The following is a 69,358-nucleotide window of genomic DNA, read 5'->3' as shown; positions in this document are numbered from 1 at the left end:
AAATTCCCAGACCACATAGAGCAGGAATCCAGAACCTCTTCCAAATGGCGGGAATCAGGCTGTGAGAGAAAATGAGATCAGGGCTTCGATATAGGAACCAGCCAAGTCATCTCCACATTCTCCCCACAAGAAACCCTTTGAGATAGAGGAAATAACAAGGTGCTGAAATAGTTGAATGAGCCTTGGTATCAGGAGGCTGAGTTCAAGCCTCTATTTTACTAGAAAACTCTAAAGTCAGAGCATTGAGCAAGATTATCCTCAAAATCCACCGATCTTTTGGGCTTTGTCCCTAGATGACATCCTGGAAATAACCTTAATTGTACATATTTAGTGCACAGTGCTTTTGATGATGCACTTTCAAGTTCATTATGTCCATTTTACAGATAAGGAAACTGAAACTCAGAGTCACTTGTCTGGGCCCTTACTCAGAAGGGCTGGATACAATCAGAGCCATGAGCCATCCTATGGAAATCCTTGCCCTGTGGCCCAGGGAATAGGGCTCTTGAAAGACAAGGGAGTCAGGCAGAGGCTCTGCTTGGGATCGGGATCAGGAGTCCCCGTGTTTATATGCCTGGAACTCCAGAGGGTTGAGACCAAGAGAGCTGGAGGGAGGGAAGTCAGCCTGCCCCAGCCCCTCCTTACCTTTCACAGGGGGAATGCAGTCTTTTCCACATGCACCCTTGCAGCACTTTAATTGACCCCTGCACTGGCTGTCTGTCTCACAGCGACTGGGGGGGTTAAGCATCTGACATTGGATGTTGACCACTGGACACTTCCCAGGCTTCTCCTTAACTGGTGAGAGTAGAGTTATGGGTTAGAAGCCTTATACCTTCCACATCACTCCCTGCTTCTGGACCCCAGCCCCTGCCCCAGCCTGATCACAGAGAATCATCACTTCCCAGCCCCAAGACCACCATGTCCTTCCTGAGGCCAGGGCACCCCCTGAAGGTAGGATCTGGCTCTCCTCTGATATCGGGCCCCCAGTCAACGCAGGTAGCTGGTTGTCCAGTGCTGCATGGCTGGGTGGCTGCCAACTGCCTGGTTATCTGAATGACCAGATGACTGTTACCTGAAAAACTGACCACCTGGCAGACTGGCTGCTTTACCAGCCAAGTGGGTATCTCCCTGACAAACTTGGCTCAACAATTCTTGGCAAGGAGGAGGCCTGGCAGGACAGGACCCTGTCCCTCTGATGCTGTACCCTTCAGCCCTCTCCTCTCCACCAACTCTCCCACCTCCTTACCTGCTTTCAAGATTTTGACAGGGTCCAGGCATTTGGCTCCACAAGTATCAAGGCAACATTTCTTCTTATCTGGACACTGCCAGTCACTCCTGCACTTGGGTTTCTCAAATCTAAGGCAGTGGGCAGGTCTTCTAGGAGGGCAGGCTCCAGGTTTCAAAGCTTTTGAAGAGAAGTTTAAGAGTTTGGGAGAAGGCTGGGTGTTTGGTAGCCATCACAGCTCCTGGACAAAGCACCGCTTTCCAGGAGTGACCCTCACCCAGGTGACTGTCCACAAAATCCAAAGGGATGTCTCTGTCTGACCTCCATGAAGAGTGACAGGCTTGAAATCATGCACATGATCAGGAGAAAGGCATAGGGCTCCCAGCCAAGGTTTCCAGTCCCAGGGAAAAGCGGGAAAAGCAAGGCTACACATAGGCAGAGAGGCAAGCTGAGCATGATGGAGAGGGAGGGAAATAAACAGAGATAAATAGAATCAACAGGCAGGTGAAGTGCTAGAGCCAGAGGCAGGAAAACAGAGATTAAGGGAAAGAAACAGCAAGAGTCAGAATGATGATTGGAGAGCCACTGGCTGGGAAATGAAGGTGGGGAGGGAATAAGAACAGAAAGGGAGTGAGACCTAGGTTGACAGATGGCTGAGTAAGAGAAGAATTTCCAGAAGCTCAGAAGCTTGCACAGAGACCTTGGAGCCCAGATGGACATAAACACACCCCCAGGGACATCTCCAGAAACGAAGCTGAGAGATTACAGTCTAGAGAATGGGACATCCCCATGCCACCAGAGGCCCCCACCTCTGACCTTGCAGCCAAGATTGTACCAGGGTGACTCCAACTCACCATTTTCAGCACCTTCCACAGCCCAAGGTGCCAGGGTTCCCAGGGCAAGAAGCACAAAGGGGAAGAGGCCACTGGACTTCATGGTGAGGGCACAGTGACTCTGGTGGTCAAACCTCCCTCTTTATACTTTCCCTAGTGGGTGTGGCATTACCAGCATTTCCTTGGCCCCTCCCAGCTTCAATAGCATAAGCAAGAAGCTCAGCCACAGATCAGGTAGCTTGATACCAGAGACAGAGTGCCACATTCCTGTCTCAGGCAAGACTGCAAGGCCAACAGAGTAACTGCCAGGGAAGAAACAGGAGAAGCTGGCCTGCAGGATGTCACCAGGCTGATAAGAAAACCATCTCAGGTGTCCATCTGAACCCTGAGCATCGTGGGGGCCCCAGGCCCCTTAGCCTTGTTAGTGGAGCTGGAGGTAAAAGGTCAACTGCAAAGATGCTATTTAGTCTTGGATTCTCAGCTGAGATGTTGGGCAATGAACCCTTAGTTCTCCCCCTGGACTCCCAGGGAATTGTGAAACTCTCTACTGATTGCTCAATGCAATTTCCTTCTCAAATTTCAGATGACATTGAGACAGACTGGAACCTGGGACCTGGGACCCAGGACCCTTTGATGCAGTGCTTGCACCTGGACAAACGTCTCCTCCTCTCCTAGAGCAACAGCATACAAAGAATCTATAAGAGACTAAAAATAACTGTGTGCATGGGCAGTTGGGGCAAATTATGCACAATAAGATACAAAAAGACCAAAAACCCAACTGCCACTTCTGAGGTGTGGGAGCAAAAACAGTGTACTGTGCATGCACCCTGCACACAGCCCCACCAAGGGGGTAGGCAGACCACCCAACCCACCCCTCCGGCCCAGCCCCCCTGGACCCACCCATACCCTCACCCCATTTAAGGGACCAGCCCACCACCTCCCCAGCAAGCGAGCAAGAGAACCTATTACTTGTTTTTGCTCCCTGGTGCTGCAGCAGTCAAGTCCCAATAAAGACTTACCTGAATTTCTTGTCTGGCCTCTTAGCAAATTTCTATGGATTAGGGACTTCCTAGGTGGCGCAGTGGCTGAGCATCTGCCTGCCAATGCAAGGGACACGGGTTCAAGCCCTGCTCCAGGATGATCCCACATGCCGCAGAGCAACTAAGCCCATGTGCCACAACTACTGAGCCTGTGCTCTAGAGCCCATGAGCCACAACTATTGAGCCTGTGTGCTGCAGCTACTGAAGCCTGTGCCCCTAGAGCCTGTGTTCCACAAGAGAAGCCACATCAATGAGGAGCCCGCTCATCACAATGAAGAGTAGCCACCGCTTGCCTCAACTAGAGAAAGCCTGTGTGCAGCAATGAAGACGCAATGCAGCAAATAAATAAATAAATTTATTTTAAAAAACTTTCTGTGGATTAAAGAGTCCAAGAACCTGGGTTGCTAATAACGTATCCCTCAACCAACAAATATTGATCTCCCCCAAGTATTTACACTGTTGTATCTCTGGTGCCTATTCCATGCCTGATACATAGAAAGTGTTCATAAACAATTGTCAAATAAAAGTACAGAAGAAAGAACTCTGCCCTCAACAGATCTCTTTGGAGCTCAGTCTTCCCAACTGTGAAATGGGTTGATCCTAAAAAATCAGCCTTCTCAGAGAGTTGCGAGGTTGTGGGTAAGACAGGACCCTGAAAAGAATAAATGTTTTCCCATACGACTAAAGAGAATTGAATCTGAGATAAAGGGGCAAAACAACTCACCAGTCACTGTAGTCAACCTTTAGTTACAGTGTGTAATTTGAAGTGTTAGAGGAACACTTCCTACCCCCAAATCCCCAGCAGATTTCACACGCTAACAAAAAATGATGCCCGCCATAGATTGCTGCCTGTATAGATTGCTTCTAACAATCAAGAGATAGTTATCTCTAGAACTTTGTCTAACCACAAAGCCCAAACTCTTGGCTCAATATCATGTAACTTCTTGATGTTTGGAAGTTCCCTATTTACCCTTCACAGTGGAGGTTTGTGGAAACTCAAATAGACACAAAAGAGTCATGCATTGTCAAGCTCCACGTGAACTAATTTGTAAAGTATCCTCCAACTAGCTGATCCCTCTATGCAGAAGTCACTCAATGATTTAAATTTTGGTGAGAAAAGAAAAAGAAGAAAATCAGCATGCACTGGATAGCTGCTATGTGTCAGGGGCCTTCACTCCTAGCTAGCGGACTCAGTAGGGCAAGTAAGAGTGAGACAGAGAGTCTGACTTCCACCAATGGGGTAATATCACTGTTGGGTCTAACAGCTTGGCTTGGGTTCAAGATTTTGGTTCTCACTTATACCACCCTGGGGACAATGTGATTCCTCTCACCCGGGAATGAGAGTGGAAGAATCGGACAGACTTCCCACTCTCTGTTTCTTCAATGTCACATTCAAGAGAGTATCTGCAGTTTTCTACATATTTGCTTCATAAGGAGTGAGAGAGAGAATGCTCCAGCTAGAATTCTCTACCTGTAATTGATTATAAAAGCCAACTCCTTTCTCATCAGAAGAGTCCTGTGATCAATTAGCAATGTCTGCCATGGACACCATAGGAGGGTAATGACATTGTATAATCATTTCTGTCCTTTATCCTTTTGGTTCTAAATCTTTACATTTGGTTCTAAATTATACACTGTTGGGACTTCCCTGGCAGTCCAGTGGTTAGGACTCGGCACTCTCACTACCGGGGCACTGGGTTCAATCCTGGTTGGGGAACTAAGAACCCACAAGCCACGTGACATGGCCAAAATAAAAAAATCATAGACTGTTAAGATTAAAAGGAATCTCAGAGGCCATCTAGACCAGGGGTCAGCAAACTACAGCCTGGTGACCAAATCCAGACAGCTCCCTATTTTTCTAAATGATGTTGTATTGGAATACAGCCACTCATTCATTTATGTTTTGTCTGAGGCAACTTTTGCACTACAGTGGGGGAGTTGCAGAGTTGTGGCAGAGACCCAAATTAAGCTTTAGATAAAGCCTAAAATATTTATTCTCTGGTCCTTCACAGAATATGTTTGCTGACTCCTGATCCAGACCCAACTTCCTGTTGGCAGCAGGAGAGTGAAGCCCTCAGAAGGAGGTACAAGCCCAAAGCTGCATAATGAGTGAATTACACAACACCAGATCAAGCTTTTCTAAAACTGGTTACTCCCATGCTGATCCCCAGAACCTGTTTGCGAATGGGAATGGGTGGACACTCCCCACTCTTAGCTGAATCTTAACCCAATATTGATTCACTGAGCCTACCTCACACAGCCTCCATCGCCTCTATAAATTCTATAGACTCATTCATTGTCAGTCCATTCACACAAAAACTATTTAATGTATTCTTGCTGCCTGCCAGATATTGTGCTAGGCCCTCAGGCTATAATCAAGAAGATGCACAGAGTCAATACCATGTGGTTGCTAAGAACCTGAACTTTACAACATTGTGAATCAACTATACTTTGGGCTTTCCTGGTAGTACAGTGGTTAAGAATCTGCCTGCCAATGCAGGGGACACGGGTTCAATCCCTGGTCCAGGAAGATCCCACATGCCACGGGGCAACTGAGTTGGTGCACCACAAATACTGAGCCTGCGTTCTAGAGCCTGTGCTCTGCAACAAAAGAAGCCACTGCAGTGAGAAGTCTGCGCACTGCAACGAAGAGTAGCCCCCACTCTCCGCAACTACAGAAAGCCAGCACACAGCAACGAAGACCCAATGTAGCCAATAAATAAAAAATTTTTAAAAAGTTTTAAAAAAATAAATCAACTGTACTTCAAAAAAAAATTTTAAAAAGCAACATTGTAAATCAACTATACTTCAATTAAAAAAAAAAGAACCTAAACTTAAGGTCAGAGATACCTGGGTTGGAAGAAAATCACTGACCTCAGAGCCTCAGTTTCCTCAGCTGCAAGATGGGAGTTTTGGTTTCTCCTATGTCACATGGTTATTGTAAAGAGTATTTGGAAAGTACTCAGCACTGTGTCCGGTCCACTCAGCATGGTGGGCGTTTTTCTTATGACAGTCGGGTACGCTGGACATTGGGCACACGGGGCTGTCAGGTCCTTGGGTCCTTGGGTTCTTGGGTTTGGACCTTTCTTGCCCAGCCCCATTAAATGCCTGACTGAGCCTTCAGGAGAGAATTGCCTTTTGGGTGTGGGGAGGCCTCTGTCTACATATACAATTTGATTTTAATGTGTTACAGAATTCACAGGCATTATGATTTATCCATGAAGATTTGAAATAACTGTAGAGAAGAGGTGCCATCATATTTACTTACCATCCAACCAGAGCATGTAGAGATTCTTAGTATCCAGGCATCGTTTCTTCCTCAATGGGTCCATAAATCAGCTCTTCATGTTTTTTTGCTTCGTTTTGTTTTTTGTTTTTTGGTCGCAGCGTACTCATGCGGGATCTTAGTTCCCTGGTCAGAGATTGAACCCTTGCCCCCTGCAGTAGAAGCATAGAGTCTTAACCACTGGACTGCCAGGGAAGTCCCTTCATGTTCTTTATTGTGACGTGTGACAAGTTTCATATCTCCCAGCCCAAGAAAAGGTGGCAGCTCTGTTACTACTCTGAGTGCCATGGCTCTATCTTGTTTGTATTAAAATAACATACACTTTTGTGATGGTTAATTTTGTGTTCAACCTGGCTAGGCTCTGGTGCTCTGTTGTTCGGCCAAACACCAGTCTAGATGTTGCTGTGAAGGTATTTTTAGATGCGATTAAACATTTAAATCAGTAGACTTTGAGTCAAGCCAATGACCCTCTGTAATGTGAGTGAGCCTCATCCAATCAGTTGAAGGCCTTAAGAGCAACGACAAAGGTTTCCTGAAGAAGAATGTTCCTTAAGCCTGAAATTTAGAAACCCTGCCTGACTTTCTAACCTGCTGTCCTTCAGAATTCAGGTGCAAGAATGCAACATTAGTCCTTACCTAAATTTCCAGGCTGCTGTACAAATTTCATACCTGCCAGGCCCCGGGATTGCATGAGTCAATATTTTCTTTTTTAAAAATATTTATTTATTTATTGGCTGCGTTGGGTCTTTGTTGCTGTGCATGGGCCTTTCTCTAGTTGTGGTGGGCAGGGGCTACTCTTCATTGCGGTGCTCGGGCTCGTTATTGTAGTGGCTTCTCTTGTTGCGGATCACAGGCTCTAGGCACGTGGACTTCAGAGGCTGTGGTTCGCAGGCTCTAGAGCTCAGGCTCACTGGTTGTGGCGCACGTGCTTAGTTGCTCCGTGGCATGTAGGATCGTCCCAGACCAAGGCTTGAACTCATGTCCTCTGCATTGGTAGATGAATTCTTAACCACTGTGCCACCCAGGAAGTCCCAATATTTTCTTTTTAAATATGTCTTTTATTCCCTCTCTCGCTCTCTTTCTCCTTCTCACTATTTATCCATCTATCTATGTATCTGTGTATCTATCATCTATCATCTACCTATTATGCATATATATCATATGCATAGGTTCTGTTTTTCTGGAGAACCCTGATCAATACAAGTTTCCACTCTCTGGCCAATTGTTTAAGGCCAGTTACATCATTGCCCCAGAGGCTGCATCGTCCATTATGCCAGCCTTCCATACTAGTTTCCAATGACTGTCTCAAAGGCCTTTTTGATCACAAATGCAGCTAGTGGGAAGGGGGGCATGGCAGGTGGTGGGTACTGTCCGTGCTGAGTAGTGGGATAGGACCCAGGGCACCCCGAGGGTCTGCATTCTCCCTGTGAGTATCCCCACACCTACAAGAAGCAACGGCAAATGACAAGTAAAAAATACCAAGGGAATTCCCTAGCAGTCCAGTGGTTAGGACTCCATGCTTTCACTGCTGGGGCCCAGGTTCAATCCCTGGATGGGGAACTAGGATCCTGCAAGCCTCACAGTGTGGCCAAAAGAACCCCCCCAAAACAAACAAGAAACCCCACCATGACAGATCACAAAAGAAAGGAAAAACTGTTCGCTTGGGGGCTTGTTAGTGCCTTTCACAGCACTTTTTTCCTGCTTCTGAATAAAGGGCCCCACATTGCCACTTTGCCCTGAGCCCCACAAATTATGTAGACAACCAGTTCTGGAATGAGCTCATGGGTGAAGTGAGAAGAGAGATTCATTCACACAAGAAACGTGTGTCTGTTCCTGATCTTGCCTGGCTCCAGACTCACCCAAGAGTAATATCTTTGGATGGGGACATGGTGTAACCAGACTTATGATCATTTTGAAATGTAGAGAAACACTGAATCACTATGTTGTGCAGCAGGAACCAACATAATATTAGAGGTCAATTATACTTCAAAGATAAACAAAAAACTCATAGAAAAAGAGATCAGATTTGTGGTTACTAGTGGTGGGGGATGAGGGAGGTGGAGCTGGACACAGGTAGTCAAAAGATACAAACTCCCAGTTATAAGATAAATAAATACTAGGGATGTAGTGTATGACACGGGGAATATAATGAACGCTGCTGTACATTATATAGGAAAGCTGTTAAGAGAGTAAATCCTAAGAGTTCTCATCACAGGGAAAAAATTTTTTTATATTTCTTTAACTTTGTAACTATAGGAGATAATAGATGTTCAGTAAACTTGTGATAATAATTGCGTGATGTATATAAGTCAAATCATTATGCTGCACACCTTTAACTAATACAGTGCTGTATGTCAATCATATCTCAATAAAACTGGAAGGAGGGAGAAAAAAGACTGACTCAGGAGAGCAATCAGAGGCAAAATAAATAAATAAATCCATTAGAAGGGCCCCTTGGTGTTGCAGAGCTACGGTCCAATAGGATGACTGCTGTGGATGCCAGAAATGAGAGGCTAAGTAGAGGGTGGGTAAGAACCCCAAAAGGGAGAAAGGAGGACCACAACCCAGGCAGGTCCTAGTCCAGGCTGGAGGTGCTCCCCACCAATGGCATGGCTGCCCCTGACTAGCCCTAGGCAGCAGAGGGAAAACAGATGATTTTGAGGAAAGGGCTCCAAAGCACAGAGCCCTGAGGTGTAAGGCCCAGGGCAGGAGTCCCAGCTGCCCAGATCTAAGGGAAATATGTTTCCCATCTCCCCATACTGGTAGTAGATGTCACCTTTGCCCTTAGCTGAAATGCACTGTTTCTCAGTCTCAAAAAACAGCAAACAACCCTTTCAGAATCTATAAGCCAGGAGATCAGGTTCTCATGGCTCATTCCTATACAAATGAGGCAGCCACTGCCTTTCTCTGTGCCTCAGTTCCTCTATCTGTCCCAAGATGATAACTGTGACTGTAAGGAACCACGTCGCCCAGCTTCCTCTTAGGTCTTAAACACACCTCAGGAGCCTCAGCCCATATTCTGACTTATGCAGTTGTCTTTTTTTTAATCTATTTACTTATTTATTTTATTTTGGGGGCTGTGTCGGGTCTTAGTTGCTCAGGATCTTCATTGTGGCACGAGGGATCTTTTGTTGCCATGTGAGGGCTCCAGAGTGTGTGGGCTCTGTAGTTGTGGCATGTGGGCTCTCTAGTTGTGGCTCACGTGCTCAGTAGTTGTGGCACGTGGGCTTAGTTGCCCTGAGGCCTGTGGGATCTTAGTTCTCTGACCAGGGATTGAACCTGAGTTCCCTGCATTGGAAGGCAGATACTTTACCACTGGACAACCAGGGAAGTCCCCTGTAGTTGTCTTTATAATTTGACTTGAAGTATTCTCTTTAACGAAATTACAAAATATTGGCGATGCAGAAGCCAGGAGGCCTGGAGAAGTAGCCAGACGTGGTGGTGAGGGTATCAGGGAAGAACACCACCGAGCTGGGACAGGAAGAGTAGATGGAAAGAGAAGGAAACCAGGGCGGGTCGGGATATTTTCACTCACCTCTGGAGCCCCATAGGCAACAGGTGTGGCAGCCACATATCCCCACACCTTAGAGAAAAACAGATGGCCTATCCACTTCCTTCTTAGTGTTTCTGCAAAAGTTTCCGCATCCAAGAACTACACTTATCATCATGATCATTTTGAAATGTAGAGAAATATTGAATCACTGTGTTGTGCAACAGGAACTAAAAAACAAAAAAACACAGTGTCGTAGGTCAATTATACTTCAAAAATAAACTCATAGAAAAAGAGATCAGATTTGTGGTTACTAGAGGTGGGGAATTCAAAGTTTGAATTTCTCTCCTAGCCACTGATCATATTCCTATGAAACTGAGAAAGGTGTACTATTCTTTTAGGCTCAAATGTGAATGGGTGGGGAGCTACCAGGTAAAGCAGAATCTAGACAAAGGTGAAAAATATCCATCCATCGAGGAAGTAGCTGGAGGAAATAATCAACATGGTAGATCTCGTATCTTCCTACTTATTCTTATCTAAGAGACAGTTAATAGATGGATCAAGGTTCTTCAATTTATTCCTTCAAAGGCTGTGTCCCCCTAAAAGAAGACATCCATGTGCTACAAGTTTAATGAAAAAGAAACTGTGGTTGGTCATGAGGAAATGCTTCACAGTCTGGTAAGACAAAAAGAAAAGTGAGTGTTGGACACTCTCCATGGAAGAAAACAGGAAAAAGAAAACAATTTCTAAACTCATTCAAACGCCTTCCGAACCACCGACACTTACATAAAGTGCACTCCGTCTCTCTTGAAGGATGATAACAAAATGTTGCTTCCAGTACTACATGCATCCAGTGCTGGAATCTAGATGAAAGCAAATTCCTCAGTTACGCCCAGATAAGGCTCATTATAGACTATAGGTTAAGTTTATTAAGTTTAAATAAGTTTAACAACTTCTAATGCACCCAATATAAAATACTAAAATGAGAACAGAATAACTGCAAAAACAAAAACAAAACAAAACAAAACAACCCAACTCCTATTTGCAAAAGAGAAGGATGTGAAGCAACACGCAGGCAGTCACTGATCTATAGTCTATATTGCATATCCTGTAAGACAAGGATAAGGGGACTTCCCACCTGGCGGTGGAGTGACTTCCTTGCTCAGTGAATCTGGCTGATCCATTCTGCTCTCTGGGAGCCTCTCCCTTGCCCAATGTTTCCATGGCCATATATCAGAGAAATGTTGCAGAAGATGCCCTTTGCAGGGAGGCGGATATGCCCCTTTTCAGGAAGTCACTTCATAAGGTTGCAACAGGATATCCACATCCATGTGCACAGTCAGTGAGTACTATGGGCGAGACTTGGGTTTCCAGTTTAGTTGAGTCCTAATCCATTTGCTTCAAGTAAAAGCCTAAGCCAATAACCATCGTCAGAAATCTTGTCGGGTCATGTTTGTCTTTTATTTACTCTGCTCAACCCTAAATGTATACCTTTAATCTGAATATGCATTTGTTAATTTTGAACACTTCATTCTTTTTATCTCTTTGAGTATTGCTTCTCTACCATTCTCTCCATTCTCCTTCTAGAACTTTCATTCTCCTTCTAGAACTAATAAATAATGGTTATTTATTAGACCTTCTATTTACAGTTCCCTTGTCTTACCTTTCTCTCATATCTTTCTTTTCATCTCTCTGTGCTGTGTTCTGGGTAAATCCCTCAGTACTATCTTCCAATTTACTAATTTTTCTTTCAACTGCATCTGGTCTGGACTCCATTTTGTTTACTGAGTTTTTTTTATTTCAACAATCATTTTTTATTTCCAGGATTTCTATTTTATATATATATACTCAATATATTTCTATTATATATATTTCTATCCTATATATATGTATATTCATCTGGTAAATTTAAATGATGTGTGTTTTCTGCTGTTCTTTTAATAAATTAAGCAGAACAACACTTTGATTGATTGTTAGGTATCTTCATGTCCTGAGCATTGGGCCTCATTGCTTATTTTAAAAGACATCAAAAAAGAGCTAGTCCCAGCCAACAACAAGCACCTAAAAATAACTGTCTTATTTGGTGTTTATTTTTCCTCCCGTGAATGAGAATCAAATTATCAATCAGTGGTGCTTTCACGTGAATTTGTTTTTAAGATACTCTCCAATCAGGCAGCTCACTAAAGGCCATTCCCTACAAGAAGAAGACACACAAGTTGTATATTGGTGGGGGAAGGCAAGAAAGGAAATTTGCTCACCTAGTGTGTGCCTTATAACTTTCATATAGGAGATGGAAATTGATATCTCTGTTCTAGTTTCTGACATTTTTTAGAGGTGACTGGGGTGGCTATGACCTTAGCTTCAATTCCTGGTTCTCACTATAACCACCTGGGAGCGGGGGCTGAGAGGCACTCTCACTCCTTTCCTTCTGCGCTACCCTTGCCCTGTCCTTCTCTGATATACTCATGCATACACCTTCATGAGGTTTGGAGTCTGGAATTACCTAAGTATCTGCTTCTGAATAATAGCTCTGTTGGTGCCTACAATCTTAAAAGAGTTGAGTTCTCTGTCACTGAGAAATTGGTAAGGACTCCTGACTTTGAGAACTCATAGGAAAGCATTGTACTTGAGCAGTGATCAGTGTGCATAGATGATGGGACAGAACCAGATATCTATCATCTGTAACCTGATTACCATTGGTCCTCATCTTAAAATCATATAACATTTGCACTGAAAGGTACTTCAGAATAGATTTAGGCCAATCTGTTCCACAGAGGAGAAAACAGAGTCCCAAAGGAAGGGGACCCATCCAAAGTCATGTAATAAATTCGTTACCACATGTGAGATGTGATTTCTCTGAATCTCGTCACTCTCAACATATCCTGGGAGGCTGTTTTATTTGGCCATCCTCCTTCTTCACTTGATCTGGATCCTGGATTCTGACTGCGTCTTCTCCATCCAGCCTCTGTCATCTCCTCCTATAGCCAATAGTCTTAAGGACATTTATTCATTCATTCATTCACTCAAAAAAAAAAATGTATTGAGTGCCTACTATGAACCAGGCACTTTGCCAGGCCCTGGGGATACAAAAGTTAATGGGACACATAGATGCAACACAGTGCAGTAGATAAATGTGTGAACATTAGTGTTAATCTAATCTAGATTCAAACCCTGGTACCACAATTTACCATCTGTGTGGCCTTGGGCAAGTCAGCAGACCTTCCTGTGTCAGTCTCTGTAAAGCAGGCTTGATTATACTTTTTCTTCTTATAACTGTCATGGGGAATAAATGAGCATTCAGCCCAAGGCCTGGAATATAGTAAACACTTAATAATGGAAGGTATTACTATTATTATTATTATTACTACTACAAAATAGTCTCCCTCCCTCTCTCTCTCTCTCTCATACACACACATGCACACACACATGCTTGTGCGTACACACACAGACACACACACACACACCTTGGAGCTCACAGAAAGATATTGCCTTCTGCTAACTCAGATTATTTATTATATCTAGAAAGGTCTTACTCAGTCCAGTTGACTCTCTATGTCGTCTACTTCTGTATTCCAGAGGCTTTGTCACTGACTCACTGTGCGACCTTGCTCAGGACACTGCAGCTCTCTGAGCCTCAATTTTCCTAACTGTACAATGAGAGGGTTGAACTAGGAGGAGAAGGTCTCGTCTAGACCTGGTGTTGCTGTGACTCAACACCCCAACACAGACCGAGGGCACTGCTGGTAGGCTCTCCTACTCTCAAGGGCCGTCTTGGCTATGCTCACAAAATGGCCTCTTAAGATCTAGGGTAGGAAGACAGACCAGGAGAAAGACTGGTGGCTGTTCCTTCTTTAGGAAGTCTACCATACCTCACTTCTGGTTCCCAGCTGTAAGACTCACAGCCATGCCTCTGTTTGATTGGCTCTCTCTCTTTCACTCCCAAATACCATCTGCCTTGCTATCCACTGGTGTAGGGGGAAGGGAGAGTAGAGGGTCTCAGACATCCTTTATGTTAGATGTCCCTCTCTGTGCCTCACTTCACCTACGTCTTTGTCTATTGATTTGTTTCCATACAAGACTATGATTTCTTTGAGGGAGAAAACATATTAAAAGATCACAGACTTTAGAATTACACTGACCAGGTATCAAATCCTGACTCTCTCACTTAATAAATGTTACTGTACATAATTATAGCTAATAATTACTGAGCATCTGTTATGTTCTGTGCACAGTGCTGAGTACTTTGCATGGTTTAGCACCCTTAAACCTCATAACAATATATTAAGTAGGTACTACAGTCATCCAATTTTATTAATAGCAAAAATAAGGCTTAGAGTTGGCCTGCCATGCAAGGTGACAGGAAGAGGGAATTCTTTGGGTGAGGTTGATCAGGGACTGCCAAAGAATTGATGCTACTTGCCCAGACCTGGAAAGCAGATAGTAGATGTCACCTATGCCCTTAGCTGAAATTCACTGTTTCTCAGTCTCAAAAAACAGAAAAAAACCCTTTCGGAATCTATAAGTCAGAGGAGAGTCCTGGAAAGCAGCCAAGAGCTACATCGCTGCTGCTTTTACGTTTGCTTCTGGACATCTTGGGCTTGAAATAAAGATACCGTCCTACTGTACTCTATACAGTGCTGTACAGTAAAGTACACAAAAGCACAACCACTTGTCAAAGATGCAGGTATGTGGCAACGTATGCCAGACACGTGAACTAACTTATGTGATCGGACAGACGAACACACGTTTGCATCTTTGAAAGTTCTCATCTCGAAGGTTTGTACGTGGGGGACTTACTGTACTGTACTGTCACTGCACTGTCTTGAATGACTTCCCAACTGTCCCTGAACCTTTGCTTTATTCCCTCAAGATTCATCGCCCAAGGAGAAAGCATGGATTTATTAAACCTCAGCCATGCATTTTTGTTTTTCACATTTTGCACATACCATGTACTAGGCAGAATTTTAAGAATATGAAATGGATTATCTCATCCAATCCTCACAATAACCCAGTGGCATAGGGAATATTACCATCTCCATTTTACGGATGAGAAAATTGGGTCCCCTTTAACAGAAGCACAGAGAAGTTCAGAAACTTGCCTAAGGTCACACAGCTAGCTCATGGCAGAGCTGGGATTCCGATAGGCAGTCTGGCTCCATATCTGTGCTCTTAACAGCTGCACTGTGCCATCATGCCCACACTCTAGCTTCCAAAGAGTGGATAAAGGAGTTCTGGCTCCTGTAGCCTCCCCTAAAGAGAATCAGGAAATGGACAAGGGAACCAGCCCTTGTCAACACCTATACACAGTAAGTAGCAGGGCTGGTCTTCAAATCCAGGAGTGTGTGATTATTGCCCAGGAAATGAAGCAGCTTCTAGGCTTGGGTTGTAGGGTCCGCCAGAGTGGGTGGAGGGGTGTGAAGGGAGAGGAGGGTCTTTCTGAGAGGGGCAGGCCTGGCTCAGCACAAGTGCCCGAAGCCAAGGCCTGCAAGTGCTCTGGGACCCAATGCCAAATCAGAGCTCCAGGCGCCATCCAGTGGTCATCTGGAGATTGCAAGGAGAAGACCAGGCGAAAGAAGAAACCCAACTGAAGACAGTCCCGGCCAGCACCAGGGAGGAGGGAAGGAGGCCTCACCTTTGCCTCAGTGCCACCCCCATCGTTCCAATCAGGACCCCCCCCCCCCCCACAGGCTACTGCCCGATCCAGTTACGGTTCTCTCACTGTGATCTGGGGCAGACAATTCTGCCCTCTAGGCCTGGTTTCCCCACAGTAAAACAAACGGGTTGGAGAGGCACTTTTGTTCATCCGACCCTCATGTCCAGGTAAGACCTCAATCATCCTGTCACCCTGTAGGTTAAGGCTTGGCTGGAAGTCACCTCCTCTGTGATTTCTCCCTCCTTGCCTGCCCTTTGTTCCATCCCTTCACCTGAAGGGTCCTCTTTCTGCTACAGTTATAGTCAGGTGGACCTCACCCCCCTCCAGCCCTGGACTCTCCCAGCTTGGGGGGTTTTCTCAATCACCTTTCTCCCTCCTCACCATGGCCAGGGAGGAACCAGGCATAGTCATGATTAAGTGCCTGCTCTGAGCTCAGTCCTCCTGGCTTCAAGCCCTGTATGGTAGGTAGAATAATGCATCCCCCTCCCAAGATGTCCACATCCTAATCTCTGGAACCTGTGAACATGTTACTGTGCATGGCAAAGAGAGTTTGCAGATGTGCTAAAGAGCTTGAGATGAGGAGTTTTCGTGGATTATCTGGGTCAGCCCAATGTAATCACAAGGGTCCTTATGCAACGGAGACAGGACAGTCAGAGTCAGAGAAGGAGATATGATGCCAGAAACAGAGGCTGAGGTGACGAGAGGAATTCAGGCAGTCTCTAGAAGCTGGAAAGGGCAAGAAAACAATTGTCTCCAGAAGGAATGCAGCCCTGCCAACCCATTTTAGACTTCTGACCTCAGGAACTATTTGTGGGGTTTTTTTTTTAATTTTTTAAAAATACATTTATATATTTATTTATTTATTGGCTGCATTGGGTCTTTGTTGCTGCGCACAGGCGTTCTCTAGTTGTGGTGAGTGGGGGCTACTCTTCATTGTGGTGCGCTGGGTCCTCACTGTGATGGCTTCTCTTGTTGTGGAGCATGGGTTACAGGTGCGTGGGCTTCAGCAGTTGCAGCACACGGGCTCAATAGTTGTGGCTCAAGGGCTCTAGACCACACGCTCAATAGTTGTGGTGCACGGGCTTAGCTGCTCTGTGGCATGTGGGATCTTCCCGGACCAGGGCTTGAATCTGTATTGCCTGCATTGGCAGGCGGATTCTTTACCACTGCGCCACCAGGGAAGTCCCCCTATTTGTGTTTTTTAAGCCACTAAATTTGTGTTGATGTTACAGTAGTCATAGGAAATGAAAACACACTGGTTCAGCTTCTTACACATCATGTGACTGTGGGAAACTTAACCTCTTTTTGACTCACTTTCCTTGTCTGTAAAAGGGAAATGATAAAGCAATAATTGCTACCTCACAAGGTTGTTGTGAGGATAAAATGAAAATACCCTCAAATCACTTTGAATAATGCCCAAGACTAAGCATGTTAGCTATTAATAGTTAATAGTTACCACTAACTGAGAGTCTAATGTGTGGTACCAGGCACAAGGTCAGATGCCTTAGAATAATTTCCACCATTTTCACCATCACCCTTGGGGGTAACGATTTCGATCCCCATTTTACACATAAGGAAACAAACCTACAGTAATTTGCCCATAATCAGTCTAGGATTGGAAGCATTTTCATCTTTGCAGTTTCTAACAATGCACTTGGGAAACTGTACGGGTTTGTGCTCTTTACCTAAAGAGGGTTCGTTTTTTGGAGGAGAGCAGAGTGTGAAGCACAGGCTGGGCACGCTACTCTGGGCCAGAGGTCCTGGATGACACCCCCTCCTCTTCCTACCTAGTGCAGGGAGATAAAACTCACGTGAAACTGCAGGCGAAACTCACTTATCCGCCCCCTCCCGTCCTTTTAGGGGGTTCGATTACTGCCTCCGGCTCCTCACCAACCCGCCCCACTCCCACGCCTGCCCAGTTCTAACAGATTTTGAACCAGACTCGCGGACACCAGGAGACAGGCACGGCCAGAGAGCCAGCTGTCCGATCCACTAGGAGATGGAGGGGGGCAGACTTGCCCAGACCCCAAGGGTACCCGTGGAGCCCCCTCCCTTCTCGCAGCCTGCATAAGGAGCCATCTGTTCTCGGCTGAATAAACAAGCGGGGGGAAGCAGCTCCTGGTCCCCTGCCCCTCGGCCCGACCCCCGTACAATGCTCCTTTCTCCGAGGAGACGCCACCCGGGCGCCGCCAGAGCGCGCTCCGTCTGGCCTCCCCTCCCCCGGGTGGCACAGTAAGACACACACACCGACCCCTTGGAAACCAGATTTTTTTTTCTTTTTTGGGGAGAAAAAGAAAACAAAAAAAAAAAAAAGAAATCTTTCAAAGAACAGCGCAGCACGTGTCCCCCCGCCCCCATCTCCTCCCACGGACCCCCGCAGTCCGGCTTCTGATCCAGGCGAGGCCAGCTCGAGCGCAGCGCTGGGAGCCCGCCAGCGCCTCCTCCGCGACAACCCAAGCCCGGGGGACCCAGGTTCTGCCCGGCCCCGGCTCCCCGACGGCGCACGAGGGGACCCAGTCCACGGGGCCGCGCCCCCCGCGCGGGTCCGGGCCACCCGCGGCCCTCACTTCTGGGTGGCCAGCTGGTTCTCCAGATCTTCCAGGCGCGCCGTCAGCTGGGCCAGTGAGCGGTTAAGGAAGCCACCGGGGCTCACGAGGGTCCCTTCGCCTCCGCTCCCGCCCGCGCCCCCAGCACCAATGGATATGATTCTGCGACAGACTCTCGAGCGCCTCCAGCGTGCGGCCCTGGAACTCCACGAGGCTTTCGCATTCGCAGGGGCTCCGAAGCTCTGTCCCCGCGCTGATGCCCTCCTCTGCCAGCCAGGGCACAGAGAGTCGGGGGAGTGAGAAGCTGCAGAAGGACCAGCCAGCCCCGGCTGAGGCCCTCCGATATCCCTCCACCCGGCCTGCAGCTGAGTTTTCCGTTTTGGGATTCAAACAGACCTGGGATGAGTCCCAGCTAGGTAGCTGTGAGATATTGGAAAACCCACTCAACATTGCTAAGCCTTAATTTCCTTATCTGTAAAAATGGATACAACGAGAACACCTATTCGTTGGGCGGTGCCCAGGATTCAATGATTTTCGTATGTGTGTGTGTGTGTGTGTGTGTACACATCTTAGAAGATTTCTCAAACCTTGATGCTCATTGGAATCACCAGATCTTGTTAAAATATAGATTCTTGTTCATAACAGGGAAGGAGCTGAGACACTGCATTTCTAATAAGCTCCCAAGTGATACTGATGCTGCTGGTCCGTGGACCACAGCAGCACTGTCCAAATGAAACTTTATCCAGGGATGGAAATGTTCTGTATCTGCCCTGTCCAGTGTGGTAGCTACAAGACACAGGTAGCTATTTAACACTTAAAATGTGGCTAGTGTGACTGAGGAACTAAATAATTTAATTTAATTTAATTTAATTTAAATGGGCATATGTAGCTAGCGGCTACCTTATTGGAGGGTTCATATCTAGAGCATCATCTGACACAAGGAAACACTTTATAATATATCTCAACTAGGACAATGGTTCTCCAAGTGTGGTCCCTGGACCTGCAGCAGCAGCATCACCTAGGAAGTTATTAGAAATGCAGATGATCGCATTCCACCCCAGATCTACTGAATCAGAAACTCTGGGGTTGGAGCCAACAATTTGTGTTTTACAGATTTAATAAGAATCTGTCCTCTTTTTAAATAGTTTATAGCTGAAATAACCTATTATGCAACCAAAGCCATGCCTGGAATGTCACACTTGAAATGGTGCTTATTTAACTAGCTATGACCAGGCATTTTTAAGAAAATTAAGGCACAACAACTGTTAGCACTTGAGGCTGAAGGGTAGACTGCTTACATCACTCAGGCTTATACTTTATTGGGAGTCTCCAATATGTATCAGGGAGGCACATCTACTGATTCTGTCTTTATTGTTGTAGTTACATTAAGTGTCTGCCTTTTATCAATCATATTATTTTTTAATGAATGAATTACTTAAATTTGTTTAGAACTGCTTTTATGATTTTCAAATATACGATTTTTATTTCTATTTACATAATTCATGACTTCTAACTTGGAAATGCATATTTTCACATTGTTGATTTCTATGGATGTTTTTAAATCAAAATATTTCATTTAATTAAAATATTTTCAATTGATAAAAAAAATCTGTATTTTAACAAACCCTCCAGGTGAGTCTGATGCACACTAATGTTTAGGAACCACTGATCCAAGTCTATCTCCTCATACATTTCAACATCTCTGAAATTAAAATAATTGCCATATGATTAAATTTGGCAACCTTTTTTTTCTTAGCAGTATAGAAAATAATGGTGAATCTTACAATGGATGGTGTCTTAGATTCACCGGTTTCTGTAAATGTGTGCCATTTTTAATATTACAGCACAATGCCTGGCACTTGGCCTTCAATACAGAGTTGCTGTTATGATTTAAAAGTTATATCTTAGTCAGCATGTCATGTTATCAATGGTATTGGTAACAGTCCCAGAAAGGCTCCTAACTTTGCAAATGGGGAAATCAAGGTAATAAATATATATTAAATATATATATATTTAATACACATCTTTGTGTACTTGAAACACATCCAGTCCTGCCACTTTGTCACTTCTGTAAAGTTGAATTCCAACAAGGTAAAGGGCTTATGATGTGGCTCCTCTTACCAATGCCGAGTTGGGCGTGGCTTTGAAAAATCCCCCCAAATTATTCTGAATGCCCACTAATTTGGGGAACAGGTAACTCAGTCTAGTGCTTCTTACACTTTAACATAATATTAATCCCCTGAGGGTCTTGTCAAAGTGCGAAATTGTACTCAGTAGGTCTGGAGAGCGCTGGAAATGCTGCAGTTTTAACAACCCACCAGGTGACAGCCATGCCGCCCGTCCACGGACCACCCTTTGAGTAACGAGGCTCTGTCCAGCGAGCCCATCCCCTGGCTGTCACTCAACGAAGGGGGCGGGAGCGAATAGGACCTGGAGATCTCGGAGGGTACTCAAAGAAAGAAGGGGAGGAGCCCCGAGACAGCTGTGCTCACCCGGGCAGATGCTGCCTTTGAGGTTCTCCAGCAGGTGCGTCATGGTGCTGAAGTCGGGGGAGTAGGACACGTGCAGCTCCGCTGGCTCAGAAGCGATCTCTCGCAGCTCCTCCTCCACCGCCTTGCCCACGCCCACGGCGTACATGACTATACCTGCGGGGTCCGAGGACACAGGGGGCGCCGTAAGCCTCAGGAAAGCCGCATCCCCGCGTCCAACCCAACCTCAGGCCAGCGAGGCCCGCGCCAAGCCCACCTTCCTCCTTGGCGCGCGCCGCCCACACTGAGATGTCATCCTGGGAGCGGCCGTCGGTGAAGACCAGGCCCACGCGGGGCACGTTGAGCTCCCGGGGCCGTGCGCCCTGCGCCTCAGAGAAGCTGTGCTCTACCATGTGGCGCAGCGCCAGCCCGGTCATGGTGCCGCGCTCCATGTACTCCACGGCCAGGACCGCCTGCTTCACCTCGGCCGCAGTGCCGTAGCGGCCCAGTGGGAACTCGGTGCGCACGCGGCTGGAGAACTGCACCAGCCCCACGCGCGTGCCTTCAGGGGACACGTCCAGGAAGTCCACGATCTGGTTCACGAAGCGCTTCACCAGCTCAAAGTTCTGCGGGCGCACGCTCTTGGAGCCATCGACGAGCAGAACCAAGTCCACGTGGCCTTCGCGGCACCCTACACCCACCGGAGAAGAGCTGGACTGGGGGACTAGATCTTTGGCTGGCAGCAGCCACCTGTTCATTCACTCATTTGCAAACATTTATTATATAACAGATACTATGTGTGAAGTCCTTCCTGTGCCAGGCACTGTGCTAAATCAGCAGCAGCAGCAGTGGCATTATATTCTTTAGCATTTATTACATGCTTAGCACAAGCCAACCTATCTTCTAAAAGCATCTTTTTCATCACCATCATCATCATCACAACAGCTACCATTTATCAATCATCTAGTATGTATCAGACAGAATTCTAAACAGTTTACCACTACTAACAATAATAAATAAAAACAAAAACATTACTATTTGACAGCTTACCATGTACCAGGCACTAGGCTAGATGCTTTATATATTTTTTCTCAATCCTCCCAATAACCCTGGGTATTGTCTCCATTTTCTAATAATCTGAGACTCTGAAGGATAAAGTCATTTATTTATTTATTTGCTCTAGATTCCACAACTAGTAGCGGCTGAGCCAGGATTTGAAGCCAGGTCTGTCTGACACCCAAACCCAAGCTCCTAATTACTCTACAAGACTGCCTCCCCTGTTCTGAGACAGGGACCTTGCTAGGCCCTGATGGAGCTTTGCCAGTAAATGAAACATAGTCCTGATCCATAAGGGAATAAGGATAGAGCAGAGCAGTGAGACGTGCCATCCGCTACCATCAAGGAAAGTGCTTGACCAGAGGGGTGTGCAGGGAGCAAGGTAGGAACAATTCACTCTTCCTGGGGTTGGTGAGGAAGGCTTCATGGAGGTGGTGACATGCAATTTTTGTCTTCAGGGATGAGTAGGAGTTCTTCGGGGCAGGAAGGGATATTCTAGATGGTGGGGGCAATGTATATAGAGGCATGGAAGCCGGAGCACTCTACAGGGCAGGCCAGTATGGCTCAGAAGTTCAAGTTTGGCAGGACACAGGCTGCTGGGGTTGGCTGAAGCTAGGTTATAATTAGCTAAGGCGGTGCTTTCAGAAATTTGACCACAACCCACAGTAAAATAATAATATAATAATAATAATAATAATACATCCTGATGTACTTATACTCACATGTGATTAAAATTGTTTCATGAAACAATACTTACTCTTTCTGCATACATGAAGTAAGCTCTATTTTTTCTCTCTCTCTTTTTTAAAAAAATTCTGGTTTGTAACCCACTAATTTGATTGCATTGTCTGCTGTGGTTACACCAACCATTTGTGTATCCACTGTGGTTACACCCATCATTTGAAAAACTCAGGGGTAAGGCATTTGATCTTTATTTTGTAAGCACTGGTGAGCCACAGAAGGCTTTTGAGCAAGGGAGAAATTTAATAAAATATGTACTTTTGAAATTAACCTCGGCAGCAGGGAGAAAACTGCAGAGAAGGAGATGGAGGCAGGGCATGGCACACCTTCCAACCCCACCGCCACCAACACACACACATTCATACCACCCTCTCAGGCCACAGCAAGGACAGAATCAAGGATGCTCAGAATGTGGGCAGTAGGGCAGAGGCAGACAGAAACCCCACCCCCACCCCACCCCACCCCCGATAACTCACGGCTGCAGCTCTTGCCATCTGCCTGGAGCTGCCGCCCCTCAGGGCACAGGCAGCGGTAGGAGAAGCCCTCACTCACACACTGGAACTCGCATCCATGATCTACGCCATTGCAAAGGTCCCGGGCTTAAAGGAGAGACAAGACAGGATGAGTCAGGGTGGACTCCACCAGCTAAGATCCCTCATCCCTCTATACAAATGCAGAGACCCCACCTCACCCTGACAGCTCCTCCCATCGGGCAGCAAGTCATAGCCCTCTCTGCAGTGGCACCTCAGCCCACCAAAGGTGCTAACACACTCATGCTGGCAGCTGTGGTTCCCAAAGCTGCAGTGGTCAATGGCTGGTGGGAAGGAAGAGACAGCAAGATGTCACTTCTGATTGAAGCCATCGGAGACCTCGGTCCAGGGTGCTAGTCGGGGGTTCGCTCACCCCTGCAGCTCCTCTGATCCTGCTGGAGTACAAAGCCAGCTCGGCAGCGACAGAAATAGGAGCCCGGGGAGCTGATGCAGTGATGCTCACAGCCATGGGTCCCTTCAGTGCACAGGTCGATGGCTGAGGAAGAGGTGCCCTTCTCAGCCCTGACAGCACAACCACCTGGGGAGCTTTTTAAAAATACCTATGTCTGGACCCCAACCCCCAAAGATCTCGACTTAATTAGTCTGGGATGGTACTCAGGCATCTGTGATTTCTCCAAGCAACGGCCCCCTTCCTACTGAACCAAGCAGCCCTTCCAATTCAAGCCCCAGATGTATCCCAGTCTGCCCACTACTAAGCCAGGCCTAAGAATGGGAATCCACAGTTGTAGAAGACAGGACCCCTGCCCTCAAGATGCTCACTAACTCACAGGGGAGGACCAGGCTCGGCCACTTTACCTGCCTGAGCCTCCATTTCGCCATCCACAAAATGGGAATATAATGGAAGAGAGCAATTGCTATTTACAACGGCCTTCCGAGGAGGGTGAACTATTGCCCTGATGAGTATCTTGATGATTTGCATGTGCAAATATGGCCTAGAGCTGAGCTGGGGAATAGTGGCTGGAGAGAGATGAGTTGCCCTGCATAAAAGTGTTAGACTGTGGGGTTCCTAGAAAAGAGATGGGGAGTGGAGAGAGAAAAAAAAGAACAAGAGAGATGGTGTAAAAATGAGTAACTGTGGGTTGAGTTTGCCAGCGAAAAATCCCCTATAGTGGGGTGACTGAGGACTTTCAGGATCAAGGATGCCTAATATTCAATTATAAATAATGGGTGTTTCTTTTTCTGTGTGTATGTTTGACTTCACTTAGATGTAAGTCGCACTTCTGTCCATCCCCATCTTTAGTAAGATAGACATATGCACGACTTACATATACACACACATGCTCTTGTGTGCACGAGTGAGTCAACCAAGGAAGAGGCTGATTTACATGCATGGAACAAGAACAGCATGTGCAGATTGAGAAATTGAGAGAGGAACCATAAATTGAATTCCACAGAAGCTCAGAGCTAGAGGTGACCACAGACCACTTGGGGAATTTCCAGAGACCTTGGGAAGGGTTTTGAATGTTCACAGGTCATTAAATGGGGCTTCAAGCCAGCCTTTTCTAAGCCCCAGAAACAAGAAGACCCTAGCTGACATCTGGGTTATTGGAAACACAGGACCTCCTTTTCCAGAATGTTGTGAGGTTGAGAGATGTATGTAACACTCCTAGCTTAATGTCTGATACTTGGCATTCAGTAAATGGTAGCTGCCATTATGACCAAAGGATTGGACACACATATACACAGGGGAAAAAAAATCCCAGTTGTATAAGCAAGGCATTGCGTGTCATAGCTTTTCAGAGGGCAAAAATGAAGAACCAGCCCTTCAGAGATTTGCAGGTTCAGAGAAGAGCAACTAGAGCGGCCCAGGTGAACAGCCCTGCAAAGAACTCAGATGCAGAAGCAGGAATGAGCAGCGTATGTAGGGGGTGGGGGATGTAGGGGATGTATGGAGTAACCATGTCAAGAAACAGAAACAGTAAGGATGTGCCTGTGAAATTACACAAGCTTGGGAGCTGCTTTGGAGCCAGGTAGGAGATGAGCCCGAAAGAGAGGGGAGAGAAGGCTATAGAAAGTACACTTAACTGTGGGGTCAAGATTTCTAACCCTGGTCCCATCAAGGACTTGTGTGACCCCAAGCGACACCTTTTCCTTTCCTAAATTGAGAGAGCTGGACTTTGACCTCCAAAGGCCCTTCTGGACTCATTGGGCTGATGTTGGGCCAGTGGGGAGTCACAGAAGGCTCACAGGGTGGGGGTAGCTCTCACCCAAACAGCTCTTGTTATCTGCTGCTAGCCGGTAGCCGGGGTTGCAGGCACAGTGGAACGTGCCCGGGGCGCTGAGACATTGGTGCTGGCAGCCGTGTTCCCCCTCAGCACACAGGTCCTTTCCTGAGGACATACAAGAGTAGAATCAGCAGGGGACAGATGGGGGGAACCCTCCAACAAGAGAGAGGTGGTTAGGGTCAGAGGCAGAGCCTATGCTCAAGGATGTCTTTAGATGGAATATGACTCATTTGAGAGGGGCCAATCCAGCTGGCAGGACTTAGGGAAAGTTTAGGGCCTGAGTGGCCACTGTGAGTAGGCTCGGAAGACCAGGGCACCTGGCCAGACGTGTCAGTGGGTTAAGGGAGGACTACACGGAGTAAGGCAGAGGAGGTGGAGAGATGCTAAATCAAAGTGGGCGGAATAACTCAAAGTGTGACTACAACCGAGCTTGCAGCATTATGGGAGGAGCTAAAACGAGAGTGGGCGAGGTCATGCCCAAATGGGCGGGGCTTGACTTTTCGCAGTGGCTGATGGCTTTCAGCCTTGAGGGGTGGTGCTTCTTGTGTAGAGCGGCGGCGGTTTTGAAGTTAGACATTAAGCCTGTGATAAACCACAATCACAGCTCATTAAGGTGGGCGGGCACGCTAAACTTCGCTCCTTGTGGGCGAAGCCTTTACCAAAAATGGGCAGAGTTGGAATTCGACACAGCCCGCCGGTAGGCCAGGGCAACACCACGGCCTGTTGGGCGGGGCTAAAGATGGCGTGGGCGGGGCCAGCCAGGAGGGGATGGGATACACGGTGGTGGGAATGGGAATCCTAGCGGTTGGAGAGTTCGAGACTTGCTCCAGCGCTCCCCTCACTCACGACAGAGCCGGCCCTGGAACTGCAGGCCAAACTCCTGGATAAGGTCAAAGGACTCGACGAGGAAAACGTGCTCGTCCAGCGGGGGAGACGCCATGGCGCGCAGGGAGCCCACGTCCGCGCGCTGCACCCCCACGGCGTAGATCTCGATGCCGCGGGCGCGCGCCTGCGCCGCCACTTCGGCCACGCGATCCTGAGGCCGCCCGTCGGTCACGATGACAGCCACGCGCGGCACGCGCGCCTCCGGCGGGCGCGCGCCCTCGGCCATGCTGAAGGCCACGTTCATGGCGTACTGGATTGCCAGCCCGGTCATGGTGCCCTGCGCCAGCGGCACTAGAGCGTGGATGGCGCGCTCCATATCCTCGCGGCGCGAGAAGGCTCCGAGCGGGAAGACGCTCTGCACTTGACTCGAATACTGGATCACGCCGACGCGCGTGGCGTTGGGCCCCACGTCCAAGCTGCGGAGGAGGCCCACCAGGAACTGCCGCATCGTCTCGAACTCGAAGGGGCGCACGCTGCGCGAGCTGTCAATCACGAACACCAAATCCAGGGGCCCGGTACGGCACCTGGGACCTGCGAGGAGATCAAGGAGGACTTTCCTAGGTTAGCAAAGCCTCACTTCCCGGGAGAACCTCAAGGAAACCCAGGGCGGAACGTGCTCTCCCGGCGTAACAGCGCCCATCACAGAATTAACCTAGCAAATGCAGGTTAGACACATCCACTCACCCAGCATTTGCCGAGGGCTTGGGCTGGGAGACTGCACCGAATCTCTATTCTACAGCTCTGAGGGCTATTCTGAGGAGGTACTATCCATTCGGGGGGCGGGGCGAGGGGATGCCGCAAACTCAGATGCCTAGAGGAGCCAGGCAGGCAACATAAATAAATGAGTGTTGGGTTAGGACGGTGGACACCCAGAGAGCCTGTATAAAGTGGGCAGCTTCAGCCGAACGTTGCCTTGCAGCCGTGAGGATCCCATGTTAGCAGATCTTTGGTCTTTTCAAGAGAAGCCCCAAATTGGGGTTTTTATGTGAAATTTCCTGATTTTTTAAAATTGACTTTTAAACGCCAACTGGGCAATTCTGCATGAGCCCGACTGGGATACCTCCAAGCCACATCCTACAGATGGGAAAACTGAGGCCCAGAAAAGTGAAGCTGTGAACTGAAACCCAACCCCTCTGGTTCCAAAGCTCTTGTTTTTCTCTGCCCAGCAGGCAGTTGGCTGCAGATGGAGAACCTTCTTTTGCTCCCCTCCCACTGCTGGTGAGGGCTGGGCTCTGGCTCACTTGCGAACTGGAGCTGGGTTTCCCAGGGCTGGAGGAGGAACAGCAACATGGGCAGCAGCAAACACAGAAGCCCCCTCATGGCGCTTGGGGAACAGAGAACGGAGGTATCAGAGCCTGGAGGGAGGAAGGAACATAGCAAAGCAATAGTGTTTACAGAGCTCTTACTCTAGGTGATGGGCATTTTGAGGGGGAGGAGGGTCATGGGTTTATTTTACTAATCTCTTAGTTTTGTGTATGTTGAAAAGTTTCGTAATAAAAAAAATTCATCGCAGTGAGATTGCTGGAAACACGAGGAATTCTGCTTTGCAGAACTCCAGAATAGTAAATCAACAGAAAGTAGATAAAAAGATACAGAATTTAAAAAGGAAAAGCCTTGGGACTTCCCTGGTGGTCCAGTGGGTAAGATTCGGGCACTGCCAGTGCAGGGGGCCCCAGTTTGAGCCCTGGCCAGGGAACTAGCTCCCGCATGCTGCAACTAAGAGCTGGCACAGCCAAAAAAAAAATATATATATATAAAATAAAATTAAATTAAAATAAAAATCCTTTCCTTAATGCCAGCCACGGTATTAAACGTTTTTCAGGTATCGTGGCATTCACTAAACCCTCTTGACAATTCTATGGGTCTAATACCCAAAGCCGCGTGGCAAGAAAGTGGCTGCTCCAGGATATACCCCTACGCCTATGGGGTTCCAAGGACCAGGCCGCGTGAACCTTTGCAGACGGAAACCATTCCCCACCGCGCCCCCTCCTCTCTGCACACAAGGCGTCTCTGTGTGACTGTCCTCCCGCCCACCCCACTCCCCCACCCCCTACCCCACACTCAAACAGGCACCGCCCCAATGCAGGCCTGCATCTCACTGGCCGAAACCCACCACGCAGATGAACTCGCAACTTGGCGCCGCCCCCTTCCCGGCAGCTCTCGGGAGAGGCCGCCAGGGGGCGCCTTCCCGGGTCTGGCTGTATTGGCCAGGTGGCCGTGGGAAGCCCACATCTGCCCGGCAGGTGCCCCTGCCCAAAGCAAACGAGGGGCTGGGAGCCCCAGGGCCTTGGAGATAAGGCGCGGGCAGAATATATCCGGCACTAGGGTCGAAGAGCAGAAGAGCGCAGGATTCCGGGGACAGTGGCATTCGACGCGCCCCGGACGCGAGCTGGCCGGGGCCTCGGAGCGTCGCCATGGACCTTGTGGGGGCAGGTGAGCGCTCACTCTCCCGCGTCCCTTGGCGACGCCCCTTGAGAATCACGAAGGACTCCCATTGTACAGATGGGAAAAGTGAGGCCCAAGAAGGTGGCCCGCGGAACTGCAAAGGAACCTAGGACTCCTGGCTCCCCTTCTCCCTTCTGAGCTGCCTGGCTACCTGGCCCCTAGGGGTCACCTCTTCCTTCCATCCTTCCCTGGGGTCCCTACCCCATCCCCACTCCCGCGCCCCTTGCTGAAGCTGTGTTAGCCACTTTTCTGTTTCTGTTTCTTGGCAAAGGGGGCCAGCTGTCCCTAATCCAACCGCAGCTCTGCCCCCTCTCCCCCAATTCCGTGAATGGTCTTATTCTGAGCAAGGTCGGGTGCCTGTCGTTCCCTCCAGGCGCCCTTTCCGTCCTGGATCCTCACTGCCTTCGCCTTTCAGGCCTGGTAGAGGAACAAAAATCCCTCTGCCAGGACCCGTCATGGGAGGGTGACTAAGCCACATACGCCAGCTGTAGGTGGGAGGATGAGGAATGCCTTCTCCAGCTTGGGTCACAGTCCAGGCAGGCGAGCACCCCTGGGGAGCATGAGGGTAAAGGCACGAAGGGCCTTTGCTGCCTCCCTACCATTTCTACCTGCAGAAGCCTCTGGGCCCCCAAATCTTGATTGTTTCCCCTTATCCTGCTCTTGGCCTGAGCCAACACTTCCCCTGACACCCCACCTCCACACAATCCTAGAAAGTCAAAGTAGCTCTTGCCTCAAAGTCCATCACCTTTCCAGACCCTCATTCTACAGAGGAGGGAACCAGGGCCAGAGAGGGTAATGTCTTGCCCAGGTCACACAGCAACGTGGCAAGGTGACAGGGCTGACACTAGAACGTGGAGCGCTTCTGAGGGGGTTATTCATTGCGTTAAGAAGAAATGCCCTTAGGGTGGGGAAAGTGGACTCTTGAAGGAGGAGAGTTGGATGAACAATAAACACTTTGAGGACATTGTGGGGGGGGGGGGGGTTCCTGGAAGGAGGAGATTAGGGGAAAAGTCCCCCCTCTCCATTTTGGCGGCAATGCTGGTGGGGGCTCAATTTGGAAAGGACCCTGCCGAGGTGAGGAAGGGCACGGCAGGTCAGACGGGGGCATCAGAGGCTGTGCAGCCGCGCTGAAATACGCTCTTCTGGTCTGGCTGAATGCCTGCTCCCCGCAGACCCCTCAGCGCCCCCGGGCCCTTTGACTCACCTGAACCTGCTGGACAGCTCGGAGGCGCGGCCGCAGAGCGGAGCCGACGGGCGGAGCCTCCCGGGCAGTTGGACCAGGTAACAGAGCGGGCGGCGTGCCCGAGGTGGGGACGGCCAGGCAGCTGGAGCGGGCGCAGGCGGCGCCCGCATTTAACCCGGGGGCTGGCGGGTGGGGAGGGGGAACGCGGGCCGCGACCCCTCCCACTGGTAGGCAGCGACCCCCCTTCCTCCGAGGGCTGGGGCGGGGCCAGCACGGCGTCCCCTGCTCCCGCCACCCCTGGAGCCGCAGACGCGAGCTGCGGGGCCGGAATCGGGCTACGGAGGGAGACGCGAGGCTGGGCGGCTACGCTCTCCGCAGCCGGAACGCGTTGGAAGCCTCCGAGGCCCTTCCCCGGGGAGCGCCCCAAGGGGCGGAGCGGGGCCTGCCTCGGCCGCCGGCTGCCTGGCCCCGCTTCCGAGGGCGCGGCCCCGCTCTTGTTCCCCGCCGCCCGCTCCAGCGGCGGGGAGAGGTCCCGGACTCTGTTCCTGCGAAGACGGTAAAGGGTTCAGAAGGGCAGCCTCAGGGTTCATGGCTCTCCCCAGGCCCCACCTGGTGGTCCCTCAAACTATGCCATCATGGACGTCTTTCCACGCTCTCTGCAATTACTTAAGTCTTGGGCCCATCCACCCTTACCCATCAAAAATTCCCAAGCGGAGAAGCCACCAGGTCCCTAGGCTCTGACTGACCCACTCCACAGGGCCGATGGAGGCTCTGTAATCAGAGGAAGGAAAGCTAAGACAGAAACAGGCTCCTTCTCTTGGGAGACAGGCGGTTGGGGTGTTGCTTTAACCTAGAAAAGATGAAAATATTCCCCCAGGATCCTAGGCACACAGTTTGGGGGTCCGTCCATTTTTCCAGGCATCTGCAGGCAGACAAGAGAGCACTCTGGTCCAGGGGTAGAGCAAAAGCCCCGCCCCCGCATCAAGACTGCAGCGGGGTGGGTCCCCTCAGGGCGCAGGGGAGCCATGCGCCCTCACAGACTCTGCCTCCATCCCAAGGCCGGCACAAGCAGGGCCTTTGTGCCCCTGGGGCCTCTCCCCAATGCTCCAGGCTGCAATGGGCGTGGAGCCAGACCTGCGGAATGGCGCCTGGGTGGTCCCAGTGGGCTCCACGCAGACCTCATAGAGCACCACGCAACCCAAATATTTAGCCCACAGCTGGCACCCAATTCCCCTAAGGCTTCTCCTCTTTGACCCCGAGGTGGCAGAACTAGAATGGTCCCTTCCTCCCATTCATTTCATTCAAACTGCCCCCTTCGGGTGCTCTGCCCCCTCCCCCCTTGACGCTCGCTGCTGCGGGCGGCCTGCCCGCCCCCACTCCCAGGTCATCCCCAGAGCCCGCCGCGGTCCTGAGGGAAGGCGTGCGCCGGTGCCTGCAGCAACAGTGCGAGCAGACGGTGCGGATCCTGCACGCCAAGGTGGCCCAGAAATCATACGGAAACGAGAAGCGGTAGGTCTCTCAGCGGCCCTCCAAGGTCCCCGCAACCCCACTTTCAGCCCTATGTGCCCCTCCCTTTTTAGTGTCTCTTAGAACCTGGATAGAACTCAGGGCTCAGCTATTGGCCTATCAGGGGCCTTTTCCTTCAGCCACCATCAGCCCCGACTTTGGTCCATAGCAGAACCTCCCTGTGAAGCTACAGTCCCCATTCACTCACTCATTCACCCATTCATTCATTGTTTCACTCCACAACTACCTACTGAGTGCTTATCATATGCCGGGCTCTCTGGCACTGCTGGGCACCGGGTATACAGCTGAACAAGACAGATATGGTCCCTGCCTTCCTGGCATCTTCGCTCTGGTGTGGGAGAGCCAGACAGTAAATAAACGCCTCACCAATCAGTGAACAAGATGCTTCTAGATTGTGATGAGAGATAGAAGGGAAACAGAACAGGGTAAGGTGATAGAAACTGAGGAGCAGGGTGTACTTTAGCTAGCCAGGTCAAGGTGATAGAAAGGTCTTTTAAGAAGGTGACATCTGAACTGATTCTTGAATGTGAAAATGGAGCCAGACATGGGGGGGGGGGGTGCGTGTTCCAATTAGAAGGAACAGAAAATGTAAAGACCTTGACCTGTTCAATGACAAAAGAAGTCAGAGTGGCCGGAATTAGAGAAGGAGGAGGGACGTTGTAGGAAGTAAAGTTGGAGAGGTAAGCAGGGCGCAGTCATGTGAGGACTTTGAATTTAAACCACTTTAAATTTAAAGGACTGAATTTAAGAAGAGGATTTTAAGAAGATGAGTAACATACTCTAAAATTAAAAAAAAAACAAAAAACATTCTAGCTGCTATGTGAGAAACAGGTTGAAGAGGGTAGGAGTGGAAGCAGAGAGACCAGTTGGAAGGCTGATGCAGTGGTCCAGGCAAAAAGTGATGGCAGTTGGGACTGAGGTGGAGGTAAGAGGTAAGAAATCAGTGGATTCTGGATACATTTTAAAGGTGGTGGATAGGACTTACTGATGGATAGAATGAGGAATGTGAAAAAGAAGGAAAGAAAGAAAGAGAAAAAGAAAAGAAGGAAGGAAGGAAGATTTGAGTATTAATGGGATTCACAGTCATGGAGAAGCCTGGGGAGAACGGTGAGAAAGGTAGAGGGGGAGTCAAGGATTCTGTCGGGGTTTTTCTACCTTTGAGACGCCTACAGGACAGTCAAGTGGAGATGGATATACGAGTCCAGCGCTTACATGTCTCCACAGGTTCTTCTGCCCCCCGCCCTGTGTGTACCTCGCAGGTCCCGGCTGGAGGATGAAGCCAGTGCAGGGCCAAGGTGAGGGCGGACTCCAGGGCTGCCGGGCGCCTCCCTCTGTCAGGGGACCACTCAGCAGGGCCTGGGAGCGGGGCGGTTCTCAGGCACAGTCTCACCGCGCCCTCTGGCGGCGAGAACTAAGCTTGCCTGACACCTGAGTCCTTCCAGAGCCCGCTCGCGTCCCTTTCCAGCCCACCAGGCAGGGGAGACCGGGCCCTTGGTCTGTGGTTACATGGGTCTGGACGGTGCATCTGGCAGCGCCGCCGAGACGCAGAAGCTGAATTTCGAAGAGCAGCCGGACTCCAGGGTGAGAGCGCATGCGAAGAGCTTGGATTCTTGCTTCTATCCTTGCCTCTCCCTTGGGTGGGGGGTTGGGGTGGAGGTTTCCTTTACTACCCTGCAGAAGCCAAAAGATAGGTGAGGATGCCGAGAGACCGGGGTTCTGCCTTGATGATGAGCCCAAGAGTTTGGACGTGCAGCTTCACCGACGGGGCGGACGTCAGATAACTGGGGGAAGTCAGTTCGTCCAGGGACGGAGGGCTGGGATGAGACGCCCCATCCCCGCGAACCCCGTAGGAATTCGGTTGTGCCAAGACCCTGTACATCTCGGACGCAGACAAGAGGAAGCACTTCCGACTGGTGCTGCGGCTGGTGCTCCGAGGGGGCCGGGAGCTCGGCACTTTCCACAGCCGTCTCATCAAGGTCATCTCCAAGCCTTCACAGAAGAAGCAGTCGCTGAAAAACACCGACCGTGAGCGGGACCTGGCCTGGCCGTGGGGCGGGGCGGAGTGGGGAGGTGCCCCAGGTCGGGAAGCTGCTAGATTTGGGAGGGGGGAGGGGGAGAGGCCTGGATTGTAGGGATGGGGTCAGAATGAGAGAGGTGGAGTCTGAGCCTAAAGAGGGGCGGGGTCTGGGTGAGTGGGTGTGGCTTAGGTCCAGGAATGGGAAGAGTTCGAAAAGCAAGAACAGAGGAAAGGGGACAGAGACCCGACTTGAGGTTGGGGGGTCCCCAAAACGGCCGGCAGGTGCTGAACTAAAGCCATTAAAAGTGATAATAAAAGGGCAGGGGAAATTCAGTTAAAATATTTATTCAATTAAAAAATATATATTTATTCAGTGCCTGATGTATATGCAAGTGTCTGTTCTGGAGGAACACACAGCCTAGCAGAGGAGAGAGACACACATAGCTGATTAAAGAGGCAGTTTAAGACAAGTGCTGCTCTGGATGCCCAGTGACAAATCCCAGGGCTGAGGGCTTTAAAAATATAGGGAAAAAAAGCCTGAATGACAATGACAACATCACTGCTACCCTCACTGGAAGGTGGAGGGAGAAGTAGGGGATGGGGGGCTTTCTTGGCAGACATACATATACATCAGCCTGTTTGATGCTCATCCTTATAAGGTGGGTCATAGATGAGGAAAATGAGGTTTGGAACATTCTTCCATTCATTTAAGAAATATTTGGGCCTGGAACTTCCCTGGCGGTCCAGTGGTTAAGACTCCACGCTTCCACTGTAGGGGACTCAGGTTCAATCCCTGGTTGGGGAACTAAGATCTTGCATGCTGCACAGCGCACCAGAAAAAAGAAAAAGAAAAAAAAGAAATTTTTGGACCTGTCATCTTCTGGGTGACTTACCTAAGTTTGCCCAGCTAGAAAGTGGCCCAGCCAGGGTTTTAATTTGAGTCAAAGCCCAGCTCCCACCCCTACACCTTACTTACTGCCTGTTAAAAACCCTGAAGAATATCTCAGATCCAGGCAGTGCTCTGGCTGGCCCTTGGTGTCAGGAAGCGCCAGGGAGGGGTAGAGTGGTATAGTGCAATGGTTCTGAGTGCAGATTCTGGAGTCAGACAGCCTGGGTTTGAATCCTGGCTCTGCTGCTGGCTGGCTGTGTGATCTTGAGGGAGTTGTTCTCTTGTTTTCTACCTCAGAGGGTTGTTGAGAGAAGCAAAAGAGCTAACACATGTTAAGCATTTAAAACAGTACCTGAAGCACAGTAAACATTAACTATCATCATTATGCAATGGATGGGAACTTGGGTTCAGTATACCTCGAGCACCTACAGGATGCATAGCACTGCAAGGGAGGAGTGAACAATGACCCAGTGCTTTCTCGCCAGGTGGTCGAAATCCAATTAGAAAACAAAATGGCAGCTCTGAGTCTGTGTTAAAGGCTGAAAGAGATCAATGTCAAGCCCTAGAAATATACTGCTGTTTCACATCATGTGGCCTTTGCTTATACGTGCCCCCTGAGCAACTCCTACCTGCTTCATGCTGAGAGTATAACCTACTCCAGGAAGCCCTCCTAACCCAGCCAGCCCTTACTATATCATATTGAAAATTTATATTTATTCCCTGTCTTCCCTCTGAGACTGTGAACTCCTCCAGAGAAAAACTGGGTCTAATTCACCCTTTGGTGCTCAATATCCAGCACAGTGCCAGCTGCCAAGTAGGCCCTTAGTAACTACTGGATAAAATTCTGTTTGTTGAACTGAAGTATGCACAGGCAGCAAAAAGGACTAGACAAAGGTATAGAAGCAGGATTACAGCAGGTGCTAGATAAATAGCTGTGACATATGAATGCCTAGTGTGTCTGAGAATTTGAGCCAGACTAGCTCAGGGGACAGAGGATGGGAACTTATCTGGCAAGTCCAAGGGACTGAGCCAGGCAGGGGCACTGATTCCGCCTCCCCTCACAGTGTGCATATCCTCGGGCTCAAAGGTCTCCCTCTTCAACCGCCTGCGCTCACAGACGGTCTCCACACGCTACCTCTCTGTGGAGGATGGGGACTTCGTAGCCAGCGCGCGCCAGTGGGCTGCCTTCACTCTCCACCTGGGTAATCCCACCAGCAGGTCTGGGGCTGGGCACTTCACATGCATTCCCTTATTTAATCTTCACCACAACTCCTCATGGAAAGTAAAATTTGCCCCATGGAACCAAGGCTCAGAAACACAAAAAGACTTGCCAAAGGTCCCAGTGAGTGGGGGACTGATTCAAGCTATTTGGTCTCCAGAGTCCAGCTCCTTCCCTCAACTCAGCCCCACCCCAGAGGGCAGACAGTCACAAGGATGGCCACAAATGGCTTCTCCAGACTGAGAATCTTCAGCCTTAGCCGCCTCCCTGTGTGCTACCCCTGCCCATGTGCAATGTGACATGGAGCCAGAGGCAAGAAGGGTGGGATTTGGGGCAGAAGCTTGGGACCCCTGAAGCCTTCCTTCCTTCCTTTTTTCTATCCTCAGCTGATGAACACTGTTCCCAGGGGGACTTCCCGCCTCGAGAGGGCTATGTCCGCTACGGCTCCCTGGTGCAGCTGGTCTGCACGGTCACGGGCATCACACTACCTCCGATGGTATGGGAAGGGAGGGCGCACCTGCAGGGGTCCCCCCCAGATCCATGCAGAAGGTATGACCCACAAGGGCAGGGCTGAGGGTGAGAGCCCAAAGCGTGATAACACCTATCCTCCCTCTGATATTCAGTGTTTTGTGGGGCTGGATGGAGGTCAAGGGCTGGCATGGGGGAAATATGCCAGTGTCCTGCCTGGCTATCGAAGTAGCAGAAAGCTGGCTGGGAGGGCAGCCTGAGTGCACCCAGGCACCTTGCCACCGTGCTTCCTTCCATCCTTCTGCTGTAGATCATCCGCAAAGTAGCCAAACAGTGTGCACTCCTCGACGTGGATGAGCCCATCTCCCAGCTGCACAAGTGTGCATTCCAGTTTCCGGGTGGCCCTCCAGGAGGGGGTGGCACCTACTTATGTCTCGCCACAGAGAAGGTGGTGCAGTTTCAGGTGAGAAGCAGAGAATATCAGCACCAAGCATCCTAGAAAGTCAGAACGCAGAGAACGTAGAATGTAAGGTCCCCATCATCATCACGACTGCCACTTACTGAGCAATACTGCCTCCCATGAGATGTTAGAATCATGGACTATCAGGACAGAATCAGAGAATGTAGAAAAAATAGTAATAATATTATTAAGCAATACTCTTTCCCAAAGAATATTAGTCATAGAATGTTGTGATATAAAATTGTGTAGAATGTAAATTAAAATAATAAGTATTGAGTATTATTGAGCAAAGACTATTAGAATTATAGAATGTTAAGACATAGAATTGTGGAAAATTACTATTATTATTAAGCACTACTACTCCCCAAAGAATATTATCATGGAATGTTACGCGATAAAATCATAACATGCAGAAAATAACGTTATTATTGAGCAGTAATCCCTCCCAAAGAACTTTAAAATTTTGGAATGTTAGGGCACAGAATTGCACGATCTTTTTTAAAAAACGGAATTTTTCTTATTCTAAGAAAATAGATCGGTAGAAACCAGCTAGTCCAGCGAGCTGATTTAACTCTAAATAGAGAACTTAAGCTCGCAGGCAGGTAAACCGCAGAGCCTAGGACTGGAACGCTAGGAATGCGGAAGCCCCGGCACTGCGCCGGCTAGACACGCTGACCGCCACCATCCGCAGCTTCTGCCACATCCCCTCGGGTCTCCCCTCAGGCCTCCCCCTGCCCGAAGGAGGCGAACAGGGCGCTGCTCAACGACAGCTCTTGCTGGACCATCATCGGCACCGAGTCGGTGGAATTCTCCTTCAGCACCAGCCTGGCGTGTACCCGGGAGCCGGTCACTCCGGTGCCCCTCATCAGCACCCTCGAGGTGAATCGGGCGCTGGGGAGCGCTAGCGGACGTGGGGGGGTGGGGGTGCAGGTGAGGGAGGGCTGCGGGCTCTCCGTTGCCGCTTCTCCCACACCCCCTGGTCCTACCCTCCCCTAGCTGAGTGGCGGGGGCGATGTGGCTACCCTGGAGCTCCACGGTGAAAACTTACACGCGGGGCTCAAGGTTTGGTTCGGGGATGTGGAGGCCGAAACCATGTACAGGTATGGGGAGTGGGGACTCCCATGGGTCCCAGGGAACGGAGCAGGTTCGGGTGGGGGAATGCATACCATCAGTATCACTGCAGCCCTGACCTCGATGCCCTACCCCCAGGAGCCCGCGGTCCTTGGTGTGCGTGGTACCCGACGTGGCCGCCTTCGGCAGCGACTGGCGCTGGCTGCGCACACCCATCACAGTGCCCGTGAGCCTCGTGCGCGCCGACGGCCTCTTCTACCCCAGCGCCTTCTCCTTCACCTACACCCCTGAGTACAGCGTGCGGTCCCGGCCCCTGGGAGCCCCCATGGCCGCCGCCGACGCTGATGCGCTCCTGGAGAGCATTCATCACGAGTTTACGCGCACCAACTTCCACCTCTTCATCCAGACGTAGTAGGCGCGGCGTGGACGCGGGGGCCTGGCCCCTGGCCGGTTTTCTGGGTTCTGGACCCTGCCCTCTGCCCCTGTGCTGCGGAAGTGAAGGCTGCAGCCCAAGCAGCAGAAGCCTCTTGCCCTAGAAACCAGGCCCTGCAGGTCTTACATGGGTCACTCCTCGCCCTTTTCCATCTAGGCAGACACGATCTGAGTAATGCTCCCTTTGTGTCCAGTTAGGAGTGTGACTTTTCCTGTCTTTGTTTCTGTTTCACTCTCTAAATCAATCACACACTCTCTCTCTCTAACTTTGTAAACCTCTCCTATTTGTGCATTCCTATCCCTCCATCTTTGTCTTTCTCCATCTCTCTGTGTGTCTCACATACAGTTTCACACACTCTGAAAAGCCAAGCCTAAAGCATTTCCCCTCCAAACAGTTGTGTATCTCCTAGAAGAGGACACACGTAGTTTCACACACCTGGGCTTGGGGCATGGGCTCATGCGGCATGGCCTGCTTGCCCTGCCACACCAGGTGCTGCCGGAAACACTGGATCCCACTCAGAGCACTGAGTCCCTCCAGAGCATGGGGGCCCTGCCCTGAAGTACTGGGTTTCATGCTGCAATACGAAGTCCTAACCTCTCCTTATTCTTCCTGTGGCTGGAGCCAGGCTCAGTACCCACGCAGGTGTTTGCTCTCTCGGCCACAACTTTGGTGGCTGGGCAGGTCCCTGGGGCGGTGGTCTTAACTGTCTACCCAGGCGTTTCTCTTGCAGGCCCAGTAGGATGCAGTCCTAAGGGTCAGAGATTGCTCTACTGTGCTAGCATCAACTCCTATCCAAGGCAGAGTCTGATCTGTATGACCCACCTCCCCGCAGAGGGAGGTGCCCCAGTGTACTTTGTCCTACCTACACACAGAGGAAAGGACCACACGTGCGATGGAGCAGATAGCTTACGTTTGTGATCCTTTCTGGAGGAGGAATAGGAGTTCAGAAGCAGCCAGCATCCCTGAGCCCCTGTCCCTGCCCTGGGGACCACCTCTTTTCTCTAGGGATGAGTTACCCTACTAGCTGTCCCTCCACCTCAAGCAAAGACGCACCCCAGGCCCAGGGCAACCACAGGACACAAAACAAAACTTTCCCAAAGCAACTTCAGGCAGAACTCCTGAGGTCCACTGGGCGATAACCAAGCCCAGAGAGGAGCTTCTTTGCATGGAGCCCAGGGACCAAATCACTATTCATCCCTGTCCAGCCCTCCCACCATCTGCCAAGTCCATGCTCCACAAGGAGGGTCCTGGCTCGGGCTGTTGGAACCATGCTACTGATCTCATAGTTGCCAGCTACTTGTATCAGCCTCTGGGGGTGCCAAATGGGGAGAACTGGTCTGAAATTTGAGTTGAGGGCTCTCACCCCTCTGGGTCTTCCTTTGTACTCTAAGTTCATTTCCTGTGACACTCTTCCCCTAGAACATGAAAACCCCCATGAAAAAGAAGACGCTGACACTTCTCAAGAAGGCGAAATGGGCTTTGCTCTTAGATTCACCAAAGTCTTGGCTAAGTTCTGTCCTTTGCCATCAGCAAGCTGAAAGCCATGATAATGCGAAAAGAGAAGCTTGTTCAAAGCCTGTCATGCCCTTGAGAGTGGGTCCTGGCTGAGGAACGCAGAGAGCAAATTAATAGGAAATGTCTTCGCCATGAGTGCCTACCCCAAGAGCGCTTGGGCTCACTGCCCCTGATGATGTTGAAGCAGGAAGCCACTTGTAAAGAGGCTAAGAGGAGTTTCACAGCACTTCACATGGGAAGTTGGGACTCAAAGGCCTTTCCAGCCCTTCCCTCAAGAATTTCCTCCACCACTCCACAAGGCAGGAGTCCCGGAAGCCAAAGACCTAGGTTGGCCTGAAAGCCCAGGCACAGCCATGCAGCTCTATTTTTTTGTTTGTTTTTTGGATTTTTTTGCACTCCCCTCAGGGCACTCCAGGACCCTTGGTCCCAGCTACACACCCACCTGAAAGTCTGGCCTCAGAGCTCCAACCCTGGCCTGTCTTCTGAGTTCCAGCTGCTGGACTGTCCTTGGAGGTCTTCCCAGCTCTGAGCCTGAATCCAACCTAACATCAAACTCCCCTCCCACTCCCCCTTCCTGGGAGGGAAGCTGGAATAGGATTCCTCCTCTACCCCACTACTGCCCAGTCCTCCAAACTCAGCTCAGAGAATACCTTCTTCAAGATTTCCCCAGGTCAAGACTGGCTACGTAATTTGTGGAGCCCAGGGCAAAATGAAAATGTATGGCCCCTTGTTCAAAAATTATTAAGAATTTCAAGACAGTGATAGAGCATGAGATCAAGGCAAGGCCCTGCTAAGCACAGGGCCTTGTGTGACTGCCAAGGTCACAAGCCCACGAAGCTGGCCCTGGCCCCAGGCTTTCCACTTTGTTTTCCCATAGAATCCCACTGGGACCATGTACTGCCCACCTTGGATCAAAGGGCTTTATGTACATGTCAATTGTCTCCTCTAGAGTGTAAGCTTCATGTGGAAAAGAGTTTATCCTGGCGTGTCCTCGGAGGTGCATTACAATGCCTTGGTCATTGAGTAGGTGCTCAATAAATACCAAGTTGCATAGCATTGCATTGGCAAGTATTTGGATTTTGCAAGTGCAAAGTGTAACCAGCAGATGGCACTGTTCTTTCAAGAACTGAGTTTCATTTATCTATGGTTGAAGGACTCTTAGGGTCCTTAAAGATAATCTTTACTTTCATGCTCTCAGGATCAGAACTCCGCAGGGTTGAGAGTCATTGCTCTGGTCCATATTTCCTCCTCATTTTACAGTCAGGTAAACTGAGAGAGAAGGCCCATGAAACTGAGAGCAGGTTCATGGTAACACCTGATTTGAATCCTATACTGTCGATGCTAAGTCTGGGTCTCTGAGATTCTTTTAACTTTCTACCTCATACTTTTTAATACTCTTAATTCCCTGCTACAGGTAGGTAGAGTGTGTGTGTTACAAGGGGCAGGGGGATGGGGATGTGGCACATAGTGTATCCTCACTGTGAATAAAGTCAAAATCTCCGTTCCAAGAATCTCCCAATTTACCAGCTCTCATGCTGCCTGAGATCCCACTGGGAAAAAGCCAATCTTCTAGTCAACTCATTGACCGTTGAGTTTCTCTCTCTCTTCTCTTCTTTTTTTTTTAAGTTGTTTCTTTAAATAGAAAGTCATTATAACCGCAGTGTGGGTAAAATTCTCAGACACCTTACCCCCTGGGGAGGATGCTGACAGCTGTGGGCACAGACTGAAGCTGACAAGGGAGAGAGGAAGTAGCTTTAAGGGAAATGAAACCAGTAAGATGACATGTATTAAGTTTTGCAACATCAGCCCTGAACATATTCACCCAAAAATGCCTCCCAGGCAGACTTGGCTCTGTTCCAGACCCCAAGGGCCAAAGGCAGACAGGGCAGTGGCCACAATAATGATTTCAGTGGTAGAGTGGTAAACACTTGTTACAGCTGGCTGCTCACCTCCTGGGGGAACAGGTGGGGCAGGTAAAGTTCAGGGATGGGGCGGGAGGTAAGGCAGAGCCTTGTGACCAAGTTCTTTATGGACTCACTCTGGTTATAGAGCATTGAAGTGGGACCTGCTCTGCCAAGCTCATCCCCACGCCACCATCTGGTTCTAAGCATCCTTCTCCCCACCCTGGCTGGGGTCTGGAAGTACACCAATAGCACCTCATCCTGGCTGGGAGTATCCTGGGCTTGACTGGTTGTGTCCTGGTATACTAGTGTGAGTCAAAAATTATCCGCACTCTGGCTGAAGAATTTGTATTAATTAACTTTTAGAAAGACAAATACATCATTTTTTTGACATAATCTCCTTGCTTTTCAACACACTTTGTCCATCTGTCAACAAGCTTTCATGTTCCCTCATTAAAAAATGTTTCAGGCTGAGCTGAGAGCCACGAATGTACCCCTGTCTTCACTTCTTCATCAGAAGTGAATCTTCCTCATTGTAGGGCTGCTTTCAGGGGACCAAATAGGTGAAAGTCCGATGGAGTAAGATCAGGACTATAGAGAGGATGACTTAACGCCTCAAAACGAAGTTTTTGCAGAGTGTTGACAGTGTGGGCAGAAGTGTGCAGATGTGCATTGTCGTGCAGATGTGCGTTTCATGCAAGATCACAGCGCCCTTGGATAGCAGTCTTCTGTGTTTAATCTGAAGTTTAGGCTTCAGCACAAACTTCTCGAAACCTAAGTCTGTCATGGATTATTTCATAGGCAGAGAGAGCCATGGATGATTTGCAAATGATTTGCCACATAATCCACTGTCACTCATCTGTTCGACAGAATCATTTCACGTGTAAGCTCAATGTGGTCATCAGCTGTGGATGCAGTTGGGCGTCTGGGTCTGGCTCTTTCTTAATGGCTAATACTTGTGCAACCTTCCTTGAACTTATTTATCCATTCATATTTATACTTCTCAACAAAACACTTTATCCATACTGTGCACAAAGTCTTTGATAAATAATGGCACCAGGTACACCCTTGGACCACAGAAAACAAATCACTACATGCTGCTCTTCTTTTGTGCAAATCACAAGTGGTGCATCCATTTTGCTCACACCGCAGTTACAAATGAACTGATGTAACATGTTTACACCTGCACAGCAGTGACTGGGAGACAGTAGCCTTGAACAGAAAGCACTGATAAGACAGTGCAGCTAACAGAAGTTTTAATATAACCAGAGTGTGGATAATTTTTGACTCACCCTCATATATAGATATATTCATACAGATGGTCCCCAACTTACCATGGTTCAAATGACTATTTTTTCACTTGGCGATGGTGCAAAAGCAATATGCATTCAGTAGAAACGGTACTTCGAATTTTGATCTTTTTTCCAGCTGGCGAGATGCAGTCCGATCTTCTCTCCCGATGCTGGGCAGTGGCACTGAGACTCAGTTCCTGGTCAGCCAGGCAATCGTGAGGGTGAACAGCTGATACACGATAACTATTCTCTTTTTCACTTTCAGTACAGTATCAGTAAATTACAAGAGAGATTCAACACTTTATTATAAAATAGACTTTGTCTTAGATGATTTTGCCCAACTATATTATAGGCTAATGTAAGTGTTCTGAGTACATTTAAGGTGGACTAGGCTAAGCTAGGATGTTTGGTAGGTTAGGTGGATTAAATGCATTTTCAACTTTACAGTATTTTCAGCTTACAAAGGGTTTATCGGGACATAGCCCCACTGTAAGTTGAGAAAGATCTGTATATACATACACTATATGTATATACATACATTCCCTTCTCCTCACACTCATGACTTGTATGTATTTTCAGAGAAGTCACCTTAAAATGAAGGAATGCTCACAGTGGTTTTTCAGACAACAGCTAAGCTGTATGTTCTAGGTGGGTGAGTTTGTCTAGTTCAAGGCACTTAATCTCTCTGTGCCTCAGCTTCCTCTTCTGTAAACAGGGAAAATGAGGTTGGTTTCATAAGATGACATGAGGAATAAAATAATATATGGAAAGTACTTTCAACAGTGGCCCAGAATTAACCACTTTATATGGGCTAGTTGCTGCCATTGTTACTCCAGAAGCGCTTTTATAGACGATCCAAACACTACAATCTTCCACCAATGTACAGATGAGGAAGTTGATGGCCCAGACGAGGTAAATGACCTTCCTGTATTCATGTTCTATGTTACATAACTAATTACCACAAACATAGCAGGTTGAAACAACACAGTTTATCGTCCCACAGTTTCCATGGGTCTGCAGTCCACACACAGCTTAGCTGGGTCTTCTGATGAGGGACCCCCAAGGTTGTCATCAGCGTGTCAGCCAGGCTGCAGTCTCTCCAAGGCCCATGGTCCTCTTCCAAGCTCACATGGTTGTTGGGAAAATCCATGTCCTTACAGCTGCAGACCTCATGGCAGCTTGATTCTTCAGGGCCAACAGGAGCGCATCACTCCCATCAGGAAGGTCCAGACCCACTATACATATCTTCAACTGATTAAGCCTGGCCCACTCAGAATAACCTCCCTTTTTACTAATTCAGGACCAACTAATTCAGGACCTTAATTACATCTGCAAAATCCCTTCACCTCTACTACCCAGTGTGCCCTTACCATGGGGTGACATCCATCATATTTACAGGTCCTGCCCACACCCCAAGGGGAGGGAACAGACAAGTTATATACATCAGGGGGCCATCTTGGAATTCTGACCATCCCATTCCCCAAAACCACCGAGCAAATTATTGGCAAGGGGGGAATCTCTTTGGCCTGTAGGCCTCCCTCTGCCCCAGGAAGGAACTGCACCACGCAGGGGTCAGTGCTCCTGCTGCCTCAGAAGATTGGCAGGATCATGAACAAAACTGACCCAATATGCCCACTTTGCATTCCCTGCCCAGTTCTCAGAAATAATATTATACCAAGTTCCAGTCAGAGTTAGCATTCCAGAAAAATTAACCCGTCAGAGCTGACCAGCAATGGTGCTATAGGAACCAGCCTTTCAGATGGCTTCTGATGAGTCTCGCCTCCTGGTATTCCTGCCCTTCTGTGATCCCACTCACAATGAATAGGGCCAGCCCCTGTAATCAATGGGATTTAGTAGAAATGACAGTGTGTGACTTTCGATGTTCGGCCATAAAATGTATTACAGCTTCCACCTGGCTCTTAGATCACTCTCTGGGAAGAGTCAGCTGCTGTGTGCTGAGGCCACTCAAATCAGCCCTATGGGGGTCCACATGGCAGGGAACTGAGGACTTCTGCCAACAGCCAGCACCCACTTGCCAGACATGTATGTGCGCCATATTGGAAGTGGATCCTCCAGCCCAGTCAAGCTTTCAGATGACTGCAGCTCTGGCCAACATTTTGACTGCAATCTCCTGAGACTCCAGAACCACCTAGCTAACTTCTGACCCATAGAAACTATGTGATATTTATGCTGTGATAAATCTCTACATTTGGGGGTAATTTTACACAGCAATAAAAGATACAGGAACTTCTAGAACTAATACCTCACCCAAAAGATGTGCTTATGGTGAGAATAAAGTACCACTTACGGAACACTTCCTATGGACCAAGCTCTGACCTACTTCCCTAGAGGCTGTTGGAGGCCAAGGTAACAGCTAATGAAGCTGAAATTCAAATCCTGGGGTCCTGACCCAATCTCACACCATCCAACTTAGTCCTACCACAGTCAACTTGTTCTATATCCACTCTATCCAATAGAGCAGCCACCAGCCACATGCGGCTATTGAGTACTTGAAAATGTGGCTAGTGCCACTAAGGAACAGAATTTTAATTTTTTGAATCTTAATTTTAATTGAGTCACATGTGACTAGTGGCCACTGGATTGGATAACGCAGACTGAAAAGATGGCGGGGGTGGGGCGGGGGAGGCTTCTGCAAAATTCAAGTTGCAAGGAACAGAAACCCACTCAAGCCCCATGGGCCTCAGGAGGGATTTGAAACCAGACTCACCACTTCAAAGGGAGTGAAAGACTTGAAGGGGCCCTGGGTGACATAAACCCTGATAGGCAGTGTGATTATGAGAAACTCCACAGCCCGACTGCCTGGGTTCAAATCCCACCTCTATCATTGGTAAGCTGTGTCTCTTTGGGCAAGTTATTTAACCCCTTAACTCCGGTCTCCCCATCTGTAAAATGGAACTAACAGGCTTCCTAGGTGGCGCAGTGGTTAAGAATCCGCCTGCCAATGCAGGGGACACAGGTTCGATCCCTGCTCCAGGAAGATCCCACATGTCTTGGAGCAACTAAGCCCGTGCACCACAACTACTGAGCCTGTGCTTTAGAGCTCGTGAGCCACAACTATCAAGCCCATGCGCTGCAACTAGTGAAGCCCATGCACCTAGAGCCCGTGCTCCACAACAAGAGAAGCTATGGCAATGAGGAGCCTACACACCACAATGAAGAGTAGCCCCCACTCACCACAACTAGAGAAAGCCCAAGTTGCAGCAACGAAGACCCAACACAGCCAATAAATAAATTAAAAAAAATACAGCCCTAAAAAAAAAAAAAATGGGACTAACAATAGCATCTACTTTGTAGAATTGTTGTGATGATTCATTGGGTTCAGGTGTAAAGCATAGCATGGGTTCCCAGCATGCGCATTTGTGATGTAAGGGTTTGCTTCTACTACCAATTCTTCTTTGCATCCTTTCCTTGACCCCAATGAAGCACTGGGCCACGAAGCACCAAAGGAAGACCACCAAAGTCCAAGGCCCTGGCATGAAGGTTTAACTCCGCACAGACGAAGGGTGGGTCATCCCCTTGGTAAAAAAGGATCCTACCCACCTCAGAGGGTTGTTATGAGGATCAAGAGAGGCGTCGATGGTATCTGTCCAGAGTCCACCAGCTACGATGCCCAGAGGCCAAGCTGGCGGACAGATGTGGTAAAGCAGGGAACCTGCATCTGAAAGGGTACCTGCCCGACAGCAACTCCGATGGCTGCCGTGCAGCCTGAGACTTGTCAAAGCTTGATTTTTTTCCCCCCAGAGAAGTACGGAAATCTGTCTGGATTTTTATGGCAAACATCCTCAGTTTCATAGTTGGCAATTAATCCAAGGATTTCTGTGTTTGTTTTTGAAACACGGGGCTGCCGAAACAGAAGCCCGAGGTAGGCGAGACATGGCCCACAGGCCAGGGTGCACACGTTCTGACTTTCCTCCCTCCTTTCCAGGCTCTTTCTTGGCTTCTTACATCTCTGCTTCTGGTCTCTGGCTGCAATTATCCCAGGCTCCACTGAGATCAAGGGAAAGGATGACATTTGATGTACTTTGAAATGATACAGGAAGGCGATCTAGAAAGTACCAAGTTTTATTATCTTTTTATCAAAAAATCAGTAACAGACAACAGTGTGAGGTGCTCACTCCCAACATGGCCAGAGGAAAAGGACACCGGGAGAGCAAGAGGACCCAGCCAGCTGGGACCCTGGGGTTATGGTGGTGAAAGGTGAGGGTAGCGAAGGTAATCCCCCCCAACCCCAGCCAATGGGGTCAGGAGACATGGTCTGCCCAGGCTAAGCCACTAGGCCTCTCCTCCCTGGAGAGGATGGGTCACAGCTAACAGGCCCCAGAGCCAGGGCCTCATCAGCCCTCCCCCACCCCCTTTGTCTAGGGAGACGAAGGTCATCTGAGCAAAGCTGGGGCGTGACTTGTTAAACTAGTTTAACGACTTGAACTACGTTGTGCAACAGACACCAGTGGGCTCTACCTGCATGTTTCGTACACCAGCCATCAGCCACCAGCTACAGCAGCCACACGTGGCTGCTGAGCACTTGAAATGTGGTTAGTATAACTGAGGAACGAACACTTAACTCTGTAATTTTAAATGATTTCAATGTGGCTAGTGGCTGTCATATTGGATAGCACAGCTCTCCAATTTTCTCTTAAATTTGGAGACAGCAAATGAAGGAACCCCAGCTGGGCTCAAAGCAAAAGTGGAAGAGAAGGTTTCCAGCCCAATCAGGAGAAGGCACCAAGGAACGGGACTAGAGAAAGAGGCAAAAATCCACTCAGCCACACAAAAATTCACTCACTCAACGAGCCAGCCAACTTCACGTGGGAATATCATATCATACTATTTCCTGAAAAAATATATTTATCTGTTTTTCTAGAACCAAGGAAGAATAATAATATATTACATGAAAAAGAGACACAAATATCCCACCATCCCCTACATTATATTCTGGGATCTTCTAGAAAACTGTATTTCAGCAAAAGCTTCTTAGAGGAAGCAGCTTCAGAAAGGGCCAAAGTCATGAGCAGGGGAGTAGGAGGAATTAAAAAAACAAAAAATATGGGGAGGGGATTTAAAGAAAAAGAGGCATGAGGGAAGAGGAGGCCCTGACTGAAGCTATAAATAGTTTAAAAAAATTAATAAAAATTATATCTCCGACTCTTCTCTCATTTTCGAGTAACAAAAACAAAATACCATTAAATATAAACTTAGCATGTACTGTGGAAAGGTGCAAGAGGGCAGAGAATGCCTTGACTTCTGTGTACTCTTGCCCAGGTAGAAAGGCTCCGTACAAAGGAATGAACCATTAAAAAAACAAACAAACAAACAAACCACTAAAAATAGACTTACGACTATTCTACAAGTCTGTCTCAGAATGAACTTTCAGCTCGTCTCCCCACCCTCCCCAAATAAAAAAGGTTGGTTTCCAAAAGTCACTTGGAAGAGCCTAGAATGGCCCAAGGTGTACCACAGACTCCCAGTGTGTGGTCACAGGTGCCCTTTGATGGACACATCTCAAGGTGCAGATAGATGGTTCTGGTTTCTTCTCCCGGCTCCTGGCAGAGGGGCCAGACTGTGGAAAGGAGGGAGGGAAGAAGGGAGGGAGGAAGGCCGGGGGGGCGACCTCCAGCAGGATTTGCACAGTAGCTTAGAGAGGCTCTGGATGAGGCCTGTTCAGTATAGACTCTCAACTGGGCCTAGATTCTAAACCGGAAGATGAAGAAATGATCCAATCCCAGACTTGCCTTAAGAAAGGCCAAGTTTAACTCCATTTTTCTTGCTGGGACAATGGAGGCTCAGAGAATCAAGAAGAGGCAGATAGGAACAGTAGCAGATGATGTCTCTCTGACACTGAAACCGTAACTGGAGCTGGAGGTGCTGATTGACCAGGACTGGGGTGCCCTCGCCCTCCCCCTCCCCTAATGTCCACCCTTCAAAATCCTTCAGCGTCCCTTCCTCCTGAAGTCCAAGCAGGTGCTCAGGAGGAAGCTTCAGGCATAGAACTCATTGGTGGGGGCTTTCTTGTAGATAGGTTTCTTGCCCAGGTCGTAGCTGCCCTCGTCCTTCTTCTTCATGCGGTACACCAGCAGCAGGACCAGGAAGATGGCGAAGAGGATGCCCACCACGCCGCCCACAATCAGAGCTGGAGAGGAGAGGAGAGCGGCAAGGTGAGAGCTGGCTGCCATTCGGGACCTCGGGATACACTGGCCCCTTCCGCCCAGTGGGTTCTCTTACCACTGGACATCTTCTCCATCACCCCCCCCCCCCCCCGGGCGTGCACTGCTGATGCCTTACTGAGTTTGATTCTCATAACCTCATTTATGAGAAGGGGAGGAGGTCACTGTAAGTCACTGAAAGGCCATAGAACCAGAGTGTCAAAGGCACCACTCCAACCCACATTTGCTGGAGTCCAAAGCCAGGTTCTTTCTCAACACCAGGCCGACTCCCCAGCAACAGCTCAGCTCTGAGCCAGGAGGAAGGAAAAATTGCAGGCTGTGGAAATTCCCCTTAGACCTACTTACCCCACAGTCCTTAGCACAGTGAGCTCTCTAGCTGACCCCATGTGCACGCATCCCTGTGCCGACCTACACTTCTATAGATGGTACATATACTCTATACACACACAGGTACATGCTACCATACACAGTTACAACATGCGAATGTGTCCACATTCCTACATTATAGATAATTATACATGCGGTTTGGGACTTCCCTGGCGGTCCAGTGGTTAAGACTCTGTGCTTCCACTGCAGGGGGCCCAGGTTCGACCCCCAGTTGGGGAACTAAGATCCCACATGCCACGTGGTGTGGCCAAAAAAAAAAAAAGAAAAATTATACATGTGGTTTATGTCCCTACATATGAAGCTCACTTACTGGCTGTGGGATCCAAATAATAAAATTCCTTCATCTCTCTCATTGCAAAATGGAAACAATAGTACCTTTCTCGTAGTTTTGTCCTCAGGATTAAATACATTAATCCACTTAGCTCAGAACAGTGCATAGCATATGCTCAATACTCATTAATGGTGAACCTTCATGGTTTATAACTATGTTCCTAGCACCCTGAATTGTTCTGGCACAACAGTAGGTGCTTAATAAATGACAGTTTGGCTCACGAGAGGAGCACTGGCCGAGGGTACCTGGTTAATGTCAAGCAGGTGCGGGCTGCTCACCTCAGGGTGAGCGTAAGTTCTCTGTACGACACCAGGCAGCCTGGAGGGCTCAGTCCTGTTCATTGAGGGGGCAGGGATGTCTCCCAGAATCCTTTCTGTGGCAGATCGAGTCCCCTAATTCGGTCTTAGCCTAAGAAGATTAGTTTTCCGCCCCTGCACACTCTCCAAATCTATGCACAGAATGGGGACGGAGTGGCAGGGGAGCCAAGCAAGGTTGTTTCTTGGCTAAAACGATGAAAAAGCAGCAACAAAGTGCCCCCAGGAAGTACCAGAAAAAGGACATGGATTATCAGGTATCAACTCCCTTCCTGTTTCTATCGCCTTTCCCTCTGATGATGCCTCTGTTAGACCCTTTGTCTGTGCTGGGATTCCCCACAAGGTCAAGGCTCAAGGACAGTCAGTCTCAGAAGTGCCTGTGGTCCTAGGTTCCAATGCTGCGTCTACCACTGTCTGGTCTTGTGCCTTTGGACAAGTGATTAGGCTTCTCCGAGCCTCAGTTTCCTTATCTGTAAGAGTATAGATAACCATACCTGTTGGACATGGTTGTTATGGGGGCAAGTTGAGGCAGACGCATGAGTCACATGGCACGTGGCAAGCACTTGATAAACTCCCAGGTGCAGTTTAAAAGCTCCTGGAACGGAGGGTCCCACCTCAGCCAGCTCAACAATATAACTTTACACATGAAGATCTCACAGTTGTGTAATCCTCCATAGGAAGTATTAAGAGATGACCCGGTTCTCTCTTGCTATGTGACCCAAAGCAAGCAATTTGCTTTCGCTGGGCCTGAGTCTCTCTTTGTATAAGAAACAGTTGTTTGGACTAGATCAGTGGTTTTTACATTTTTCTTTAAAAGCAGTAGAATGTTGGTAAAAGCAAAACCTTATGCTAATCCCACATCCACCAACTAAAAGTGAAACACTGTGGGTGAAGAAAGACGGGCAGGCTTTACCTCTAAACGACTTCCACCAAATAGTTTGAAACTTACAAAGACTGAAAGGTGTCTAAGGGCCCCTCTAGTTCTGACAGCATCCCTCACCCCACCCATATCACACACAAAGTTCAAAGAACATTGACTCAGGGACCCGTGGGCCAGGGTCAGGGCTGAGCTGGGCCCAATGTCACCAGGGGTTATACCCTGCAAGATGCAGGCAAGATCCTTTATCTGTCCTGGATGGAGGCAGGACACAGGGCTCTTTCCCTGTACCTCCAGTCTCCTTGGAGTTGCTGGCCCAGTGGTTGCCAGGAGATGGGAGTAACCCAGCCTTGACCCAGGGTACCCCATCACCAGGCTGGTTCATGCAGATTGGCCCTTGGCCTATATATGTGGCCAGAAAGGGAGTTCCCTCTAAAAAAGCCCTTCCCACCCCCCCAGCTTTGGAGAACCCCAAAGCTGCAGGGAAGAAGAGAAAAAGCCAGCTACCACCCCAGCTGAAGGCCCCATAGTTAGGCTAGACAGACCCACTCTTGAAGTCTCACCCTGGGACAGAGCTTTCCCCACACAGCACATTACAGTTAAGAACTTTGTGGCTCTTGCCTGAGGCCAAACATGTGCTTTCTCTAGGCCTCAGTTTCTTAATCTGGCCCATGAAGTCTCCCTGTGTGCCACCTACTACTAGTACACTATACTATACTATACTATACTATACTATACTATGTTATACCATCTACCACTACGAAATGTACTAACACACCAGAACAGCCCTTTACAGTTTGCCAAGTTACTTTAAAGTCTACTTTCCATAAAGTCATTATACCAACCCAAGGAGGTAGCACTGTACCCATTTGCAGACAAGGAAACTGAGGCTCACCTCATCAACTGAGCCTGGAAAGCTTTTCAGCCAAGGTCACAAGGCTACCAACATGACAGCAGTGGGAGGGGAAGCCTGCCCAACCCAAAGGAACCTCTGGGCTTTCAGGGGAAGTTTTCAAGGGAAGTTAAGCTTTTAATAATTAACTCCCCAGATGCTAAACCCAGGCTGGGAAAGTGCTTTGTAAGTAAGAGAAGGACGTATGGCAAGTGAATGACTTAACATCTATTTTTTTAGCCTCTGATATGCAATTCTTCCTCTCTGTCCACCAAGCTGCACACAGAGTCACCTCTTAGGGTAAGTGTCATCCTTCAAGGCCCCAGGGCACCCAGTGGCTGTAAGGAAGGGGTACCAAGTTGCCTAATGGGTTAGAAGCATCCTTGCCTGCAGCACTATCCCCCCCCACCCCCACCCCCAAACTCTCTCCCCCTTCAAGGTATCTTGTGGGAAGCATGGGATTTTACCTGCCAGAACCTCTGTCCTCTCAAATATGTTGCTGCCCTGGGCTGTGCTGGACATGGACACCTTGTTGGACACATCCTCATCCCCATCGAAGGGTGACATCCTCTTGGGGATGACCTCATTCTCCTCCAGTTCCTTGGGTTCGGTGGGGACCTGGCTCCCAAGCCCTGTCTTCTCAGGGATGTGGTTATCTAGAGGCACCTGGATGGAGGGAAGAAGAGACCAATACTCAGCATGGTTTGGGGAGGGATCCGGGACAGGATACAGGGACATTCAACCAGGTAGGGAATCTGGTTCTGCATCTCGCCAACTAAACCACGTGGTCCTGGAGCAGAAATCAGTAACAACCTCTAAACAATTATGCTGTCAAATCCTTACCCTCAACTTTTCTAGCAGATCTATCCCAAATGGGGGATGAATAAATAATGTGACCAAGAGCACAGGGAAGCCGGTGTTCTAGAATATTCTAGAGTCATACCCCTGAGGGCATTTTGGCAAAACTGTAGATATAGCTTGCCCTTTAAGGCAGCAGTTTTGCCTCTGGGACTCTGTCCTAAGATGCTAGCCAGAGAATTGCGTAAAAAATGCTTGCTGTAGTGTTGTCGTAGGATATCAAAAAATCACAAGACTCTTTTCCATAAATAAGGGAAAACTGGGTGAACTCTCATTATGCAAGCTATAAAAATGAAAAGGAAAAATATTTAAGTACGTGGGGAAATACTTATGATCACTTTAAGTGAAAAATGCAGTACACAGAATTGTATGTATAATTTGATATTAATGTTGGGAAATACCTAGAACTGCACACTGAAAAAGAGGCTGGAAACACATTTAAGTGTTTATCACTTAGAGATTATCCTTGCAGAGAGGATGGCCTACCCATGACCCACAGTTGTGCCTGTCCCAAGAGTCCAGGGGCACAAATAAAAGCCTTCTTGCAGAGTGAGGTCGGACTCCAACTTATTCTGCTCCCCTCAATAGGTGCTAAGAGCAGGAGAGGCAAAAGTGTGTAGCCACTTACCAAGGGATGGATCACTTTTGGGGAGATCGGGGTGTCTTCTGAGTCATCTGTAAGGTCAGAAAGGCCGTGTGAATGTGAGGTAGGTTACCCCCAGGTCAATGACCCCTTCAGCCACAGCTAGTGGAAGTTCTATTTCACAACAGGCCCCCAAATGCTCAGTGTTCAGAGGGTCATTGTTCGCAACCACCCCAGCCTCATTATGTCATCTGTAAAATGGGGCTCCTGAGAGCCAGCCTCCCTGGCTTTTTCACAGGAACGTTGAGCTGGTAGCTGGGCAGATTTTTTTGTCAGCTCCAAAACCTTGCTCTGTAGAGATCCCAGGACCAACAGCATCACCCAGGAGCTGCTTAGAAATGCAGAATTTCAGGGCCCACTAAATCAAAATTTGTATTTTGACAAGAACCCCAAGGGGTTCATTTAAAAAGACTCTAGATTGCAATAGTAAATACTAGAAATTGCAATATTAATATATTTATGGGTACGTGGTAAGTGCCAAGGGCTTTAACTCAGTCCCAACTCCACAACATAGACATCAATGTACTGTCATTTCTCTTCCCATTTTACGGATGAGGAAACCAAAGCTTAGAGGTCATAGTGTGGCAGTTTGAATTCAGGACTACAAAGCTCAAACTTCGAAACATTACATCACATCGCACATAAGAGGGATGATTCTTGTAATTCTGTCTAGCCCAGCAGTCAAAGTCAGGAAGTCACAGAAGACCAGGAGAGATATCTAGTGGCCCCTGGTCTGGCCCCAAGAGGCCTGGGCCCCTTCTCTTACTCCCATCCATTCTGAAGCAGGGCTTTGTTCTTGGTTCCCACCCACACCTCTCCCCATCCTGCCCCCAGGCTTCTGAGCTGCTCCTTTTCCTTTTCAAAGGAAGAAAAACACTAAACAGTCCTCTTCCCCACGCCCACCCCCACCCAACCCTGTCCAAAGGTAGGCAGATTCAGGCTGATGCAAAGAAAATGTAGAGCTAAAAATGAACTCAAAGCAACAAACAGCTCGCCCAGAGACAGTCTCAGGGATGGGTTGATCCAGTAACTTTTGTTTCCCCCCCTTTTGCGGGGGGGCACAATAGGAAAATTCAAGTCCAAGGGAGGAATAGGATGGGTTCCCTCCAGCCCCAGGCCCTGGGCCTGCCCATCGCACCCTCCGTACCCAGATCTCCAGAGCCAGACAGCTCAAAGTCATCCGGTTCCTGCCTGGGCACCCCGACATCCTCATCGTCTGGTAAGTCTCCAGAAAAGTATCGGCCTTCTAGGAGGTCTTGGGGGTCGATGACCTCAGTTTCTCGGATCTAAGGTGAAAACAGGAGACACATCAGCCAGTAGCCCCCCGAGTGCTCTATAGCAGCCCCTAAACCCTGGAAAGGCAGTAAGCGGACATTCAGGAAGGTGAGCTGGGGTGCTGAAGGGGATTGGGCCAGAGCCTGGAGACCTGGATCCTGGCCCCTAACTTGCTGTGTGACCTTAGACAAATCCCTTTCCCATTCTGGGCTAATAAAAATAATAAAGCTGGCATAATCAGAATATAAAGACCTTAGGTGCCCGATACTGAGCAGTTGCTATATGTTAGGCTCTGTTATTAATAATTCTAAAGGCCAGTCTTTAACTCCATTTTATAACCGAGGAAGCTGGGCATTGAAGACATTAAATTATTTTCTTTTGGTGACTGGTGTGGCAGACGGAGGAATGAGGACTCCACATAGGGCTCCCTGACTTCAGAGCCAGCGTTCCCCATCCACACTCCAGGGTGCTATGATGCTATCACAGATGATTCACCCACGACAGGGAGAGGGCCGCTGGCTCTGGTCTTGCCCTGTCCAAGACACCTTTCCCAGCTGAGTCAGACTGGGCTGGGACAGACAGAGCTGGCTCACCCACACCCCAGGACAGCTTCGGGTCAGGGCGCTGCCTGGAGCTGGTGACTCAAGAGTACATGAGCACACTGGCGTATTCAGCCTTCCAAACAACTCCTACAGAGCCATTCTGCAGCAGCTCTGTGCTGAGTAAGCCCCGCCCTTGCCTTCCCGGACCATCCACTCTAGCACCCACAAGTATCACTCAGCTGCCACCTATTGGGGCCCTGACTGTTCACAGCAGAATCTTAGGTCCACCCCCACTGAGAAGCTTTCAAAAGGAAAGTATGAAAGATCCAGGAAGGCAAAGAACTTTCCCCAGGTTCTGCAGAACATCAGCTCTCCTGCTCCCATCCCGCATGTTCCTGTTCAGCTGAGTAGAAAACAAGCTAAGGTTTCGTCTGCCCACAGAACAGCAGCCCTGGCCAAAGTTCATTCTTTCACTAATGAATTCAAATATTAAAGTGCCTACTATTTCCCCGAAGAGTCAGGGTTTTCAATAAGTTCAATACACATCCCTGCCCAAGACATTCTTCTTTCCCCAACTCCCCAACTGCAGGAGGTGGGGGCGAGGGGGAGCCAGGGAGGTCCTGTCCTCCCACGCCACAGAATTTGAAAGAATCTGAGCTCCAGACACGGCAGGGACTTGCCCAAGGTCACACGGTGAGTTAGCTACATAGCTCAGAAAAGAAAGAGGCCAGGGCTCTGTTTCTGACTGCCCCAAGCTGTCCTTCACCGCACGGAGACCTGCCAGTGACACGGGGGAAGCCTGAGAAGGAACATCCGTTCCGAAGACAAGGTTACCATCTGCGGGAGAGGCCCGGGCTTCTGGGGAGAGGTGGGCGGAACCGGACTATGATATCAGGTCCCCTTCCACCCTGTCCAGGGCAGCTGGATTCCCGGAAGGGAGCGGGGTCAGGCAACCGTCTCCCACTGCCAGGGAGAGAATCTCTGCTGAACACGGTACACGTGGGGGTGGGGAGCCAGAAGGGGTTAAGCCCTGGTGAGGGATGACTTCATGACTCCGGAATCAGGAGCCTTGGAGCTGCTGGCGCTGGAATTCCAGCCCCCGCACGGCCCCGTGCCTGTGGCTTTAGTTTGGCAGCTATGGAGGAAGGCTCCTCTGTGGTTGCGCAAGCTGCCTGTACCTAGGGCGGGGTCCCTGTGCTCCTACCCCCATCTCCTGCTGCAAATTCCCCCTGGGGCCCAGAATCGGAAACAGCAGGACCTCGACAAACTAAGTAAGCACTTAGTGTAAACTAGGTCCTCCTCATAGCTCTTATTTGCAGAAGTATTAAAGGGGGTTGGGGGGGGAGGGGGAATGCTTAGAAAATTAAAGTCACTTGCCCAAGATCACCGAGGCAGAGTGTGGCCACACTGGACCAGAACCCAGGCATGGGTCACCTGAGCCTTTAGCCACATACAGGTAAACACACGCACGAACACACGCGTACACAGAGCGCCCGCCTACCTTGGCTAGGAGCGAGCCCTGTCAAGTGGAGGTCAAACCCAGCTCAGGAGGGAAAGAAGGTACTTTGGCCACTTGCTTATCTGGCCTGGAGACCAGTCAGAGCTCTAAGTCCTCGAGATAGGGGCTGCGATCCCAACACGGGACTGTTTCAGGCTGAGGCCCTTCCTTTCGTCCTCATTCCCAGGAGCCTCGGCTGGTTACTTGTGAATCCTGCCTTTCTTTTAGTGGGTGAAAGTGCTGAGGAGTGTTTCAAAACAACCCACGGGATCAGCACGCTGACTGGCTGGTAGTAGCTACCTCTGTTTTACGTCAGGAAATGAGGACCAAGTCAGCAGCAAAATCTAGGCTGAAACAGAGACTGATTCCTAGTTCAGCCATCTTGAGGGTCACCGGGTCCTCTAACCCTTCATTTCCTTAAAGTATTTATTTTTTGTTATTGATTTATTTATTTGGCTGCACAGGGTCTTAGTTGCTGTGTACAGAATCTAGTTCCCTAACCCGAGATTGAACCCAGGCCCCTGGCATTGGGAGCACGGAGTCTTAGCCACTGGACCACCAGGGAAGTCGCCCTAACCCTTCACTTTTATACCAGGTTCCTGGAGCGCATAAATGACTTTTCTTAGGGTCACCCCAGGAATGGCCAGAATTGGCCAGGATTAGATACCATCAGATACCTATCTTGGCTCTAAAAGGACAGGGATTGGAAATTCCCTGGTGGTCCAGTGGTTAGGACTCCGAGCTTCCACTGAAGGAGGCACGGGTTTGATCCCTGCTTGGAACTAAGATCCTGCATGCAGCATGCCGCATGGCACACCAAAGATAAATAACGAAAAGGACAGGGATCCCTGAAGGCTGCATTAGATGAGCCCGGGTGCCCTCCTACAGCAAGTCAAGGGGCTTAGGAGGAGCTCTGTGAGGCGTACTAGTGGGGGACGCAGGAAACTAAATCCTTCTCCAACTCCAGAAGTGGCCCCTTCTCTGCCCAAGACCCCTGACAAGAGGGAAATTCCCAAGTGGACAGCAGCCCTAAGACTAGGCCAGCAAGACAGGACCACGCTCCCTGGGATTGAGGGCAAGCACCCCGGTGTGTGTGTGTGGATGGGCGGTGCCCATAGCCCTCCCTCACCCCACCCTCTTTTTAGACAAGGCCTGTTCAGTCTGGGGTGGCTTGGAAGAACCAGGCCACCCAGCAGCCAGGCCCAGCCCTGACCAGAGAGGGACCCCGCCCTGCTCCTGGCTCACCCCATCCCCGCCAGGGAAGCGTGTTTTCACATGTGTGTGCACGCACAGGCACCCTCTATGGGCCCTCGGGTCTCTCTGTATCTTTGTCCTACTTGTAGATACACAACAGAAATCAACAACTGAATAAGCAGACCCTGGTGGGCACCTGGGGTTGGTGCCTGGAGGTTTAGAGATGCTGGATGCTTCCCCAGACTCTCCATTGGAAAGCAGAGGGGTAGGCGCTATTTTGTGCTATAGAGACTAACGCCTACCAACCCCAAGGTGTCTGAGGCCAGAGCCCAACCATCTCATTTTATTACCCAGCAAATAGATTAAAAGATAAGGGCCTTTGCCAAGTTCACCCAAGCAGAACTGGACTTAGAACCTAGGTCTTTAAAGAAGAAAAGAAAGAAAAAGTAAGTTAAAAAAAAGAACCTAGGTCTCTGGGCTCCTGGGCCGGACTTGTCTTCCCTTCCCACTTCTAGGGTTTGGACTGCCGCTAAAGATCTCAGCAAATTCACAGGCAGCAGCTGTCTCTCTAGATATAACCCCCATCCAATATTTAGGTGATGGGCCTGATGCTAGGAAAGTCACCAACCCTATTGCAAAGTCCTAGAGCTCAGTAACCCAGGAAAAGCATGGGGGCTGGGGTGACCAGCACGAGTAACCACTATGTGCCAGGCACCAAGCTGGGTTCTTCTCCGTATGAGCTCATTTTATTGGCACAACAGCCTCATAAGGTGCTCTACCCATGTTGCCGGAAAGTGTGCTTCAGTTGAGTCATTCGTGTGAAGTCACACAGCTAGAAAGCGACAGAGCTGGGATTCAAACCTACCTCTTTCTCAAGACCATGTCTTAGCCACAATCAGACTTCTCACTGCCACCCACGCTTCACCTCTCCACCCCTATGCCACAGCCCAGAGCACACAGCTGCCAGGCCAGGGCTCCAGGGCACCCCTTCCCCTGGCCAGGGAATAAACAAAGGTAAAAGTGATACTGCTTAAACAAAAGAACAGAAACTTGGCTGGGGCACTGGGGAGAAGTTCAGGGTCAGAGCTTGCTTAACTGTGAACTGGTGGGAGGAAAAGAGAAAGGTAAGCCTTCTCCCACCTGGCTCTTCCTCAGGGAAGGAAGCCAGTCCCAGGGGTCAGGGACACACTTGATCCTTCTTTCAGGGTGTGAGACCAGAAAGGCAATTGGGGAAGACAGATTTGGGGAGAAGTGGGGACGCTTAGTACCCTGGCCCTAACTGCTGAACCCAGCAGAGTGGTCCTGGAAGGAGATTCCTCAGAAGGGGCCACTGATAAAGGCATGGTCCTCCCCCATCCTCCTTCTGGGGGTCAGATATCCTCCAGAATGAGCAAAACCTGGATGCCACGATCAGGACTCTACACATTGGCAGAAATCAGAGGCTCCACCAGAGTGGTGACCTGTAATGTAAAGGCAGCTCCACCAGCCAACCACAGTCCTGCCACTCCCTAACTATAGGAGCCTGGGTGTTTATTTTACATCTTGAAGCCTCAGTTTCCTCATTTTGTGACCAGGGCTAGTAGCAACTTGCAGGAGGATGAGTTTTAAGTGAAACAAATTAAGGTGTGCAAAGGACCCAGCATGTGGCCTGGTACACAGCAGGTGCTCAATGAGTAGCAGCTATTATTAATCCCCATCTGCCTTCCTTCAGGCTAAGGGGATTAATGCTCAAAGGGTCAGAGAGACCTGGGAAAAGTTGTAGAAGCAGTTGCATTGTTAGAAAGAAGGTGGTTGGTGTGTGGGGAGGTGCTTTGCAAACTGCAAAGCTACATACCCTATAACTGCTATTTATTTTTCTTCTGCGACCAGAGACTTTTCCACAACCAGAAAGGCCCAGAGATGGGCATAGATCTGCGCAAAGGTCACACAGCTTGGAGCGCCTGTCCTAAGCAAATAGAGGCAGAGGAGAGACCAGTTGTATTTTTCCAAAAAAGAGCAAATGGCAGTGACCAGAGACACTTGACACTCTACTTGGGCACCTGTATCCCCAGAGTATTTCCTGACCTGCCTCGGGGATGAAAAAAATATCTAGAAGACCAAAAGAAACCACACACCAATTCAGGACCTTGTACGCTGATACCGGAAGGGTTAAGCCAGGTCTGGGGGTGGGGGTGGGGGTGGGATGGGGGTTCGAATATCGGCCCTGCCCACTCCAAGGTCGAGTTACTCTGAACACAGTAGCTCAGGAGAGAAGCCAGGCCTGGCATTGTCAGCCGCTTTTCACCAATTGCCCCTCCCCCCAGGGCAGCCCGTTCCCAGAGTCAGGGCTCCAGGATCTAGGGGTGCCAGCTGGGAAGAGAGGCTGTAAGGGGAAGGGTGGGGAGAGTTTCTGGAACCTCTGGACACGCCCCTGGCAGAAGCTGATAAGCATCCTTGTCACTAACACCCCGGATGATCTTGGGAGAGTCCCTCTCTGGGCCTCAGTTTCCCCACCTGTAAAAGTCAGTTCCCAAAGAGACAAGCCTTCCTCTGTCTGGAGGCCTGGTAACCAAGCTGGGCACTGCTCCGATTACCAGTGGAGACAGCTGGGTGGGGGCTGGCTCCCTCAGGGCCGCAGAGACAGAGGTGCATTGAAGCTGGGCTCGTAATCTAGGCAGCGGATCCGAGGTCCCCCCTGGATCCGAGGGCGGGATGTAAACAAGCCTCCCGTGTTCTCTAGAGCAGAGTCGATATAGCCTTGTCTCGGCCGATTAGATCAGCCCTGGGTGCTGGCTTCCTGCCCCTTCCCAGCCTCCCCCGCCACTCGGGGAAGCCACTGCTCCAGATCGGGTCCGTCTGTCCCACAGACGTCTCCTGGCAGGGCTTCCCCAGGACGAGGAGAGTCCCAGCTGTTGGACACCCCTGCCCCCATGCCCCAAGGTTGAGTAGTACAGCCAGTCCCCGCAGGCCTGGCCTCGACAGGCCGGGCCCCACCAAGTCACTGTTTCCACACAGACCAGCCTCTCCCAGCCTCCCCTTTCCATTACCCCAGGTGTCACCTGACTAGCAGCCTCTGCTACTGTGCCAGAGAAAACTGGGGCAGCCGCGCTCCCAGCCTGAAGGAGGGGGAGGGGGAGATGCAGAGTAAAGGGGGGGTGGGGGGGCGGGGAGTCACAGGGGTGGGTAGGAGGGACCACAGAATGCTGAAGCTGCAAAGAACTGTTAAAATCACAGAGTGACCTTTCGGGGACTCCGGAGCCCTGTGAGAGGGATAAAACGTTCTGAACCCCAACAACCATAACCACTGGCTTACGTTTTTCAACGTGCACACAACCACCTCCCCACGCCAACCTCTTGCCAGGTTAAGAACCCTTGTCTAGCCACTAATAATAAACTTAACTTAAACCAGAACTTTACAAGTTTGCCAAACACTGATGACGACCCCGGAGTGACACAGGTGTTTCACAGAGGACGCTGGGGCTCACACCCGCCAAGTGACTTATTAACTAATTGCGTGTCCCTGGCTGAGCGGCAGAGCTGGGACGGGGACTTGGGTTTTTCTGACTGTGAACGTACCCATTTTCCAGTCACCCAGCCTTCAGGGGGCAGGGCTAGAGGGGGCAGCACCCGAAGGTCCCCAGTGAATTAATAAACTCCCCCAAGAAGTCAGGTTGCTTGAACTCTTAGGGTTAAATCAGGCCCCAACTGTTGACACACGCCTTCTCCTCTCTCCCTAGGCTTCACGCGATGAAAACATGTGAAAACTGGCTTTCTAGAACACTGTACCTTTTCTGTCCACCATCACACCCCCTCCCCCAGAGCCCAGATAGTTTTTTGCAATTCCCTCAGCCTCCGGGCTGGAAACTCCAGCCCGCCTCCTACAGAACAAGGCTCCTCCAGCAAGGAGTCCGACCCCTGAGGCCTGGGCAGTGTCCTGGTGGTCGGGTCCCCCTGCCCCGTCTCCCTCCAGGCTGAAAACTGCTCAGCAGGGGGGTTCCTACTGATCCCCCACAGGAGGGGTGGGGCTGCCAGGAACTGGTTCTTGTTTAAATATCTACCCATTCCATAATTAGCAAACAGCCCACTTCTAAGACAAACAAATAGGAGATTTAGGCTCCATCAGCCCCACCCTAGACTCCTCCCGTCCTACCTTGCAGCTGTTGGGGGGAGGGGAGAAAGCCTTCCAGGGGCCTCTGAGGGTGGGATCCTCAAAAGGAAAGGACCATCTGGCATAAGGCGGCCAGGGCAAAGCGGCGAGCTGTTGCTAAGAAGGCCTCCTGCCTGCCAGGCGGGATCCTAAGAGCTTCACTTGCAGTCTTGTCACCTCCTACAAGCTCCCCCACAGTCCTGATCTTCTGACAGACCAGAAAGCTGAGGCTTGGAGTGGTCCAGTGGCCTGTCCCAAGCATGGAGCTAGTAAGAGTGGGGCTTCACATCTCTGGAGTCAGGCCTGCCTAACTCCAAATCAACGTTCCAATGCCCTCCAGCCAATCCCAAGAAGCAAGAAGGGAGGACGTCAGAAAAATCAGAATCCTGGGGTCAAATCAAATCTGGACTGTATCAGCTCTTGCTCTATAAACTCAGATGAACTGAAACCTCAGTTTTGCTTTAAGGGAGGGGGAAAAAAAGCACTACCTGCTCTGCAGAGGTCAATTTGTTTTCCTCTTTTGCTCTAAGTAATCTTTATTTTTAACTGAAGTATAGTTGATTTACAATGTTGTGTTAATTTTTGCTGTACAGCAAAGTGATTCAGTTATACATATATACACAATCTTTTTTCATATTCTTTTCCATTGTGGTTTATCACAGGATATTGAATATATTCCCTGCACTGTACAGTAGGACCTTGTTGTTCATCCATTCTACGTATAATCCCACACTCCCACTCCATCCCTTCCCCACCGCTTTCTCCCTTAGCAACCACAAGTCAGTTGCAGAGGTCAGTTCTGAGGACTGGCTGAAGTCTACCCTGTCAAAGTCCACACACAGACAAGGCACTGTGAAGGTCTGGGGCCTAGTGCTAGTATTTCCTGTACATCCCTTCAAGGCCTGGACACTGGCTGACTATCCTTAATAGGCCCCCAAAGGACAAGGTAAAACTCTGGAGCCCATTTCAACATCCCCACGGCTTAGCCACCCTATTAGTCAAGAGGCTGAAAGGAAATGGGTGACTCAGGCAGGCCAGTTACTGCTCTCCTCCAGTGACTCACAGAGCCCTGTCCAGCCCCTTCCCCCAATTTTAAGTAGTCACTTGGAAATTATACCCACCAGTCCAAGAGGCTGAGGGCAGCTAGGAGCCAATTCCTCCCAAGAGGAACCTGGGACGGGAAGCCCGGCCTGGCTCCCCTGGCCCCTCTTTCAGGCCAGCTCAGCACTCCAAGTCCTTGGAGAAGCCCTCTGTTTCCAGGAGCTGGCGATGGCAGGAGCTGAATGTCTCTATTAGCCGCCTCCTCAGCGTTGCTTCTTGTGTAGGCTCTTTACCAAGGAGGCCAAGAAAGCTCCCCTCCCCCCACCAGAAGGGACCCTTTAGAGGGCTTTGGTCCAACCTCTTCATTCCAGAGTTGGGGACACTGAGACCCAGAGGGCATGTTTGCTCAAGGTCACCCAGCAATTCAGGAGGACCCAAGGCATCTACTATCAAATCCAGCCAATTTCCTCATCTGGTATGTTCTCCAAGAACCTGCAAATCAGACACCTTGTGTTACCTGACAGACCTGGTTTTGACCTTGGCAAGCCCCTACATTCCTCTGAGCATCACCTTCCTGTAAAAATGGAGATAAAAATACCTACCTCACAGTATCACTGGGAGGCATTCATATTAGTAATAAATAACCTCAGTGCACCTTTGAGAATGAAGCTACATGCATACATTTATTTGTTCATTCACAGAAACATTTCCTGAATACTAACTATGGACCAGGTATTTCACCGAAAATGAACAGAGCAGAGTTCCTGGCCTAGGTGTGTGTGGGTAGAAGGGGGGTGGGGAGGAAGGCTCAGAATCTGATGGGGTATGTTAATGCCCTCATGCACAGTAAGTTTCTTCAAGGGAGGGAATGCCTTGGATGTCTTCATGGTTTCCACAGCCCTTTCAAAGAGTAAGGACTTAATTATTAATAGAATATCCAAGCTGGAAGGGGCTCTCTATTCGGTTCAAACTCCATGTTACAGATGGGGGAGGTCAACCCAGAGCGAGAAAGGGACCCAATCTCACAGAGCCCTCCAAAACATGGCCCAGATATTTTCCTTTGGTAGCTCTCTGGGCTTCTAAGAACTCCAAAGAGCTCTCTGTGGCCACTCAAGGGTCCTAGACCCCCTGGACTTCCGTCCCCACCCCTACTTCTGTGCAATCAAGGAGAGAAATTTCAAGACCAGAAATATCTCTTAGCTAAAGTACATGGGGTGGGTGGGGGGCACTTCCCCAGAACTGACTGGGCCTGGTGCCATGTCTGTGCCCCTGGGCAGCAACACTTGGGGGGGGGGGCGGGGGGAGTCCAGCTCCCAAAACAAGGCTGCCTTTAATTGGCCAGGGAGGGAGTGGCAGGAAGGCAGACCAGGGAATGCTTCCAGCTGGACAGGAAGAACTGGTTTAGGACGGAGCCCCGCCAAACAAGAGAAGAGGCTGGCTCAGCCTGGGTTCCCTTCCCAAAACCTGTGGCACTGAGGGGGCGGAAGGCGGGGAGCACTGCCCAAGGGGAGGGCAGGCCTTTGGCTTAAACCTAAAATTTGGGGAGTGGCCCCAATAGCATTATTGGAGGGGGACTCTAGGACAGAAATTCTGGGAGCTCTCAGATACCCCAAGATGGTACCATTTTACCTCATCTGTAAAGTGGGCAGAATATAATCCCCACACGCTAGGCTTTTTATGAGAAGAAAATGCACCAGACTTGGTATATGGAAAGCACTGTATAAAGGACAACTGTTATTACCAAAACCCTTCTCTCTGGGCCTCAGTTTTCTCCACCTGCAAAAAGAAAAGTGCCGACAGGATCATCTCTGTGGTCTAATCGAGCTGTGACTAGGTCTGATTTTTTCCGGCCACAACCTTGGGAGGAAAGAGACTGGGCCTGGGGCAGGGGGTTGGGGGGGGGGGGGGGGGGGCGGGGAATGAAAGGGGAAGCCCTGTGACCCACTTTGAGGTGGAAGATCTTGTAACATTGGCCAGGAAGGGAGCGCTGAGGTCAGGATGAGAGAGACGGACACCTCTCTCAGGAAGCAGCTGCCCAGGGCTCACTTTTCTAGCTGATGGGTCACTGCATGCCCTCCCCCAAACCACATCCTTCTGACCACCCCCAGGGCACAGCTGCCTTCTTCCCGCCGCCCCCCCCAAGCACCTGCAGGCTGGGCAGCCCCTGAGCCAAGGCTGGCATGTGACTCTGCGCAATGACCTCTCAACCTCTGGGGGATTTCCCCTTTTCCCCACACCGCCCAGGCGGACAGGATGCACCACACCACGCCATTCCTTTGGATGCCTCCACAACTGTGATGTCAACACGTCCTTCAGGGCCTAGTTCAGAGCATTGCATGGGGAGCAGCAGGCTTGGGTTCGAGTCCTGACTCAGCCACTCACCTTTTGGCAAGGTTGCCTTTCTTAGTTTGGGGAAGTCATCACCTCACTCTGGGCCTCGGTTTCCTTCTACCCCAGAATTCCTTGTGGCTGGCCAGCCCCAAATCTTTTATCAATTCTAAACTTGAGTCACCCCAGGATGGGACATGACTGCAGCCACTCAGAGTAGCATCTACTACACATCAAGATACTTGCAAAAGATTAAAAAGGGACCTGAAAGCCTGGCTGCTTACATTTGCATCTGACTCAGCCCCTTATCAGCTGTGTGACCTTGGGCAGGTTAGTTAACCTCTCTAGCCTCAGGACCAGTTTCAAACAGTAAACAGAAGGGCTGAATTAAACTCGTTGATAGAGCCATTAGAGCTGCTATGAGAAAGCTATTAGACCAGTACCATAAGCACTAAATGTTTGCTGTCATCACCTAGGGCTGCAATTGTATGTGGGGGGCAGGGAGGAAAGGGGTCTGGGGGGGCAGGGAGGAAAGGGGTCTGGGAGGTGTGGGTGTAGCTCAGGGTCTCACGTACACCTCAATGAAGCCTGCCAGGCAGAAATGACTTCCCCTAAGTAATCCCAGAGAAACGGGAGCCCCATAAAGAATTGACATTAATGATTAAATGCCACTGAACTTGCTCCCCCCAAAACCAAGGTTTAAGGGCACCAAAGAAGTACAAAGCCCAGACTTTGGGGGGGGGGGTCCGACTGCCTCTCTCATCAATTCCTGGGCCCCCACTTCCCAGATGAGATTGCTTCTCTACTTCCCAGCTGGCTGCTGGGATGAGTGGAGCGTCTGGTGGGCTCAGGGCTTTGTAAACTAGAGCAGGGACCAGTAAGCGCTAGAAGGAGGCTCCCCAGGGCTCACTGGGACCTTCCCTTCCACCAGCCCCCTCTTCACCCCACCCAAAGGTGGGTGCCTTGGGTTTCTCCAGCACCAATCAGAAGAAATAAACGCTCATTTGGCGGAAAGCAGAGGTTTGACTCCTGGCGAAGTGCTGAGCCTAAACCTTCCCCTCCCATCTGCCCTTGAAAGATCAGAGTCCCAACTTTGTAGGGACCCTAAAAAAGCACTGGTCACCTCCTCTCCCAGCCTCCCATACGCTTTGTGCCGATGGGGAAATCGAGACTCAGAAGGGGCAGGGCCTTGCCCGGAGCCACAGGCCAGTGGCAGGGCTGCGGCCAGAACTGAGGTCAGGGCTCAGTCCTCTGCCCCGGTGTGTGAAACAAGGCCCCGCAGAACCCTAAACCCCTCCCCATTCCTAGTGCACGCAGCCCCCTTCACTCCCAAGCCATCTCTGATTCTAGAGGGCCGGGGGTGGGAGGGGGCGGGGGTGGGGGCGGGAGGGGGGTGGTGGTCAGGTCTCCGAGCCTGCCCCAGGGTCACCAGGGAACGGTCGAGAGGGTGAGGAGAGACGAGGTGACACCAGCTTAGTCACGTCCGAGCCTGGAGCCCGCGGCGGGGCTGAGGCCAGAGGGCGGCGGGAAGCGCAACAGGCTGGGGGCGCAGGGCGCGCGGAGGAGCCACCCAGCCCCCTCGCCCCGGCGCCTCCCTGGGACCCTGGAGCCAAGTTTCCAACAAAGTTTCCCTGGCCTCAGCGACTAGTTGGGGGCGGCGCATCCCTCCCTCCCCCCGCTCCCCCCAATGTCCCCCCATCGCAGAATCCCAGGAACAAAGGAGGTACCGGTCCGCACCCCCGGGGATCGCCCAGCACCTACCGACTCGGCGGCGGCGGCGGAGGCGCCCACGAGGAGCAGCAGCAGGGCAAGCAGGCGGGCGGGGGCCATCGTACCGCGGTCCGGAGAGGGCGCGCAGGCGGGTGGCGGGTGTTGGCGTGCGGCCCCTCTTATAGGCGGCGATCTGTCCCGCCCCGGCCCCGCCCCGGCCCACCCCCGCCGCCCGCACCCCGCCCGGAATTCCCCCGCGAAAGCTGGGCCTCCGGGGCGATGAGCCTGCCCACCCCGCTGGAAACCCGAAGGATCCGCCCCGTGGACGCGGGCGACTCTGTCCACCCGAATCCCTGGCCTCCACAGCCCTGATCCCCGATCCCCTGCTAGGCAGGTGACCCGAGATCACTGTGCCTAACCTTATTTTACAGCTGGGGAAACTGAGGCCCACGGACAGGAAGGACTTGTCTAGGGTCGTGAATTTAGATCGGCGCCCTTCCGACAGGGTACTCTCCCCTCTGAGGGACTGAAGACTTCCCAAATGGGCAGTGAATGAAGGTTGTTTTAAGGCAGGGGTCAGCAAGCATTTCTGTAAAGAGATAAATATTTTAGCCTTTGCGGGTCAGGCAGTCTCTGTCGCAATTATTCAAACTCTAGCGTTGCAGCTCAAAGGCAGCCTTAAATATTTAAAAGAAGGAGAGTGGCTGTGTCCTGATAAAACACTATTATGGACTTTGAAATTTGAATTTCATATAATTTTCACGTGTCACTAAATAGCATTCTTCTTTTGATTTTTTCCCCCTAACCATTTAAAGATGTAAAACCATTCTTAGCCGGCTGAACACAAACAAGCTATGGGCAGACTTTTGGGTCTTAGGGTGGCTGACCTCTGTTTTAAGGGATTTGTTTTCCAGATTGTGAACTTCCTAAAAAGTCTGATCTCTTTGCGAACCGGGGGACAAGTTTATCTTAATTCTCAGATCTGCTCCCATCCTTTGTAAAAAAGTTTCGTGTTTGCCTTATACCTTGTATATCCTCCTTATGGGGTGTGTGTTTGGGGGGGGGGGTCCGTAAAATCCTCTGAGGCCCCAAGAACGTGTACTGTTGGAATTATTGCGGGGGGGGGGGGGTGGAGGGTTATCCTATGACAGTCAAAGTGCCAAAAGTGCCTAGACTTGTCTCTTTCTGATTTCATACATATGTATATATACATTTATATATGCCATAAAGATATATATACATATAATACATATATATATCTATCTTTCTAAGACTGAAACACGGCTTCAAAACCAGGATATTTGGCCTCCGTTGGCACATTATGAATTCATACACTTTGTGGAGACTTGGGAGTAACTTTCCCTCTTCCATCCCTTAATGATTATCAAAGGGTGAAACTCTTTTGAGGCAGAGAGTCTTGACAGTAAAGCAAGTTTCCAACCCTGATCATGTTTTTCCCTACAGATTTAAAGGTGAGCAACTATCTTCAGCTCTTCTGAATACTCTTCCTTAGGATTTGGAAATAAACCGAGAAAATAAATGAATTTCATGTCAGAATAAGAAATCCTTTTGCAAGTCAGATGGTTTTTGTAATCCTTGATTTCCACAGAGTGGAAGGAGGGTCTAATCAAGTTGTTAGTAGATAGATTATTAAAAATAATTTTTAGTGATAGGTCACTACGCAATTTCAGTTTTCTGTCATCACATCACTATAACAACTCTCCTTTTGTTCCCACCAACTTCATTAAGTGAAGAAAGTTTCTCAGCACTTCAGCCAGCCCTGTGCTGGTAAATGTGTAACAGTAGGTTGGGGGAGGCGGGAAGTGCTAATTTGTACCATTTGCCAATTTCTGTGGTGTAAATACTCCCCCGGGGGCTGATTTCAAGCTATCAATGTGATGTCACTGAATGCACAGTTGGTGGGAGATGAGCAGTATTTCTACCACACAGATACAATAGTTGTAGATATTATCAGGAGCTTAGATAACAGTAAAATGTAGGGAAAAAATTAGTAAGTGATGAGTTTTGAGTACTTATTTCCTTTGTTTTTAATATAGTTTATTTAACTGTAAGTTTATATAATTTTATTTTTAGTAATCATTATGTGTAATAACTACCCACAAAATTTCCCCAAATTGAACCAGTACAAGCTGGCTTTGGCACACCACTGTTTGACAGCAAGAAAAAAAGAAAAATGGGAATAAAATGATTGCCAAAATTCTATCTTATTCTAGCATAAGCAGTATTCATCCAGGGATATGTGACTCACGGCGGGGCGGGGGGGCCGACCTTGCTTCTTTTACTTTTTCTGTTCAATAATTATTCATCTAAGTTTGTAGCAGTGTAAACATGTCAAACTGTATGCTCTAAATACGTGTCATTTATTTTATGTCAGTTATATCCCAATAAAGGGTTAAAATTTTTTGTAGGACTTTTTAAAATGAAAATGTGTACTTTTTTTTTTTGACCATGTTGTGTGGCATGTGGGATCTTAATTCCCCAACCAGGGATCAAATCCATGCCCCCTGCAGTGGAAGGGCAGAGTCTTAACCACTGGACCACCAGGAAAGTCTCTATATTGTTTTGATCAATTACATTTGTATGATAATTGTAATGACAGAAAAATTAGTGCGTAGTGTTATGGTCACAGAAAGTAAAATAATGATCCAATTTACCACTAAATAAATAAAGGCAGAGAGTTATGATAGAGTTATCTTTAAGACATTTAAGCATAAAAAATACAT

At 49.5% G+C, this 69,358-nt stretch overlaps 4 protein-coding genes across 6 annotated transcripts in view; 1 reads left to right on the top strand and 3 right to left on the bottom strand.

Moving 5' to 3' along the window:
* The window catches only part of LOC130833224 (antileukoproteinase-like), a 2,378-nt gene extending 151 nt beyond the window's left edge, over nt 1–2,227 (bottom strand). The window contains exons 1-4 of the mRNA XM_057702643.1: nt 2,077–2,227; nt 1,244–1,402; nt 643–792; nt 1–59 (exon numbers count right to left, since the gene is read on the bottom strand). The exon at nt 1–59 is cut by the window's left edge and continues 151 nt beyond it. Coding sequence (XP_057558626.1) covers nt 55–59; nt 643–792; nt 1,244–1,402; nt 2,077–2,158 — 396 coding nt within the window. The 5' untranslated portion in view covers nt 2,159–2,227 and the 3' untranslated portion in view covers nt 1–54. The remainder of the gene's footprint in view (nt 60–642; nt 793–1,243; nt 1,403–2,076) is intronic.
* A 15,604-nt stretch (nt 2,228–17,831) lies between these two features.
* Nucleotides 17,832–29,988, bottom strand: MATN4 (matrilin 4). 3 transcript variants are annotated; one of them, XM_057702078.1, is made up of 11 exons: nt 29,646–29,988; nt 27,238–27,351; nt 25,958–26,527; nt 25,094–25,216; nt 23,239–23,361; nt 23,027–23,149; nt 22,812–22,934; nt 20,816–21,229; nt 20,563–20,715; nt 18,230–18,336; nt 17,832–18,147 (listed from the first exon to the last, which is right to left on the bottom strand). In XM_057702078.1, exons 2-11 carry the CDS (start codon nt 27,314–27,316, stop codon nt 18,088–18,090), a joined length of 1,875 nt encoding a protein of 624 aa, XP_057558061.1. In that variant the 5' UTR covers nt 27,317–27,351; nt 29,646–29,988; the 3' UTR covers nt 17,832–18,087. The 3 variants fall into 3 exon arrangements, with proteins under 3 accessions (XP_057558061.1, XP_057558059.1, XP_057558060.1); XM_057702076.1 differs by lacking the exon at nt 23,239–23,361; XM_057702077.1 differs by lacking the exons at nt 23,027–23,149; nt 23,239–23,361.
* Nucleotides 28,411–37,687, top strand: RBPJL (recombination signal binding protein for immunoglobulin kappa J region like). Its single transcript, XM_057702079.1, has 12 exons — nt 28,411–28,429; nt 29,614–29,722; nt 31,008–31,133; nt 32,376–32,446; nt 32,617–32,732; nt 33,002–33,176; nt 35,122–35,259; nt 35,663–35,772; nt 36,055–36,207; nt 36,928–37,083; nt 37,201–37,304; nt 37,414–37,687. The coding sequence occupies exons 1-12, from the start codon at nt 28,411–28,413 to the stop codon at nt 37,685–37,687; spliced, it is 1,551 nt and encodes a 516-aa protein (XP_057558062.1).
* Nucleotides 37,688–46,483: 8,796 nt separating this feature from the next.
* On the bottom strand, nt 46,484–66,821 carry SDC4 (syndecan 4). The gene is made up of 5 exons (XM_057702026.1): nt 66,666–66,821; nt 54,048–54,186; nt 52,886–52,932; nt 51,867–52,065; nt 46,484–48,564 (listed from the first exon to the last, which is right to left on the bottom strand). Exons 1-5 carry the CDS (start codon nt 66,732–66,734, stop codon nt 48,413–48,415), a joined length of 606 nt encoding a protein of 201 aa, XP_057558009.1. The 5' UTR covers nt 66,735–66,821; the 3' UTR covers nt 46,484–48,412.
* Between the last annotated feature and the right edge of the window lie 2,537 nt (nt 66,822–69,358).

This window comes from Hippopotamus amphibius, chromosome 12 (genome assembly GCF_030028045.1).
Source record: "Hippopotamus amphibius kiboko isolate mHipAmp2 chromosome 12, mHipAmp2.hap2, whole genome shotgun sequence".
Taxonomy (NCBI): Eukaryota; Metazoa; Chordata; class Mammalia; order Artiodactyla; family Hippopotamidae; genus Hippopotamus; species Hippopotamus amphibius.
Note: the sequence above shows the minus strand (reverse complement) of the source record. Positions and strands in the feature narration are given on the sequence as shown.

Excerpts from the sequence above, each read along its gene's own strand:
- SDC4 (XM_057702026.1), bottom strand. The coding sequence starts at position 66,734 with ATGGCCCCCGCCCGCCTGCTTGCCCTGCTGCTGCTCCTCGTGGGCGCC. Across the intron at positions 52,933-54,047 it reads GTCTGGCTCTGGAGATCTGG|ATGACTCAGAAGACACCCCG; the intron begins GTACGGAGGGTG and ends CTGACCTTACAG. Across the intron at positions 52,066-52,885 it reads CAAAAGTGATCCATCCCTTG|GTGCCTCTAGATAACCACAT; the intron begins GTAAGTGGCTAC and ends CCCTCCATCCAG.
- RBPJL (XM_057702079.1), top strand. Across the intron at positions 32,733-33,001 it reads AAGAGCAGCCGGACTCCAGG|GAATTCGGTTGTGCCAAGAC; the intron begins GTGAGAGCGCAT and ends CGAACCCCGTAG. Across the intron at positions 33,177-35,121 it reads GTCGCTGAAAAACACCGACC|TGTGCATATCCTCGGGCTCA; the intron begins GTGAGCGGGACC and ends CTCCCCTCACAG.
- MATN4 (XM_057702078.1), bottom strand. The coding sequence starts at position 27,316 with ATGAGGGGGCTTCTGTGTTTGCTGCTGCCCATGTTGCTGTTCCTCCTC. Across the intron at positions 23,362-25,093 it reads AGATAACAAGAGCTGTTTGG|CCATCGACCTGTGCACTGAA; the intron begins GTGAGAGCTACC and ends CCTCTTCCTCAG. Across the intron at positions 20,716-20,815 it reads GGCGCGCGCCAAGGAGGAAG|GTATAGTCATGTACGCCGTG; the intron begins GTGGGCTTGGCG and ends CGGACCCCGCAG.